At 43.5% G+C, this 72,089-nt stretch overlaps 1 long non-coding RNA gene across 1 annotated transcript; it reads left to right on the forward strand.

The window, feature by feature from the left end:
- Positions 1-35,017: 35,017 nt before the first annotated feature.
- Positions 35,018-42,620, forward strand: LOC145538475 (uncharacterized). Its single transcript, XR_014076885.1, has 3 exons — positions 35,018-36,004; positions 40,170-40,374; positions 42,389-42,620. It is a non-coding gene; the product is annotated as an uncharacterized LOC145538475 (long non-coding RNA).
- The last annotated feature ends 29,469 nt before the right edge of the window (positions 42,621-72,089 follow it).

A 72,089-nucleotide genomic window follows, 5' to 3' on the forward strand; every position in this document is an offset into this window, starting at 1 on the left:
AGACTCCTGTATCTATTAAAAGAGTTGAATTTGTCATGAAAAACCTTCCCATAAAACTCCTCTATTTCAGAGAGCTTCCTTAGTGAAACCTACCAAAAAAATGACACAAACACTTTCAGAAAATTAAAGAGGAGGGAACACTTCCTAACTTATTCTTAGAGGCCAGTGTTACCCTGATACCAATTCAGACAGAGATGTGACAAAAAATAAAAATAAAAAACTACATACCAATATCTTTCATGAAACAGTGCAAGGGTTCTTAACAAAATTTTTAGAAAAATCAAAATCAACAGTATACAAAAGGATGACACATCATAGCCAAAAGAGGTTTACCTCAGGAATTTAGGATTGATATAGCTTTTGAAAATCTATCAATATAATTTACCATACGAATAAACTAGAAAGAAAAAACGCATAATATCATTTTGACAAAATCTAACATCCATTGCTGATAAACTTTTAGCAAACTAGGAACAGAATGGAACTTCTTCAACCTAATAGAGAACATCTACAAAAGCCCTACAGGTTATATCATACAAATTAGTAAAAAACTGAATGCTTTTCTGCTGAGATCAAGAAAAAGATAAAGATGTCCAGTCTCATAACTTCTATTCAGTATTGTAATGAAACTTCTAGGCAATGCATCCAAATTGAAAGGAAGAAGCAAAATGATTTTCCTTTGCAGATGACATCGCTACCTTTGTAGAAAATTTGATGGAATCAGCAGAAAAAGTGACTAGTATTAATAAGTGAGTTAAACACATTTATAGAATAAGATAATATAAAAAATCAAAATTAATTGTACTTCTATACACTAGTAATGAACAATAAAATGTTTTAAAATAGCAGTTTTTATAATAGCATCAAAAATATTAACTACTCAGTGACAAATCTGACAAAAGGTGTGAAAAATCTGTACAATGAAAAAATTTTTTAAATATGTTGCTGAGTGAAATTTAAGTAGGTAAAAAGTAAGTAAGTAAGTAAGTAAAGTAAGTGGAGAGCTTACTTAAGAAAGTAAGTAAGTGGAGAGCTATACCTTGTTTGTGGATCAGAAGATGCAGTATTATTATGATGTCAATTCTCCCAAAATTTATCTATAGATTCAATGTAATCCTGATCAAAATCCCAGCAGACTGTCTTAATTGAAATTTACAAGCTGGTTATAATAATTCATGTGGAAACACAGAGGAGCTAGAATTGCCAAAATGCCTTTGAAAAAGAAGAGCAAAGCTAGAGGGCTAGTAAAAGCTAATTTTAAGGCTTATAAAGTTATGCTAATCAAAACAGTGTGGTATCGGCATAATGATAGAAAAGTATGTCAGTGTAACAGAATAGAGTCTAGAAACAGACTGGCACACATGTAGGACAACTAATTTTTTACAAAAGTGCAGGGGCAATTCAGTGGAGAAAGAGGGTCTTTTCAACAATTGTTGCTGGAACAGCTGGATTGCTATATGTAAAAATAATGAATTTTGATCCATATACAGAAACTCATTTAAAACAGATCTAAGTGTAAAGTCTAAATGATAAAATGTCTATACAAGAAGAAAATCTTTGTGATCTCGTATTAGGCAATATTTCTTAGCTCTGACACCAAAAGGGTAGTCTATTAAAAAAAAACTAATGAATTTGATTTAATAAATATTACAAACACTTATTTGAAAGACACTGTGACAAGTAAAAAAAGATAAACCACTACTGGGTGAAAGTAATTGGGGAGCAGATAACTGATGAAGGACTTGTACCTGGTATATAATTGACTCTCAAAAGTTAATAATGGAAAAGCAAACAACTCAGTAAAAGAACAGGTAAAATATTTGAAGAGATGCTTCACCCAAGAGCAGATAATACAAGAAAAGATGCTCAACATCATTTGCTATTTAAAAATTGCAAATTAAAACCACAGTGAGATAACTCTTCAAATCTATTAAAATGGCTCATTTAAAAAGAATGCCCATACCAAGTGTTGGTGAGGATGCTGAGAAAATGGAACTCTCAAACACTTCAGGTAGTGGGGAGGAGGACATGAAATGATTCAATCACTTTGAAAAACAGTTTGTCAGCTTCTTTAAAAAGAAATTAAACATATACCTACCAAATGATCCAGCCATTTCATTCCTAGGTATTTGCCCAGAATAAATGAAAACCTGTGTCCATAAAAAGACCTGGTACATGAATGTTCACACGGCTTTATTTGTAATGGGAAAAACCTGACAACAATCCTAGTGTCCATCAACATGTCAATGGATAAACATATGGTAGTGTATCCATACATAAATCTATTCAGCAATAAAAGTATAATCTACTATTACTGCCTATATGTATGAATCTCAGAAGAATTACACTGAATGACAGAAGCCAGATCAAAAATAATACACAGTGTAGCATCCCATTCTTATAAAATCCAGGAATGGCAAACTAATCATTAATGAGAAAAAGAATTGCTGGGGCATGAGGCAGAGTAGGAGGATGGGTAACAAATGGGCTGGAGGAAACTTTGGTGGGGGTGATGCTTATGTTCATCATACTCACTGCAGTGATGGCTCCATGAATGTATGTATAGATCAATATGTGCAGTTTATTTTATGTGAATAATATCTTAATATAGGTGTTAAAAAAGAAGGAGAAATTGAGATAGAGGGGCAAGAGGAAGAGAAAAACTGAGGGAGAAAAGAAAAGAAGGAGGGAAAATATGTGAAGAAACTATTCTCTCTAGGGTTAGAGTGGATCTGGGCTGGATGGTGGTGAGTAGGTGACTGGAAATCTTCCACCCAGTCTGTCCATTGAAGTCCACTGTGTTCATTTCAGTAGGACCGTACATCACCGATGGGAGAGAAGTTGAGACCTAAAGAGGAAAGAGGTTTCATTTCTAATGGCCCCATCCTTAAGCCTGCTAGGGCTTTTCTAACATTTTGTGGCCTCTAAAGAGGCATTCCATCTTTACCGCTGTCTGTGATGTGCCCACATCATAGCAGAGAACCCTGAATGGTGAGGGTCTAGCCCAATTTTCAGCTCCAGCTTCTACCTAGGTGCTCTCACTCACTAAGCTTTAGCCACAACAGGCTTCTCTCTTCTGAAACCAGCCAAGCTCCTTTCTGCTTCAGGACCTTTGCACACGCAGTTCTTGTGCCTGGCCTATGCTCCCCCAGCTCCTATGTCCGTCTAGATCTGTAGGTCTTAAGTAAATGTTACTGCCTGAGGAGGCCTTCCTTCCCTCAACCCCAGACTGCATTTGGTTGATCCTTTACGTTGGCCACAAACTTCAGTTTCCCAACCAATACTAATTTGGAATCACAATGTTGGCTTAATAAAATAAAAGATGAGGTTTGCTCTTTCCACTTCATCTCTGTAGAGCAACTCCGCAGTTCCATTTCTATCTGTGAATGAAAGCAAACACCAGCTTCAGGGCCTGCCAGCTTCTATTCCCTACAGTCCTATACACCAGGTCCCACCACCCTCCCATGACAATGTCACTTCAACGAACACAAAACTCATAGAACATCACCTGCATCTGCACACTTTTCGACTTGGGGATGTGGAAATTCTCTAGATTTCTTTCTGATTCACAGGGTTTGTAACCGGGTTGGTGCCCACTACATTGTAGTTTTGAAATCTGAGAACAGCAACCTCAACCATGAAACACAAACTCAATTCCCGGCTGGAGCTTGTGGGTTCTTCTGGAAAACCCACAGGCTCAGCTTCCCAGCTTTGCCAAGAGTCTGGCTATGAATTACATTTACAGGAATGTTATCACATTATTGAAAAGTAGGAAAGCCCTCCAGTTTTTGTAATCTTGCTGTAAATGTGCTTCTATCTGCTGCCTCTCCCATCTACTTCCAAGATTCTCGAGCCCTTTAATACCTGCTTCGAGACCTTTCCCATAGTCACCTTGAGAATTTAGAACATGATCCAAATGAAATCATGTCACTAACAGTTATTTCTCTATTTTGATAGCTCTTGGGAGCTAAAAGTTCACTGGGCCAAACAAATGTAAATAACATGTGGATTTGATTTGTTGGACTCTTATCAACAGGGATGGAGAAGGCAATGGCAACCCACTCCAGTACTCTTGCCTGGAGAATCCCAGGGACGGCAGAGCCTGGTGGGCTGCCATCTATGGGGTCGCACAGAGTCGGGCACAACTGGGGCAACTTAGCAGCAGCAGCAGCAACAGGGAAGCTGCTGCTTCCTTATAGTTTCTGTAACATCTCTACACGTTTCATACAGGACTGCTTTCAAATGAGTGAGAGCTCAACTGCTCTTCAAACTTGTTTTTATTGAAATTAATTGATATATTATATTGTAGATTTAAGTTAAACAGTTTTAAGTGTTGATTTGATACATTTATACATTGTAATATGATTATCACCATAGTATTAGATAATGCCTCAATCATATCACATAATTATAATTCCTATTTTGTGGTGGGAACAATTAAGATCTAGTCTCATCTTTAAAGTGTATAATACGGTATTTTGTTTTCTATAATCACTATGCTGTGTATTCCATTCTCCAGGATGTAATTATCTTTAGTTGCGTATTTGCATCCTTCAACAACATGCTCAAGCTCCTGGTAAGTGCCATTCTAAGACTCTCCCTTTCTGTAAGTTGAGCTTTCTTTAGATTCCACATATAAGTGATTATTATACAGTATGTGTCCTTCTCTGTATGATTATCTCACTTAGCAAAATGCCTTCAAGAGATTATACATATATATATATGTGTGTATATATATATATTCTCACATCTTCTTTATCCATTCACCCATCGATGGACACTGAGTTTGTATATTGACTATTGTAAATACTGGTGCAATAAACACGGGAGTGCAAGTATCCTTTCAATATCCTGTTTTCATTTTCTTTGGGTAGATACCCATAAGTGGGCTTGTTGGATCATACGCTCTTAAAACTTTGCAAACAGCTTTGCGTTTTAGATTTGAGAGTTAGAAAGTAGCCCCAAGGTTGGGCTCCCCCTCCTGCCCTGAGTGGCTGAAAAACACACTTGCCCTCCCTCAGACCTCTCCCCTTGGAGCTCTGGCAGCATCAGAGAAGTGTGAAGGGCCACAGGCCGTCATCATAACATGCTCTCCTTCATGTGGTATATGTCCAGGCTTGCCGAACACCAGCATCCTTCACAGGAACCATTGGTGCAGTCTCCCTGTGGTTTTTCTGATTTTGGTCCCCACCCAACAATCCAGGTCTGCTCTGTTGCCAGAGCAAACTGTCTGAGACTAAATCTGACCATGTCACTAGCTGTCTAAAATCTTTTGGGGCATCTTTTTTTTCATAGAATAAAGTGGGAGACCCTTACCTGGGAGACCAGATCCTCTAGTCTGGTGCCTAACCCTGATCTCCAGACGCTACCTGAATTTTTCTTAGGGTCTCTTCCAACTGGTTCTAATGACCTTTTCTTTCCCTGAATAACTACACATTCAGATTTCAGTATTCAAACATATATCTATATCTATATATCTATATCTGTATCTATATCTGTCTATCTAAATGCCAGGTGCTCCCCCTGGAAGAGGAGAGAAATGCGTCAGAATGCGAATGAGACTGAGTAGGCAGAAGCCTCTGAGTGGGCAGAGCAGAGAACTGGGGCAGGCTGGGACTTTCCCTCCTGCCACCTCCTGCTGTGTAATATGGGGTGTGCCTTAGTTAGCTAGGGCTGCTCTAGCAACATGGCACAGACTGGGAGACATAAACAGCAGAACTTTATTTTCTCACTTTCCTGGAAGTCTGAGATCAAGGTGGTGACAGGTTTAGTTTCTTCTGAGGCCTCTCTCCTTGGTTTGTAGGTGGACGTTTTCTCCCTGCATCTTCACATGGTCTGGCCCCTGTGCTGTCAATGTCGGAATTTCACCTTCTCATGAGGGTACCAGTTGTACTGGGTTAGGGTCCATCGTCATGAACTCTTTTTAACTTAACTGCCTCTGTAAAGACTCTGTCTCCAAATAAGGTTACATTCTGAAGTACTGGGGGTTAGGATTTCAACATGAATTTTGGAGGGAGGGACACAATTCAGACCATAATGGAGCAGTGTGGGGGGATGGGGTCCTTTCTCTGGTCTCAATTTTATCTCTTCATCTGTAAACATGGGGGTTGGGAGGAGAATAACAGGTAATCTTGTGTGTCTTTTATAGCTCTAGATTTTTTTTCTGAATTGAAAATCAGGCAACATGAAATAAGAGCTTGAACAATTAGATTCTTGTGTTTCCCTACAATTATCTGTTCTGGTGTCAGAATCCTCCCTCCACTTTCCTCGCATGCACTCGTCACTAACGAGAATTATCTTAAAGAAAGGAATGAGTGTGCTAACCTACCTTCCCCTCTCCTGTGAGAGATAGAGGAGGGAGTCAGAAATGATGGGAGGTGAAAAATGTCCAGATTTTTAAGTGCTCTGTAAGGCATGGGAGCCAAGGGCTTTCCTGGTGACTCAGATTGTAGAGAGTCCACCCGCAATGCATGAGACCCGGATTCAATCCCTGGGATCGGCAAGATCCCCTGGAGAAGGGCATGGCAACCCACAGCAACCAGCTCCAGTATTCTTGCCTGGAGAATCCCATGGACAGAGAGAAGCCTGTCAGGCTACAGTTACAAAGAGTCGGACACAACTGAGTGATTGACACACACAAGGCATGGGAACTAGCATGAAATGAGCTTAGAGAGAAGGAGTGTGAGCAGAGGGAAGAGGGGAACAGCGCTAGATTGTATGTCCATGTCCTAAAAGGACCAATTAAAGTCCTTGTGGCCAAAGAAGAAAGTGGCCACCCAGGAGGGGCTGGGTCCTCTCCCTTCTCCCCTCCAGTCTTGCAAGTGCCCCCAGCACAGGCCCCTGTCAACATGAGAGAGATGTTTTCCTCTGGCTGCTGGGGAATGGAATGTTCCTGGGGTACCCAGGGTTGTAGGTTTCCAGGGTGCAGCTCTTTTGGGGGTTCTCTAAGTCATTCTAGCCAGATGTTTAGGAATGCTAAGCATGTGGTGAAAGATGGTGGTGGTTAGCACTTTGGGACAGGAAATAGCTAACATTGCTTTAAAAAGTTTGAAAGAGTCCAGTGTATTTACTCTTGAAATCAGCACATCCTGAAAGACTGGAAGGCAGAGTAACTTGGTGATTTTGGAGACAGATTGACCTCTTCTTCCAGTTTCAGGCCCAACTCTAGAAACATTCTTCTTGTAGAGGCCCAGGGATTGAAACCTGTGCCCTGAACCCTATGGACTCTGTCATGAACCATCTTTACATGGCCATGTTCACATTAAAGGCTGCTTATTGATCTTCGTCTCCTCAAGCCCTTGTGTGGATAGAGTGAAGAACACTCAGTCGTGGTTAAGATGAAGGAATAGTTAAGTTGCCCCATGCAGAGCCCTGACCCTCTCCTCACCTGCTGTTCCCTCTGCTGGAGAGTTTCTCCCCATAAGTGTCCTTTATTCACTCCCATTCCACCTTGGAATCTCAACCTCCAGTGAAAAATTTTGCTGACCCTTCTGTAGGTGTAGATGAGCCCCTCTGACTCCATGTCTTTTCCCGGTGTCACCACATCTGGCTGTGGAGGGTGTGTACAGAACAGAGTTCACATTCAGAGTCATTGTAGATGCCTATTGTAACTCAACTCTTTTTGCATGGATGGTAGTTTCCATGGATGCTCATGTCTGGAGCAAGGGGCATCTTGGTGGTGGTGGTGACTTCTAACCCCTCCTCTCAGTTTTATTGAGATATGATTGACACACAGTCATATATGAGTTTAAGGTGTATAACATAATGACATATATATTGCAAAATGATTGCCACAATAATTTAGTTAATATCCATCACCTCATAGATTTACAAAAAAAAAAAAATATTTTCCCTTGTAATGAGAACTGTTGGAATCTATTCTCTCAGCAACTTTCAAATACACCATTGTTAATGTTTAGTCACTAAGTCATGTCCGACTCTATTGTGACTCCATGGACTATAGCCCACCAGATGCCTCTGTCCATGGCATTTCCCAGGCAAGAATATTAGAGTGGGTTGCCATTTCCTTCTCCAGGAGATCTTCCCAACCCAAGAATCAAACCTGCATCATTAAGTTATATCTCCAGTATTTATTTATCTTATAACTGAACATTTGTGCCTTTTGACCATCTTCATCTGATTCTCCCACACCACATCCCCCACCTCTGGTAACCACAAATCTGATTTCCTTTTCTATGAGTTTAATTTTTTTTTTTAGATTTCACATATAAGTGAGATCATATGGTATTTGTATCTGTCTGACTTATTTCACTTAACATAATGTCCTCAAGGTCCACCTGTGTTGTTGCAAATGGCAGGATTTCCTTCTTTTTTATGGCTTTATCCATTCATCTGTCAATGGATATTTACATTGTTTCCATGCCTTGGCTATTGTAAATAATGCTGCAATGAACATATGGTTGCAGATATATCTTTGACGTAGTGGTTTCATTTCCATCAGATATATATCCAGAATGGAATTGTTGGATCATATGGTGGCTCTATTTTTAATCTTTTGAGGAGCCTCCATACTGCTTTCCATAGGGGCTGCACCAATTTACATTCTACCAACAGTGCACAAGAATTCCCTTTTCTCCATATCCTCACCAGTATTTATCTCTTATCTTTTTGATAAAAACACTTCTAACAGGTGTGAGGTGATATCTTATTATGGTTTAGATTTGTTTTTTCTTGATAATCAGTAACATCAAGCACCTTTTCATGTACCTGTTGGCCATTTGAATATCTTCTTTGGAAAATATCTTCTCATAAAGATTAACTCGAAATGAATTAAAAACTTAAATGTCAGACCTGAAACCATAAAACTCCCAGAAGAAAACATAGGGGAAAAGCTCCTTGACATGGGTTTTAGCAATGATTTTTTTGATACGACACCTAAAGCACAAGCAACAATAAATAAATAAATAAATAAATAAACAATTGGGACTACATGGAGCTGAAAGTCTTCTGCATAGCAAAGGAAACAATCAATGAAATGAAAAGGCAACTCACAGAAAGGGAGAAAATATTTGCAAATCATATATCTGATGAGGGGTTAACATCCAAAATATATAAAGAACTGATACAATTCAATAGCAAAAAAAAAAAATCACAACAGTGGCAAAGGACATCTTGATCTAATTCTAATGAAGGTGTCCATGGGCTACCTACAGGGCTGAATGTACCTCAGGGGATGGTAACAGCTGAGTACTCATCTGTTTTTTCTCTGGACAGTGAGCTCACCAGCCATCAATTATGTCAGAACAGCTCAAGGCGGGGTCCGCTGCTTGAACACAGTGCCTGTCATCCACACAATAAATCAAAGGAATTAGTGGAACTCTGGGCAGCGAAAGGAGAGTCTATGGAAGGAATACAGAGAGCAGGGATGAGAGAGGGCTCACTGAGCTGGGCTGGAGGCAGAGAGGGAGGGGGCTGGCAGGGCTCTTGAGAGCATGGGACACGGGAGCTAGTTGTGTGATGGGTACTCAGTCTAGCAGGGTCTTCAACCTGTGGGTATTACAGTTTCCTCAGACCTAAAGGAAGGACAAGGAGAACACCTATGTCAAGTGGATATAGGGAAATTTACTGAGTTAACTTTTCCAAACTGCTTAGAATAGCACCAGGCACATATATAGCAGGATACAATGTCAAGTGTAAATAAATAAACTAATAAGAAAACGAACATTAACCTTGACAAAATGAAGTTAAGTGTGAGTGGATGAAAAGCGCAAATGCAACTTGACCAGAAGAGCCACTGAGGAGACCCCAATAGTGCGCTGAGTTCTCTGGGGCAACCACAGCCTCCACAGCAGGAGGTCAAGTTTCCGTTCAGGTGCATCATCACTGTTCCCTTGGCTTATGGTGCAGATTAACTGGACTCTCCCCAAAGCAAGGAAAACCTAGAGCTTGTGATTGTCTGACTGTAGGAGGTGTTGCATTGCCAGCTTTGCGGCTCTGGGTCAACTCTGGTAACGAATGCCCACAGGGTGAGCTGTGATGAAAAGGGCTGGGGTGAGTGCAGGGTCTGGGGCTGGGCGCTCCAGTGGAATAAGCGCGGCTGCTGCCTTCTCTCTCCCTTTCTGTGGTTTTCTTTCCGACGCCTGGTGTTAATCATGTCATTTCTGTGTCTCCCACGTGAAAAATCCTGTAGCTGGCTCACCCCTGAACCAAGAAAAGGTAAGTGCCACATTCACGGTCCAATGCTTGTAGTTGAGTAGTAGGGGGAGTAGAAAGAGTCAGATAAATGGCAGAGACAGGCCAGGAAAATTGTGAGATCCCAGAATCAACAGCTGTGGTTGAGGAATCCTCCTTCCACACCCTAGGGGTCTGGGACCCCTCCAGGCCCTGCCAGGGGACAGCACAAATGCTGGGGAAGCAGGGGGCTTCATTGCTGCCCCCAGGCTGTCTCTTGGGCATGTGTCTCAATGGCTACCATAGAGTCCCCCTCCGCCCCCTCCTGTGAAGGAAATTTCAATCCAAGAAATGTTTCCATCCAGTCTCAGAAACTCCATTAGTCCTCATATTAAACACCTTCTGCAGAGAATGATCTCTGCTTCTCATGACCAAGAAGATTTATTCTTTCCAAGCACATCTGTTTCTTCCAAAAGCAGCATGAAGAAGAGAGGCGTCCTCTGTCTGTGCCATGATGAGGTCCAGGCTTAGAGCATGCCAGGGGCTCAGGCTCTAAGAAGGAAGAGGGCAGCTTCCAGCTGGACTTAGTGTTTGCTTAGGCTTTTAGAGGGTTCTCTGGCTGCTGGATGGAGGTTGAGATGAGCTTAATGATTACCCCCACCATCCAAGGCCCCTTCATCTCCACCTTCTAAGGTAACCTGGTTTTGAAATACCTAAGATCTTTCACTAACTTCTGTTGAGGGGAAAATGATAGGAAAACTGCTACACAACTATTCAACAGCTTGTCCAAGTGAGAAATAAACCTAGGGCCTGGTTCAGTCAGTCTGTACCCCTGTTCCCTCATGCTTTGAACTTTATATAGCTGTGTGTGAGCCTGGGGGCTGAGAGGTTGTGTTAAACATACCTAATAGGACCAGAAATTTCCCATTTTTTCTACAGGGAAGGCAAGAGGTAAGAATCTTTGTATGGCAAAAAAAGTGCAACATGAAGGTTTGGAGGTAGCTAGGTCCTGAGTATATCAGTCGGGTAGTAGTCCCTGGCCCTGGATCTCTTAGTAGGGGAACAGCAGCCACTAGCCCCCGTGACCCCATTCTCTTGCTGAGGAAGGCTGGGGACATAGCCCTGTTCTTCCCTCTGAGCTCAGTATTAATGATGATGGAGAGCAGTCTGCCCCTTGTATATCCTCAAGAGGAGTCAGTGGGGACGTGTGTTTGGCTGTGGGGGCCTGGTTTACACTTTCTCCAAAGAAAGTGTTCTTCAGTATCACTAGCCTTTCTTCCATCTACCTCACCGCAGTGAATGTGCCAACAGCCTTTGGTGAGTATCATGGGTCTCCTCGTGGATGTGTGTGCAGTGACCTCGGTTAGTTCCTGTGGACATCAAAGATCCAGGTGAACTGAGGGATGTACAGCATTCTTTTCTCTCTCCTCTCACTCCTCCCACGAGTAGGATGCCAGAGGACAAGAAGGGCAGAGGGAAGCCTTAGCAGAGCTGGAAGGGGAAGGCAGATATTCTATTTTCATGCTTGGGCAAGAAATCCTTCCATGTCCCCAAGAAGCATTGAGGACACTCTCTAGCCACTGAATGGGAACAGGATTCAAACCAGGGGCAACCCAAAGGCATTTTACCTGCCTCTGTCAGGTGAGTCCACTGGGCATCTCAGTGAACAAGGTCCCAAACTGTAAAAAGATTATTTTAGAGTCTATAACTATGTCTCTCATATAGATATAAACAGAACACTTGTCAAGTATTGTATTTTTAATACTTGACAAGTGTTCTTACTCTCTGTGATCCCATGGACTGTAGCCCTCTGTCCATAGGGATTCTCCAGGCAAGAATACTGGAGTGGGTTGCCATGCCCTCCTCCAGGGGATCTTCCCAACCCAGGGATCAAACCCAGGTCTCCCGCATTGCAGGTAGATTCCTTACCATCTGAGCTACCAGGGAAGCCCAAGAATATTGGCGTGGGTAGCCTATAACTTCTCCAGGGGATCTTCCTGACCCAAGAATCAAACGGAGGTCTCCTGCATTGCAGGCAGATTCTTTACCATCTGAGTCACCAGGGGAGCCCCTATAATTACATTACTGTTGGAATAATAATAATGCAATGAGTGTGTGTAAGATGTTTCTTTCAATTGGTTCAAAGGTGAACTTAGAGTACTGCTCATTCATAAGCAGACAAGAGACGTTAAAATTAACTTAGATACAAAATGGGCATATCAATAGGGCAATAATTGCATTCCACTGAACACAGTTAATCTGTATTTCTATACACAAGAAACATTTGCATTATTAGCAGTTTTTCACAATTGTTAAATAGCTCAAAGGTAGCGGTAAACCAGAAGGGGTCACTGGACAGGGCAATGAATAATCCTTTCTAGTTTCCATTTCACACTTTCTCTGATATTTCAGCATGCCCCAACAACTTCTCATTTGGCAAGAGAACTTCTGACCATTACTCATGAACACTATTACACTGGACTCCAAGGAGGGTTTCTCCTCAATCTCTATTTCTCACATGGTTTTTAGTGGAAGAGCTCTCCTTGTTTTTTGAACCCTTGTCTCTTTAATTCATGTAGTACAGGCCAACATAGGGAGAGTCCAGCAGACTGCACTCAGAACCACCTCTCTGGGCCACACTGGACTGTCATACCTGCTCCAGGTTATCACACTCCCACTCTCCATTTCCTTGTAATGAAAATACACAAAATAGCCTCAGCAGGTCTGCCCCATTATGCCTGAACTGAGGAACAAATGTAATGTAGGCTACTAGATTGGAGCTAAGGTGAAAAACAAACAAAAAATTCAATTCTTACAGCAAAAAGAAAACAGACAAAATATTTTTAGTAGTTACAATATGGAGATTATAGGACTCAGTACCCATGTGTGAGGGAAAAAAATATAGTGTGAAGATTAGACAATGTGATTCTTCACATTCCTGTGATCACTTGTTTATTTCTTTGAATGAAAAAATAGCAGCTGCCATTTATCAATTCCCATCCATGTGCCAGCCTCTCTGCTAGGAATTCCTGCATGCATTACAGTTAACCTTTATATGATGCCAAAAGGAAAACATTACTATTCACATCTTGCAAATGAAAAAGAAACGGCTTAAAGAAGTTGAACATTTTGGCCAAAGTCATAATTAATAAGTGGTGGATCCTGAGTTAGTGTGACTCCAAAGCACATCCTCTTCTCCTCACACCCTTCAGTGAGGGCTTGCAGAATGAATCCTCCTGCTTTCCATCTGGCAGGGTGAGAAGGAATTGCTATTCTTACTGGAACCCAGAAGCTGTTGCACATGATTATTAGCCCCAGGAATCTGCATTTCAAGCAGAACCAGATCTCTTAGCTGATTACTCATAGGGGAGAAGACTTGGCAATATAGTCAGTCAGACAGGAACTGCAGAGAACACACCAAGTCCTGGATATTTACAGTGACAGGGTGGCCCCCTGAACCCAAACACAGAATCCTGGGAGATCCCACCATTTTTTTTTTTTTAAGAATCCCCTAACTGGATGGACTACCTATAGAATACAGAGCTGGGGGGACCAGAAAGAACACAGCCATCATTGGTAGCCTTCGTCTTGCTGGAGGCTGATATTTTAGAGAGACATTCCAGGGGCCCTAAGCCAACTGACGAGCCTCCTGTTCAGTCTTCACTAGATTCTCCCCTAATCTCAGTGGGAGCCCACAGCAGAGGAACAGACACCCCAGGCAGGGCCAAGTTCATGGACATGCAAGTAATACCATCACCTGAGCCTCCTTCTCAGAAGGGCCCCACATTTGGTTAATGTTCTTCTGTGGTCATCTCAAAATTCTTAAGAATTTCACCTTTGGACTTAGATTTCGTAATGAAGTCTGATGTGACCCTGGGCATGCGCAGGAGCAGAGTAAATGCGCCCGGCAACACCACATGCACACACACCTGCCCAGCCTTTGGCTTGGCTGCCCAGCACACGCGTGTGCCTGGGGTAGTGTGGGACACTGAAGCGCCCTAAAGGGGCTGTTATTTCTGGACCTGGGCCCAGATTGGTGGTGATGGCTGCAGGAAAAGCAACAATGCTGGTGATAGTGGCCAAGGCTTCAGGAGAGTATGGAGGCAATGCCGGCAGGCTTCCCTATTCTTTTTGCTGCTGCTGCTGCTAAGTCGCTTCAGTCGTGCCCGACTCTGTGCGACCCCATAGATGGCAGCCCACCAGGCTCCCCCGTCCCTGGGATTCTCCAGGCAAGAACAGTGGAGTGCGTTGCCATTTCCTTCCCCAATGCATGAAAGTGAAAAGTGAATGTGAAGTCGCTCAGTCGTGTCCGACTCTTCGCGACCCCATGGACTACAGCCTACCAGGCTCCTCTGTCCATGGGATTTTCCAGGCAAGAGTACTGGAGTGGGGTACCATTGCCTTCTCCCCTGTTCTTTTTAGGTTATGTTATATTATGTCATACTGTGATTAAATAGTGTCACTACTGCCCTGTTACATTCTATGAGTAATGAACTATTTTATAGTTTTTCATTTTTAACTGTACTCCTTTTACTGTTTTCTGAACAAGTGGCCCCCGTTTTTATTTTTTCCCAGCCCCACAAGTTATGTAGCCAGCCCTGAGGACAGGGCTTGAGAGAAGGCAAAATATTCTAATTCTAAAAATTGAAGACCAAGTAGCAAGGGATTCAGACAATAGTATGAAAATACAGAGTGATTTGGCAGAGTTTGGATGGAAATTAGGGGAGAGAAGTAGGAATTAGGTGAGTGTGGGGAAAGAAAGCTGGTTCTATTAAATGTTTCTGGACATAATTTTAGCAGTATTGATAGAGAAAGAAACAGTTTTCAGAACTACGGCTCAATAAATAGCCTGTGAAATGAAAGGAGAGAATGAGTGTCAAAAATAGTCTAGTCTGTGACCCAAGATGTTGCAAAGTAAAGTTTTCAAACTGATTGTACTAAAATGAGTAATACCTAGGAGATGGGAAAGATGAGTTATCAATATCAAGGGATAATGTCAATACAAGAGAAACTTGGAAAAGGAAAAAGATGGATATACCTTCTTAAAAGTTGTATTGCTGGTTATTTAAAAGAATGGAGAGCTGAGGAAAAAAGAAAACAGGAACTACTGCTTTTTGTATGGCAAGTATTTGAGTATCTCATCAAGGCATCTCAATAGATCTTCTAAGGAGAAATTATAAATTATAGATATACACATAGGTGTGCACATATATACATACGTAATTAAAGAGTAAATGATTATAGATATGTTTAAATGATAGATTTTAAATATATATATAGTTTATTTATAATCTCTCTATATGGATAAATCTATATACATCTCTCTATATATAAAATCTATAAAATTAAGATTAATCAATTGCTGAAGCTGACATACAGAAGTTGGACATGAACTCAGGGTTTTCTGGCTCAGAATCTTGTGAATTTTCTATGCTCCCCTATACTTTGCTGTAATCTATCTTTTAAACCTGCTATAGGAACTCTACAATTTAATAATTACTGTTTTAGGACAAATGACTGTGCTATTTTGAAAAGTTCAAATAAATACAAGGTACTAACTACCAACTAATTTATCCAATTTTCAGATTATGGTTAATCTGAAATAATAATCTGAAATAGTAATTAAAAACATGAAAAAGAACTCACCCTCAGTTAAAAACGTAAGGCTAAATACTGGTTGTACCACGAAGCAAAGGAGAAAGAAAAGCCATGTGAATGGGCAACAAAAACGAGGGCTCATTGAAAAAGATGAGGGAGAGACAAACCAGCACTGAGACTGAGTTTTACATGAGATGAAAAGGGGTAGATCTTGAAAAGCCCTCTGCTGCTGCTGCTGCTATGTCACTTCAGTCGTGTCCGACTCTGTGCGACCCCATAGACGGCAGCCCACCAGGCTCCCCCGTCCCCGGGATTCTCCACGCAAGAACACTGGAGTGGGTTGCCATTTCCTTCTCCAATGCATGCAAGTGAAAAGTGAAAGGGAAGTCTCTCAGTCGTGTCCGACTCTTAGCGACCCCATGGACTGCAGCCTACCAGGCTCCTCCATCCATGGGATTTGCCAGGCAAGAGTACTGGAGAGGGGTGCCATTGCCTTCTCCAGAAAAGCCCTCTACTGAGATTTTATAAGCAGAACTCCATGTCCTGCCCTCTCTTCAAACTAAACTTCTTGACAAAGTTGTCTAAATAGGCTGTCCATCTTGTTTAAATCTCTGGTTTATTTTTCAGCTCCTCTCTCTCTGGTTTTGTCTACAAAAATCTATTGAAATAGCTCTTGTTAAAGTTTCCAACAATTTTCACATATCAAATTCAGTGATCAACATTTTGCCCTCATCCTACTTTATATCAGAGTAGTATTCGATAGTGCTGTCTACTTCTTTATTCTCGCAACATTCTCCATCCCCATCTTTTGTGATGTCAGATACTCACAATTTTTGACCTACTCTTTATTCTCAACTTTCTTTCTCTACCCAATTTTAAAATGTTGATATAATTACACAGAACTTTATTTTGGAATATCTTTGCTTCTTTATTCTGTTTCCTTAAAAGATGCTATCCAGTCCCATATCATTTAATAATATCCATATGGTAATGATATATAATTATAATTTTTCATACCATTAATTATATTTTATTCTTATTAATTATTTTTCTCCATTAAAAGGTAAGCGCCAATACAAAAACCATACAACTTTGTAAATTTGGTCACTAAGAGGTTAAGAAACAGGTTCAAGTTCTCAAAATTAGTGAGTAACAGAGCCAAAAATGGATCGTAGATCTTCCTATTTCTAGAGTTGTGGCTCTATGTTAGTCTGTCTCTCATAAAATAAAAATTTGAAGGGGTTTCTAGGTCTGACCAAAATAGAGTAGCTTGAAGTAGACCAACACTTCTGCCAAGAAAAATTTTTAAATCCAGATATAATGCAAAATAAACAGTTATTGAGAACACTGAATAGATACCAGCATGGCTATGAATTAAGTGGCAAAAATGCCTGAGAGAAGTAAACCACATAATATAAGCTCAACACTTGGTGGTTTTCCCTCAAAGTATTTGCCAAAATCAATAATAGGAAGGGAGGGGAAGCTAAATAGACTAAAAAATCAACAACTCTTCTTGATCTATAAAAGAGGGAAGGGCACAGGGCAAATCACTGCTCCTAGGACTGGAGAGACAAACAGCCCAATACAGAGGCACAGCTTACCAAAGCAGAGACTCACAAGAGGTAACAGCCTTGGGAACCTGTGGTGGGCTAGGAAAATCTAACTGTAGTTGATGAATTGCTACAGGCTCAGTGCAGATAAGTCTGCTAGCTAAAACTCCAGGAGGACCCAGACATAGGAGGGCTCCCATAATATTTTGAGATTTACCTCCAGGAGCTTGACCAAGTTCCCACAGTAAATATCAGAGAAAAATCTCCTCATGCTTCTGGCAGAAGAAAGGAAAAAAGGAGCCATTTTTGGAATACACCAGAGCACTTTGTTCTTTTTAATAAAGTCTCACCTCCAGGGATGAGGCGTCCCTAATAGCTCAGTTGGTAAAGAATCCACCTGCAATGCAGGAGATCCTGGTTTGATTCCTGGGTCAGGAAGATCCACTGGAGCAGGGATAGGCTACCCACTCTAGTATCCTTGGGTTTCTCTTATGCCTCAGCTGCTAAAGAATCTGCCTGTAGTGCAGGAGACCTGGATCTGACCCCTGTGTTGGGAAGATCCTCAGGAGAAGGGAAAGGCTACCCACTCCAGAATTCTGGCCTGGAGAATTCCATGGACTGTATAGTCCATGGAGTTGCAAAGAGTCAAACAGGACTGAGCAGCTTTCACTTTCACTTTCACCTCCAGGGAGATTAGTTAACCAGAGCTTAACCTCCTGGGGTATTATCAAGAACTAACTGGCCCGAAGAAGGTGAACACCCAACTCCAGCCCACTCTACTCATCCTATCTCAACCAAGATACAAAACTGAGAAACCCTGTGAAGTTCACAGAGGCACTCTAAAACACAAAGACCTAATTGCAGGACTATAGAAGGCCTCCCCTTCCCCAGCACTAGAACCAGACATGGCAGAGACATTGAAATGATAGGATCAGAAATTTAAAACAACGATGATTAATATGCTAAGGACTCTAATGGCTCAGTAGACAGCAAGCATGACTAGATGCAAGCAGAGAGATGGAAATCCTAAGAAAGAACCAAAATGAAATGCTAGAGATCAAAATCACTGTAACCCAAATGAAGATCACCTTTGACAGGATTATTAGTAGACCGGACATGACTGAAGAAAGAATCTCTGTGCTAGAGGGTATACCAATAGAACCCCTCAAAACCAAATACAAAGAGAATAAAAGCTAAAGTAAAACAGAATAGCATATCCAAGGACAGTGCAACAACTGCAAAAGGTATAATATATGTGTAATGAGAATATCAGAGGAGAAGAAAGAGAGAAAAGAATAGAGAACATGTTGGAAACAATAATGAATGAGATTTCCCCCAAATTAATGTCAGACAAACAAACTACAGATTCAGGAACCTCATAAAACACCAAGCAGGATAAATGATAAAGGAAACAAGCGAACAAATGAGCAAACAAAAATTCCACCAAGGGATATCATTTTCAAACTATAAAAAATCAAGGATAAAGAAAAAATCTTGAAAGAAGTCTGAGGGAAAAAAATCACCAGGCATGGCCACTCTTAAAGGACCCACATACCAACTCATCAACCTGAAAACCAGTGCAAAAACACCAGAATAAAAAGGACTGGACCATAGGTGAAGGCGACCCCCTTACTAATCTCGAAACAGCTGTAGTGGAGGCAGGGACAATTTGGGATTCCCTCTGGGGACTGAGACACTGGTGAGAGTCATTACTTTGCTAATGCCCTGCTGGCAGGTGCCATTTTTTAAATTCCTTTCTAACTTATTAGTGCCAGAAGGTATGCACTGCTGAGAGCCCTGCTTGTCCTTGCAACTTGGCTGGGCGTGACTCACCACTGGCAGAAAGATAGCCCCAGCCACTAGCATGCTGCAGCCAACAGCCACAGCCTCACCACAACAGGAGAGTCCACACAGCCCACACAGGAGACATCCCTTGGGTGCCTGACTCTGGTACCCGGGTGGGATAGTGCCTCTGAGCTGCACAGAAGATCTCCTAAATATGATAATACTTTCAAGATTGGCAGCGATAGATGATTTACCTAATATATAAGAAAAAAATACAGAGAATTAGGCAAAATGAGGAACAGAAAATTATGTTCCAATAAATATAAGAAGACAAAACTTAAAAAAAACAAAATGAAACAAAGATAAGAATCTGCCTGATAAAGAGTTCAAAGTAATGGTAGCAGATACTCACTGAACACAAGAGAATAATAGAGAATATTTTTTAAAGTACCCAAAAGAAGTTATAACTGAAATGCAAAATACACTAGAGGGGTTCAACAGCAGGCTGGATGAGGCAGCAGAATTAATCAGCGAGCTGGAAGACTAAACAATAGAATTCACCCAGACAGTAGCAAAATCAAAGAAGACTTTTTAAGAGTGGAGGTACCTTGAGGAACTTTTGGAGCAACATCAAGCATAATAATATTTCCATTATGGGGGTCCTAGTAAGAAAAAAGAGAAAAAAGGCCAGAAAAAATATTTGAAGAAATAGTGGCTAAAAATTTCCCTAATCTGCAATGGTGTAAGTATTCAGGAACTTGACTCTGGCCCTGGGGCTTGTTACAGTCATTTAGAATTTGCAAACTTGGACAAGTTACTTAACTTCATTGTCTGTTTCATCATCTGTAAAGTTGGGAAGATAAAAGTACCTACTTCACTGTTATGAAAATTCGAAGAGTTTAATACCTAAAAGTGTTTCTTACAATGCCTAGCACCTAAATGTTATATATACATTTCCTGAACATATTCCTCTCCTGGAAGTCTGGTAACAAAGTGAAGAAGTGAAGTCGCTCAGTCGTGTCTGACTCTTTGCAACTGCATGGACTGTAGCCTGCCAGGCTCCCCCGTCCATGGGAATTTCTGGGCAAGAATATTGGAGTGGGTTGCCATTTCTTTCTCCAGGGGATCGTCCCAACCCAGGGATTGAACCCAGGTCTCCCGCATTGCAGGCAGACTCCTTACCCTCTGAGCCACCAGGGAAGTCAAAGGTGTGAATAAAGAAAAAAAATTCCTTCTATTTCTGTGTGTAATGTATTTACAAGAATGATAATAAGGAACATGTGGTAAAAGGGGAAGTAAGTCAAAATGATTAGGACATTTTCAGCAAAAACACATATATTAATAAAATCTTAAGTGTCTAAAATACTACACAGTCATACCTGGCTGGGACTCATCTAAGAGTGAACATTGATTAAAAAGAGGGAAGAAATGACGATAAATAGGATTACATGCCAATCATAGCATTTTCATCCCAGCAGACACAAATGCCCAGACTTCATTTGTTTCGTGGCAAGTTCTGATTGAAATTAGAAAATATTAAAGTCCAAAAAATTTGTGAGCACATTACAAACTGAACCAAATTTATGTTGACAGCCTAACAGCCTCATTCTCGCTTTTCTGAACGGTGATATAAAGATACATAAAAACACAGAAATAAGTGCAAAGGATTTAATAAGAAATATTACCCAGTGATGATTTATTTGACTTCCATGATGGTTACCCCGACACAGATTTAAATTGATTTAAAAAAAAAAAAGAAGAGAATTAATTCCAAACTGTAACTGCAACTGCTGGAGGCTTAACTCAGTGTTATCACTCCTGTGGGGGCCTTACTCTACTTTGTCAGTGGGTGGAGGGTCTTGAGACCACAAGAGGGCCTTATGTGTGAGTGTCACAGGGCCAGGCTAGAAGCAGCTGTTCTTCCAGGGTCTGGGTTTGATGCTGGTCTAGGTTTGATCTGATTTCACTTGGCTTTGACTCTGCTTTGTCATGTACAACACCTGCTGTCAAGGAAGGGCCGGGCTCTGTCATCCCAGCTCAAGACACATCACCACCCTCAGACACATTGCTAGAGGGCACTCCATCCAGACACCCCTTCTCTCTTTGCTATTCTTGCCCCTGGAGTGTAACTCACTGTTTTTATCTCCGCTGGTAGTCCTGGGTTCTACTGGGCTGGTAAGCTCAGAATAGAGGCTGTTTTAGGGCAAAGGTCTGGGGTTATCCACCACAGACTGGGTGCTGTATAGAGAAATCAGTTACGTCAACACTTAGAATCCTTTCTATCTCATCTATGTTACTATCTCCAAATTACAAACAAGTAAACTGAACTTCACGTTGGTCAAAGTCAAGTTGCTACTTGCTTCCCTTCCCTCCTTCTCTTCATATTCCCCATATTCCTTAGAAACACTTCTCTGTGAAGAGTTAAATTGTGGTGGCTCTAATGGTAAAGAATTTGCCTGCAGTGTAGGCAGGATTAAGACCCCGATTCAATCCCTAGGTTGGAAAGATCCTCTGGAGAAAGAAATGGCAACCTACTCCAGTATTCTTGCCTGGACAATTCCATGGACTGAGGAGCCTGGTGGGCTACAGTCTGTGGGGTAGCAAAGAGTCAGACACGACTGAGAAACTAATGCCTCTCCCTTCCCTCCTTCTCTTCATATTCCCCATATTCCTTAGAAAGGTACTCTGTGAAGAGTAAAACTGTCATGAGATCTCACCTCCACCAGACAAAATTGTGGTACTTTTCAGATTTACAGTAGTTCTACAGGCTGTGGGCATGCTCTCCTACAGTACAGAAGTTGTCAGACCTTGAATTAAAACACACAGCAAATGTGGTCAATGCTACATTCTCATCCCAGCCAGAAATATTGCAAAATACAGTTCCAGTGATGATGCTGACTGTAAAACTGTGCCCACTTACCAGCAAAATAGTTCTGGGCCTTGCTGTCCTACAGGTGGCCAATGACATGAGCTTCACATGGAGAAGGCAACCACAGTGGGCGATGACGGGCTGTGCACAGGGGACTGGGCAGAGAAGGCAAACTGTCTCAAAAGCAGTTTGCCTGCTTCTCTCCCAGACCCTGGCTCTGGGGAATCCACTCAGACACTCTAACTAATGTGTCTCAGACCAGTTTCCTCACATCTGCCAAGCTGTGTGGTCGCCCGCCCAGGCCTCCAGCCGCTTGTCAAATGGGAACTTGAAAGGCTTCGTGATCTCCAGATAAACAAAGCAAAATTTGAGGTAAGAGTACAAACCAGGCAAATATTTGCCATAGGAACTGCTTTTGACCTTCCCCTTGTCATGGAGGTGGTTTGCTAGCACAACTTGACCTCTTCAGCCTTGATCTCTAGTCTGTATTTTAGGATAATTCATATTATTACATAGGTTTTCAAGAGGCTCAGTATGAGTCAACCAGTGATCTTGACACATGCCCCCATGCATGCTATTTGGGGTTACTCTACAGGAAAACTAGTGTAGGTCCTGGGCAGGTGGGTGATGCTGTTGTCTTTTCTGTTCTGAATAGATATTGACCCCTGGGTCAGAAAGATCCCCTGGAGGAGGGCACGGCAACCCACTCCAGTATTCTTGCCTGGAGAATCTCATGGACAGAGGAGTCTTGTGGACTACAGTCCATGGGGTTGCAAAGAGTTGGACACAACTGAAGTGACTCAGCACACAGCACAGATGCTTTAGTTCTGGTACCCACATTTTAAGAAGGAAGCCTGGCGTATGAGTACTAGGTGGCTCAAATGGATGAGCTAATATAAAAACTGATCTCATCTTCTATGCACACCACTTCTTGGCTCATACAGTGTGGCTTTCCTATGGCCAGTGGAAAAGAATATTAATTGTATGAGGATGTGTATTAATTATTTAGACTATCATTAAGAAGGAGGAGGGACAGGAGGATGGAAGAAAAAGGAGGGGGAGGAAAAAGCAGAGAGAAAGGGGAAGAAGAAGTAGAAGAAAGAGAGAGAGCTGGTACTTATTGACCACTCACTGCCTGTTAGGCATTTTGCATGGATTGTCTTATTCAGTCATTTAAACAATCTTATGAATTAGGGATAATATTCCCCAGATTTTCAGATGAGAGATTCATTCCTAAAGAGGTTAGATAATGTCCCCAAGGTCACACATCCAAGACTGATGGGGCTGGAATTGGGCTGGCTGGTGTCGCCTGTTCTAGTGGCCCATGGCTTCACAGGATGCCAGCATTATGTGTGGGCTTGCCCACCTCTTTTAGAGTGGTAAAGTACACCAAGGCACAGTTGGTAACAAATAGACATCTTTAACTTCTAAACCACACCAAAACAGGGAAGGCTTTGTACCTAGAACCCTCAGCTGAAAGGAGTTTAATTCACTCAGTATTATTTTGAAAGGGGAATTTTTCTCACAGTGCTCAGAAGCTATCTTAAAATCCATATGAGGCTGACTATAGAATGAGCTCACCTTTCCACTTCACAGCACTACGTTTCAAAAATGTGCAGGCGCCCCTTGAGAACAACACCCTGGTTCCAAAGTGACAAATGAAGATACAGAGGGTAAAAGTGTGTCCATTCATTTCAATAAAGGTGTGTAGAGTCCCTTCTATCCCAGGCACACTATTATATTGTTACTCTGGTGATTCACCTCAGGTAGGTCACCTTGTAATTGAGAGAGACAGCAAACTAGTGGGCGAATAAAATAATTTCAGTTCATGATCATTCCTCTAAAGAAAATAAGGTGACATGATCAAAAGTGGTCTAGGTGAAGGGACTATTTAAGATTGGTTGTCAGAGATCTCCATGAGCCCAGGCTCCAAGGTTCAACACAGATATGCCTGCTGGCTTACAGCTTTCTCCAGGCTACACAGGCTGCCTTGTTCAGATCCACCCAAACCACGTTTCGACCATAAAAGCTGGTAAGTGCAATATGTGCTGGCTAAGGACCTGCAGTCCTCTTACCAGTAGTACTTGCCAACAGGACTAAGCAGATTTAATTTCTAAGGCAAAGTAAATATTACAATAGTCAAACAGAGCTCAGTAATAATAAGGAGAAGCCTATATAATATAAAGAGTAGAACATATCAACTTACCTCTGATGAATCTCTAGCACCCCAAATCAGGAAGGCCTTCAAAAACACTTTAAATCCCAGGCACTTACTAGGAGAAGACATGACAATTTTACCTGAAAGATAGTCTTGGAGGCTAAAATGATCCAAGACTGCATAGTGCTTCCTAAGCAGAGATGGGGCCCTAGAGAGAATCCCCGAGACAAAGGTCCACAAGCTTGGCCCCCAGCTGGGGTGGATCTGCTGCTGAACAGAGGGAGGGACAGGGTCCTCAAAGGCGCATGGGGTCAGCTTAATGTATGAGGTAGGAGATGAGTTAATTGTTTTGGATGTTAGTTCCCGCTGTGGTGTTCAGTGCAAATGGAATATGTCCGTTGGGAATAGTAGATAAATGAATGAGCGAATGAATTCCTGGCAAGGTGCCTGTGTTGGCTTGAGAGAAATTCTGATTTTGGTGGAGATGAGCTCTGGGAGATGGAGTGAATCCTGGAGGAGGCAGTGATATGTGGGAAAACCTCAGGGCTTGTGGATCGGAAATTAGCGATCAGAGGTGGTGTTTGTGGGAGGGTCAGGCAGGTGCCTTTTCTGTGGATGAGTTTCCTGAGCATTTACATTCTGGAAACAGCTATATCCTTTCCTTGGGACTAGAAATCTTCTGGAAGTTCTCAAGCTTGGAAGTGGAAGCTCTTTGCCTAGCCTGCTTGAGGACTGGAGGTTGGTTGTGCAAGGGTGGGGCCACTGGATGGGCTGCACCTAAGGACTCACTAGGCAAGGGCTTTTTTTTCTCAGGGAATCAAAGCCTGGTAAAACTCGCCATCAGCACAAGAGGGCACTGTGCTCTCCTCAGATAACATGCACCTGCCCAGGTACAGGTGGAGAGATGCTGAATCTGAAGCCCCTTCTAGGACTCTGAGTTTTAAATGTGTTGCAGTTAAAGATCTGTTCTGAGTTTGCAGGGTGGTAGTGCCCTGAAACCCAAGGAAAGGACACTGTGCTCTGCGCTTCCCCTCCCATGCCTGGCACGTGAGAAGTTTTTCTTGGAAGGGGGAGGCTGAGCATAGTGATGTGACCCTTGAACTCTCCTCCTGGGATTTGCTTTCGTGGATACCATACCCACCTGCTCAGGGTTGTGACAAGATCAGAAACACCTAGGAGGAGGAAGTCCAAGCCTACCACCCACACAGGCCCCAACTGTACCTATCTGCTACTGCCAAAAGACCTTGGAAGGAGGTGGCAGGAGCTAGAACAAACACTCGCTGCCAGGAGGCAATATTGCAGCCTGGTTTGACCCCACAGCTCCAGCAGAGCCTCACCTCCATCTCCCGTCTAAAGTGGGACTCATGGCTTTGTGGACAAGGTGCTCTTTATCACGTGGGCCTCCCTGTGACTGACTTAGAGGGGCTTCACAAATGACACATGCTCACCCCCAGCTCCTCCCACACCCAGGAGCTCAGGTGGAAAGTTCTTTCATCATGTCGTTGCCCACCGTTCCTCCCTCCTGCAGTCCCCCTGCTTCTATTATCTCTCCATTGAAAACATCTAAGTTCTCTTAGATGTTCATAGTGTTGCTGCTGAGACAATCCCAGGTTGCTTTGCTGCACAGACAATGCTCCAAAGAGTCAATATGCCCTGGGTCCTATGCACCATGCTCCGGGCTCCTTTCTCTGGCCTTTTACCCCACAGTCTCTTTGCCTTGGGAGTGGTCTTTCCCCAGATCATGGTGGGCTTATGAAATCGTCCCTGTTGGGCTTCCTCTGAGCTACTCCATGTCCACCCTGTCCTGCAGGGTCTGACCTTAGTCCCCTTACTCATCCTCAGAACTGTCACCGATAAGCATTACTCTGAAATCCTATAGTTGGTTCTACTGTGATATTAATTTGGCACTTAACATGTACTTTCTTATCTCCTTTCTTAAATAGAACCCTCTTGAGACCAGGGGTTAATTATCTCATCTTTAAGTCATCAGCCAATTACACACAAGACACAGCCATGTACTGTGTCAAAAAAAAAAAAAAAGACACTAATGAATATGACAATCACCAAGAAAGAAAAAAATGTGTCCCAGAAAGTTGCAGTTTAATGAACTAAGTCCCACAGTAAGTTGGGAACATTTGTAGAAGGAAGGAAATAATAAGAGAAGAACAGAAAGTAATAAAACAGAAAAAAAATTACACTAAAGAGGATAATGAAATCAAATTTGTTTGGAAAAGACTAATAAAAAATGATGCACACCGGGAAAGATTGATCAAGGGATAAGTGGGAAGCTCTTGGTGGCTCTTAAGCCAAATGCCATCCAGATGTTGGGCTTATTTTATGAAAACAAGTCTTAAATCCCTAAAAGACATTCCAGTCTGAACCTGCTGATTCATTAACATTTACTTAGCACTCCTGTCCAGACCTCTCCTCCCACTGCTCTCAGGTCATAGGCCCTCAAATCCAGTATCCTGAGGAGGAGGAGGAAGAAACTATAGAAGGAGTGAAGCAGGTGAAACCATATTCTTTCTTGGAATCAGAGATCTTCAGCAACTTGGAAGATAGAGGTGCTACTCCTGAGTCCCTAAATGGCCATGGGTCATTAGAGGTCAGAGAAGAGCCCCAAAAAACTCAAACAAGGCGTGTAACTCAATCCCATGTTTGGAGACAAACACGTGGCATTTGAGGAGGTGACTTGACTGGCTGAAACTCACCTTGACGACCGTGTTGCCTTTGAAAGAAGAAACCAAGAGCCGCTTTACAAAGCTTGCCACTGAGCTGAGAGAATTAGCCCGACTTGCTGAGCCACTGCAGAATTTCAAAGCTTGGCTTTATAAATAAATAACTTACATTAGAGGGACATGTGCAAGCTTTATGGAGCATTTATTGGCTTTCTGTGAGCATCTATTTCAGGACAAGTGGAGATGCTTCTTAGTTTGCTTTTTTTAAAAAAAAGAGAGAAAGCAAGCAAACATGATCAGGAAATACAAATACCCTACCAAGGCACTTGGAAGTGGGAAGCATGTGAGAAAGAAACTTCTGCTGAGGCTCTTGCCCTCCCCTTGTCTTCTTAGCCAAGGAGACCCTTCAGGACCACCCCAACAAGCGCAGAACAAAGGCTATTTTGGAGGTTCAGCACTAATGAAGGCCAGCCCTTCTCACGACTGTTTTTCAGCTGGAACCAGGACATCTTGCAATTTGGCAACCATCTGCTAGGAACCTGATGTGTATCAGGCACTGGGCTGGGATAAGAGATGCTGGATGAATTAGGTATAAGTCCTGTCCTTGAGGAACCTACAGCCTATTTGGGAAGGTAGTCACCTGAATTGAATACAAATGTAGGGTCCAGTGTGATAACAGGTAGAAGGTACAGGGTCTTTTTGATGTAAGTGAGTGATGGAGTAAATGAATAAATGGAAGTGCTAGCTTTCTAGTTTTCAGTTCTCTGGCTCTCCTCTGCTACCAAAGGCATACTGGATTAGAGAAGCACAATAATTTTCACCCACAACACTTTAAAGAATGAAAGGGAGACCTATGAATAATTGCACAAGGACACTAGTGAACCAGGACTGTCCTAGGCAAACTGGGATAAATGGTAATCCTAATTATGGGAAAGTGAAAACACAAAGAAGCATAACATGTGAGGAATATTTATTTCTCTTCCAGTTATTCTCTTTGTTTTAATTAAAACTTTTTTATTCATTGTGGTAAACCATACATAACATAAAATTTACTATCTTATACACTGGTAAGCATACAGTTCAGTAGTGTTAAGTACATTTACATTTTGGAGCATACAGTCTCCAAAACTTGTTTCATCTTGCAAAACTGAAACTGCACACCCATGAAACAGCAACTACCCACTCCTCCCTCAGCCCCTAGAAGCCACCATTCCACCTTCTGTCTCTGTGAATCTGGATACGCTAGATAACCGACATCATTAATTTTTTGTGACTGGGCTTATTTAACTTAGCACAAAGACCTCAAGGTTCTTCTACTTATTTTTGATGAGTAGTATCACAATGTCCAGTTCACACTTGCAATGGAATCACTGAGAATTAAAATTGTGTAAGTTATGACACATTGTTATTCTCAACTGATTAGATTTTGTTTGAGCTTTTTTCTTTCTTTTTTTTTTTTTGGTTTGTTTGTTTGGAGTGGGTCGGCTACATTTCAGGCATACTCAGAGATTCTACTGTGAGAAAACACAGGTTGTGCAAAGCTTCAAGTGTGTCATAGCCTGACAACTACTTGGAGAATGGCCAGGCCAATACTTGCTGGGGCTAGCATGCTGGGTCCATTGACATGTTGTTGTTTCTGTGGTACTTAGTCCATGGGAGATTTTGTTGGTTCAGATAGTCTTAAATTTAGGTCTCATGGCTGTAAGTCTGTGTAATCTTCAACTTTCTTACAGATTGCATAGCTATGTTTTATATGAAAGTATATCATTTCAAAGAGCAAATTACAGAGGAGCCTATATATTATATAGATATGAAGATAGAAGGATAGATATAGATAGACATTAATAGATAGATGACAGAGCTAATGACTAAATAGTCATTAAAAGTCTGTAAAGCTACAATCCAAACTACAATAGTATCTAACCAAGGCAATGCATTTTTTTTAAACTCAATATGATGTTATAACGTGTTTATTAATAATTCTATATTTTAAATGAAAAGTCTTGACAAGGCAGCCATTTGGAGCCCAGTGTACACTTCCCTTGATGTCATTCATTCATCTATCTACTTATTTATCCAACCAGTCAACAAATGCTGCACGCCAAGGACTAATCTAGATACCAGGATGTAGCAAAAACAACATAGACAAAAATTCTTACTCTGGAAGAATTTACATTTAAAAAGGGAGAACAGAGAAGACAGTAAATAAGAAACTAACATCATAAGTTTGAAGGAGATAAATTATCTAAAGACAATAAAATAATGTTGTATAGAGTGGCTGGAGGTGGGATGTAGGGAAAGGATCCTTTGGAGAGTGTTAAGAGGGACCCTTCTGAAGACAAAATTGCAGAAGTTATTGAAGACCTGGAAACATTCTGGAAACAGAAAACATTCTGAGTAGGCAGAAGGGCAAGTTTAATGTTTAGGTTGCTGGAATAAAGTAAGCCAAGATAGAAAGGTTGGCATGGACCAGAACAAGAAGAGAAGACTGTGTATAATAAATAGATCCCTGATGGGGATTAAGATTGTCTGGGGACTTATGAGGAAGGCAAGAACTGGCAATCAGAAAGCACTGACTGGTTAAACATCCAAATTAGGGCCTTTTAGTGGACGGTGCCTGAGGCCTTGTGGTGGCTCAGGGAGATGTCAACTTCATGGTCTTCCAACAGCCAAAATTGAAAACCCTAGGAGTTCATAGACATTTTACAAAAGATTTTCATGTTTTTAGAGCAGTTCATGGCAAAACTGAGGGAAATGTACACAGGTTTCCCATCTATACACCCCCAACTCATGCATAGCCTCCCCCATTGTCAGCATCCTCACCAGAGTGGTACATTTGTTAGGACTGATGAACCTACATTGATACATAGTAATCACCTCAAGTCCATAGTTTAAATAAGCTTCCCTCTTGGTATTATATATTTTATGGGTTCAGAAAAACATATAATGACATTTATGCATCATTACAGTATCACACAGTGGTTTTCATGGTCCAAAAATCCTCTGTGTTCTGCCTGTGTATTCTCCCCACCCCTAACCCCTGGCAGCCATCAGATCTTTTTACTGGTCTACTGTCCAGAGTCCTCACTGTGGAGTTTCAGGGCCCACTTTTAGGTCCCCACCACGATAAGTGGGCATCACAAGTAACACTCACAGGGCATTGATGGACCAGGCAGCCATAAGAAAAACATGACCCAAATTATGCAGAAATAGTTGCTTGGAGCAAATATCAAGGCTTAAGAAACCACACAACTTTATCAAACCAGGTGTTTAAATTTGATGAACATAAACTGCAACCTAATAGCCCTCAAGTTCCCCTCAGGCAATTTTCCTTCTAATCACCAGTCAGTCTGTGTGCACCCCAGGCCGCTCCATAACCCTCATGTGATACCTGTTTTCAGTATGTGTTACTTCGTGTTTCTTAGATTAGTTGCTTTTGCTTAGGATGCTGACCTTGGGGAAATTTTAAATTGCTGTCTTGTAATATGATCACATAAGAACATCTGGGAAATATTTTAAGTTTTTAATTGATAGTGGTTATGCAAATAAGTTAATACATTCGAACCAAGATTCCTGTTCTTGTTTGCATTCCATTTATATCTTCCATCAACCAAGGAACATTTGATCTGAGGTGTTTCCTCCAAGCAAGGGAGAAGGACAAGGCCTCAGGGAAGGAATCAAACCTAGCTAACACTTAAAGAAGGGAAATGATATCTGATCTTGCTGATTTCTGTTTTTCTTGCAGGGTAAACAGAGGAAATGTTATAATGTCAAACAAAACAAAATGTGTAAACACATACACACTACACTCACACACACACACACACACCCCAGTACCAACAGCTTCCACAACGGAATGCCATGCTTCAAAAAGGAGGATTTCAGAACCTTAGACCAGACACCACCCAGTTTTTAAATCATCATCTCTCTTCCCCTCCCAAAACTGAGCTGTGAAAACTAAGGTTTGCTTCCATTCACGAGCCAGCTCAGTAATATTGCAACAGTCATGCCCTGCCACCCAAGAGCACGTGCAGAGAGCTCTTAGACCTGGGGATGGGCAAGTGGCCTCAGGAAAACTTGGAGGATTCTCGTATTGTTTTAGTTTTGTGGAGACATAATTGACATGCACAGAGCCTCTTCCAAAGATGCCACTGGCTAGCTCTGTCAGTATCTCCCAAAAGTATTCACCAGTGAAATGCTCCTAAAATTATAATGTATACTAGTAAAAATTAACAAGATCATGCTTGCCTTAAAATAGGAGAATCAAATTTGTGTTTCTACAATAGAACCAAAAAATCACATCAATTAGAAATACTCTTTCATGATCTACTTTTGGGGGGAGTTGTTTTAATAAGTATGTGGTTGTTCAGTCACTAAGTCGTGCCTGATTCTTTGCAACCCCATGGACTGTAGCATGCCAGACTTCCCTGTCCTTCACTATCTCCCTGAATTTTCTCAAATTCATGTCCACTGAGTCGGTGACGCTATCTAACCATTTCATCCTCTGCTGCCCTCTTCTCCTTTTGCCTTCAATCTTTTCCAGTGAGTCAGCTCTTTGCATCCGGTGGCCAGAGTATTGTAGCTTCAGCTTCAGCATCAGTCCTTCCAATGAATATTCAGGATTGATTTCCTTTTGGATTGGCTGGTTTGATCTCTGTGCTGTCCAAGGAACTCTCAAGAGTCTTTCCCAGCACCACAGTTCAAAAGCATCAATTCTTCAGCGTTCAGCCTTCTTTACAGTCCAACTCTCACATCTGTACGTGACTACTGGCAAAACTGTAGGTTTGACTATACAGATCTTTGTCGGCAAAGTGATATCTCTGCTTTTTAATACACTGTCTAGGTTTGTCAAAGCTTTCGTTCCAAGCATCTTGTAATTTTAATAAGTACAATATTCCCTTGTGTCTGCTCTAAATCTTCCTCTCCCCCATCCTGAGAGGCAGTCTACACTGGTGAAGTTCTGGGGACAAATGAGAGCAGCTCTGGGCCTCCTTGTTTCCCCACAGAACACAGAAGCCAGGCCGCCTGCCCTGCTGCGAGGGGTGCCAACTGCACATTCCTAGGCATCCTGAGAGCTCCCCCTCCAGACTCGCCCCACCCCCTCGCCCCTCTTGCTGGTCCGAGAGCTCACCTGGAGGCCACAGTTGCTCACTGTCCCCAGTGGCCTCTCTCATTCCTGGTGCTGAAGGGAGGGAGAGGAAGATGAGTGAGAATCGTGAGACCTAGAAGGGACAAAAGCAATGAAAGAGGATTCCATCTGGGACTTCAGCTGCCTGTTTCTCAAAGTAGCTTAAACACATTTCACACTGTGAGATTTTTTTCAAGGTGTCTTGTTAATTTTTATTTCGAGATAATTGTTAGGTTCACATGTGGTTGTGGGAAACAATACAGAGACCCCCCAGTTTCCCCTGCTGGTGACATCTTGCATAATTATAGTAAATGTCACAATCAGAACATGGACATTGATCCAATCATGACCTCACTCAGGTGTCACCAGCTTCAAACACACTCATTTGCATGTGTGCCTCTTTGTGTTTGTTGCTATGTGATTTTTCACATTTGGAATCATGTGACTACACCACAGTCCAAGTACAGAGCTCTTTCGTCACCACAAAGTTCCCTTGCGGTACCTTCTAAAACCAGTCTCATTTTAACAAGCTGTGTGTATTGCAGATGTGAGGTGTGGGAGGTACCAGGTGTGACTGCAGTGATACAGTGTCAGCAAATGACATTTCCTTTCGTCCCCCAGAGAGGGAGTGTCGGGGTAGGAGAAGCCTGCCCAACCCTCAGCATTAACCAGCAAAGACGGCACAGATGAGATGCAAAATGGGTTTGGCAGCAGATTCAATGGGTTTGGCAGCACATTCCCTTGTTAGAATCTTTGCTGTGCTACATTCTGTCCTTTGCTTGTGGAAAAGTCATATAACTCCTAGACTGTGCCCAAGCCTCTTGAGTGGGGAGAAGCCTGCCCCTCTGCACAGAGCCCAGGGCTCCGTGGGCACTCACTCTGCTGGCCAGACAGCTCAGGGGGACCAGCCTGTCTCAGCAGACAGCCTTTGAGCCTCAGACCCACCCCTCTCACAGGATATTATGAGGACTCTTGGAGTACTTGGTGCCAAAATCACAGATCACTTTGGATCAACCACTCATAGGTGACAAGGACCAGCAACAGTCATTTGTTCCTGGTGGCAGATGGCTTCACATGTGAGCATTTCCCGTTGACCCAAGGCTTCCCCACCAAAGTGAGGCCAGAGACCTCAGAGGAGGAGGTGCAGAGCAGTAGGCCCAGGTGATAGAACGTTCCCCCTGGACCTCTTCAATGTGATTTTGGGAAAACTGTTTCCAGAGCTCCATCTTTGTGATGCTCAGATCCCAACGCTCGACTGGCCCCTGGTGCCTCACAGACCACTGTGACATCCAGACGACCTCATTAGCATATCCCAGGCTTGGCGCTGCTCCTAAAGGGAAACATGCCAGAAACCTACGCCCCTGGCTTCACAGGTGCTGCAAAGGTGTCAGACACTCGGTTTTCACAAATGCCTTAACTCCCTTAAAAGGTTTCATCTCTAAACCCCAGGGATAATGCCAAAATGCATCACTGCTGCCACAGTCCAGCACTCAGATGTAAGTTACTTTTCATATTTACCTTGTAGCTCAGACGGTAAAGAATCCACCCAAAATTCAGGCGACATGGGTTCAAACCCTGGGTCAGGAAAGCCTCCTGGAGAAGGAAATGGCCACCTACTCCAGTATTCTTGCCTGAAGAATTCCATGGACAGAGGAGCCTGTCAGGCCACAGTCCATGGGGTTGCAAAGAGTTGGATATGACTGAAGTGACTAACACACACACACACTTTAACACACAACTCACTGTAGACCAGGGTGCTCAGGGCTGGTGCACCGGGATGACCCGGAGGCATGGGATGGGGAGGGAGGTGGGAGGGGGGGTTCTGGAAGGGGAAATCATGTACAACCATGGTGGATTCATGTCAACGTATGGCAAAACAAATACAATATTGTAAAGTTAAAAAATAGATAAATAAACTAATTTAAAAAAAAAGAATCATTCTTCACCTGGGTAAGGCCCTTATTGGGTCCCCAAACACTCACTCACATGGTATCTAATCTAGTCCATGACACTTAAAGATGCTCATTCCTGCCTCAAATTGTCACAGTGTCAGCTTCCTGGTGGTGCCTTTACAACTTGAAAACTAACTTTTTGGAAGAAGAATCACAGTCATCTGGGGCCCAAAGTGGCTGTGGGTGAAGAAGATACCATCTGCTAGGTCACTGAGCTGTGACAACCATCTCTTACTTCTGCCCTGAGTGCCCTGACAACTTCCCTGGGTTCAGTTTTATTTTAGTCACACCCTCAGCTAGCTCATGGCCTCTCAGGATCTCCTAGTATTGTATTCCAGTCACCAGGCATATCTATGATCTTCTAACACTTGACCTGCAGCTTACTTTTTTACTGAGCTGACTCTGGGGTGAGGGCAGAGCAGAGCTGTCTTGCTGTAGTTCAGGGACATAGAGGAACACCAGGAGGCTGGAGGGAGACACAGGTCTCTTCTTGTTATTTTTTGAGAAATAGCTGTCACCGTGCAAGGCACAGTATTCCACATAGATGCCCTGGATGGTGCGCTCCTTTCCACTGATGCAGTTTCCAAGCAGAGAGTTTTCACTTGTCAGCTCTTTGTATGTGATTAACTTGGTTAGATGTGTGTGTACTTGCATGTCTGCAGGTAGATGTGGAGCTGGGTTACAGTCAGTGTTGACCGCACGTCCAATCTCTCTGTAGTCCATGTCCCTCCAGAATTCCACCATCTAACATGGCAGCCACCAGCCACATTTGACTACACATATTTAAATTTGAGTGAGTTAAAAACATAAAATTAAAAATTTCATGACACTAGTAAAATTTCAAACATTCCATAGCCACATGGGTGGCTCAGTGGTAAAGAATCCCGCCTGCCAACGCAGGAGCTGCAGGAAGCGCAGGTTCAATCCCTGGGTCAGGAAGATCCCCTGGAGGAGTGCATGGCAACCCACTCCAGTATTCTTGCCTGGAGAATCTTACAGAGGGACCTGGCAGGCTACAGTCCATGGGGTCACAAAGAGTCAGAGAGGACTTCGCAACTGAGTATGAATAGCCACATATGGCTAGTGGCTTCTGTATTGGGCACTGCAGGTTTAGAACATTTCATCACTGCAGTTCCTTTGAACAGCAAGCAATGTTCTAGAACGTTCTAAATAAAGAGAAGGCATGGTCTCCTTGCCTGGAACAGTTTCATTTGGGGCCTGAGAGAGAAGAGTTTTGTGCATCGTGGCCTTTGAGTCCCACTCTTTATGCTCATGCCTTTATTATCAGCTTTCACTACTATCTGAGGGCCTAGTCTGCGATGCTCATGGAGGCCAACAAACCACATTGTTCACTCAGGGGCTTGCTACAGTCACAGATGCTGCACTCCCTCCTCCAGAGCTGCTGGCTGGGGGAGCTGGAGGGGGACGCGTGAATCAGCCCATTTTAAAGAAGCCATGGGGTATAGAGACGTCGGCTGTGAGCCCAGCTCCTGACTCAACAATAGGCAACTCTATCCCAGAAAGAGAAAATTGAGAACAGAGATACCACCTACGCATTTAGGCAGGGAAACTCAAGTCCAAATGCGAAGCTATCATCTCTCCTAGAAAAAGCATTCTTAAATTTTGCTGTTTCTGCAGAGAATGTTTTATGCTTCCCACCCCTGGCCTAAATCATCAGGCCCCTACAATGTTTGTAACTAGGCCCTGGGGCTCAAGAACACCTCGGCTTCCCTGTCAGCTGGTCTTCTCCCCCAATCCCGGGCTAGCAGCTCCCTTCTGTGGCTCAGGCCTGTGTGCTGTTTCCCTCTCTGACCTCATCATGATGACAGAGTGGTCTGAGCAGATGCCGGCCTTTGGACTGTGCCCAGGAAACATCGTTGGCTCCATGTTCTGTAGGCCCAGGCCTTCCTCCCAGTCTTCTCCGGAGCACTGGCACCAGGCCAGGCTTTTCTCCTTCCTTTTCCCAAAGGAGCACCCTGAATGTGGGCACCATCTCCTCGTCCGTTATCTCGAAACTTGGCCTTGGTCTTTGACTCCTCACCCCTCCTCAGCTCTCATTTAACATCCATCCTAGTTTATTTACACACAGTGAGAATGCAGTGGGAGGCAGGCTCTGTTCTAAGTTATTTCCATATGCTCATTCAATCCTCACCAGGTAAGTGCTGACACCATCCCCATTTTGTAGATGAGGAAACCGAGGCAGAGAGAAATTAAGCAATTACCCCAAATTATGCAGCTAATTGATACTTGAAACAGGTTTCAAACCTAGTGAATTGAATTCTGGCTCAAATTATGTTAACTGGATGTGTTATGGCCTTTTCGTGGTTACCAATTGCCTTGACTTTTATATAGAATTATGCCTAAGATCGGAGAAGGCACTGGCGACCCACTCCAGTACTCTTGCCTGGAAAATCTCATGGACAGAGGAGCCTGGTAGGCTGCAGTCCATGGCGTCGCTAAGAGTCAGACACAACTGAGCGACTTCACTTTCACTTTTCACTTTCGTGCATTGGAGAAGGAAATGGAAACCCACTCCAGTGTTCTTGCCTGGAGAATCCCAGGGGACGGGGGAGCCTGGTGGGCTGCCGTCTATGGGGTCGCACCGAGTCGAACATGACTGATGCAACTTAGCAGCAGCAGCAGCAGCATTCCTAATATATATACTTTTTCTTTATCCCACTGACAACATCATTGCCTGTAAGTCAGAATTTCAAGAGAAAAATAAATGAGACCGAGAATTTTATTACCCTCCAATTGCATGTCCCTTTAATTGTTTCCAACTCAGAGCAGAGGTCCCCAGGGCAGCCCTGGGCAGGAAAGGCATGACTTTGGAGGGTATTCAGCGCAGGATTCCAAGTTAGCAGCCTGATTGCTCCCTGGGTGTGCCTACTTGGTCCAGAAACAAACAGAAGCAGGTTCTAGTTGGAAGGTTCTCACCTCCTGCTTGAGATCTCTCCCCCGGACTCTCCCACTTGCCCCAGGCCCAGCGGGGACCAGGCTGAGATGCAAGTGAGGCCCGTGGCTGCAGTACAGTGGACACATGTGCTTCTCTGAGATGGAGTAGGAGGACCTGCTCACCCTGCTGCCCCACAGCTTGCTCACCCTCCATATCCTGTGGGATGCAGAGTGAAGCTCAAGAGGAAGAGACTGCCAACTCGGAAGCACCCGACAACACCTGGACATGCTCAGGAAGAGGTTTCCATAGCCAGAGCTGCCAAGTTCAGAGGCAGGCTGGAGGTAACAGAGACACCTTCTCAAAAGAGTGGGCTGCAAGGAGCAGAGAAGCCTCCAAGGCTGGAGCTAGAAGTGGGCGCAATGCCGTGCAGACCCTGGAGGAGAGGAAAGAGGCCAGTGGGGCTGGGATGTGGGCCTCTCGTATCCTACCCAGGTGTCTGTGTGGGGGGAAGAGAGTTCTAAGAGAATGCTGTGACTCCAGCTGAGAGAGGCAGACTGGCCTCAGAAAATCAAATGCAGAAAATGGGGTGCAGTGGGGTGACTCAGAGCAAGGGCTCAGGTCTCTCCCAGGGGGCCCCTGCTGGCTAGGAGTCCCCTCTCTGGGTGCTGGAAGCTGAGCCCCACTCCATTGCAGTGATATAGGAAGGGACACGGAGAAGGCAATGGCATCCCACTCCAGTACTCTTGCCTAGAAAATCCCATGGAAGGAGGAGCCTGGAAGGCTGCAGTCCATGGGGTCGCAAAGAGTCGGACACGACTGAATGACTTCACTTTCACTTTTCACTTTCATGCATTGGAGAAGGAAATGGCAACCCAATCCAGTGTTCTTGCCTGGAGAATCCCAGGGACAGAGGAGCCTGGTAGGCTGCCGTCTCTGGGGACACGACTGAAGCGATGCAGCAGCAGCAGCAGGAAGGGATAATCGGGGTCTCTCTCTCCTCTCAGCTACCACTGCTCAGCCCCTTGGGCTTGTGACTTAGACTCAGAGCCTCCACTTTCTCACCTGAGTGACAGGGATGCAGCATACACGCACACCTCCCCCTCAGCATCCTACTCTGTCCTGCAATCAGATGAGGCAGTGGTCGGGGGAGTGCCCAGGGACCTGGTGGCAGGGCCCAGAATAAGTGCATCCCTCTGCCTACCTACAAAGACAGGAGGAAAAAGACTAGGGCTGCAGGGACCAGAAGATTTCAGAGCCCTCTTTTCACTTAAACACTGGAGCCTGGGCGAGTTTCCATCAGACGAGTCAAGTAATTGAGTTCAGGTTAGATTAAATCCAGACACATCCCGTGTTTAGTGCCAATTACTCACTGCCAGCAGGGGCGGGTGAGGGGTCTGCACTGTATCACGCCGAGCCTTCTGGTGACTGGCTGTTCCTTGAGCTCAAGGTGAACTGACCTGAAATAATAATAGTTGTGGCCCTGGCTTTGTTTCACCTGGAGCTGGCGCTTTGCTCCGATCTGCCGTGGCCCAGGCAGATGGCCTCTTCTCTCCTTGTTTACCACGGAGGATGGGGCACTCAGGACTGACCTTCTGCCTTACCTCTGTCCAGACTGAGATTCCCATGGTGGAAAAGAGGAAAGGGACTGAAGCCCATGCCGCCCTTTTCATTCATCAAAGCATGAAATGCAGGCTGGGAGTCTGCCCCCTGTGGACCCTTGGGGCTCTCCATCATGACCAGGAGTGCTGCAGCTCGTGAGGGCAGCCGGGCAGTCAGAAGGAAGGATGCTGTGATTTGTCATCTTAAGTTCACAGCCTGGGAGGAAAACAAACCAGAATTAAGAGCCTGGCTTTCCACCGTGAAATGGCTTAAATCAAGCGTGGCTTGAAGCCAGGGGCTGGGTAGCCCCAGATGCGCCCTCTTCAGAGGAGCTTTGCTTTCACACAGCCCCAGCTCATCCTAGGGTGGAAGGCACAAGGAGGGAAAAGACCAGCGAGAGGAAAGCAGGAGTCCAGAGGAAGGGCACTTAGGGCAGTGAGCCTGATACTCAGAGGGAAACAAAGTACTAATTCAAGCCAAGGAGGTTGCTGGGGAGAAACCTGGATGCAGCAGGACCCTGGGAAGTGGAACCTGCGGTTTGGCCATGCGGCTTTTCACCCCTCTGCAGAAGAGGGGAGGCAACCGGTGGTGAGCACAGCGTGATTGCCAGCCTCTGGCTGGAGTGACAAAAGCCAGATGAGAGCTCTGTCTTTCAGAAGAGAAAGCAGTTTTGCTAGGATTTTTTCTTTTCCTTGTTTTTCAACACAACATTTTCCCACTGTTTTCAATTGCTCTCTTAGTGAATAAAGGCTGTTTATTAGTTATTTATAGCTGTATAACAAATTGCCTCAAGATAGAGCATCTACAAAGAGAAAAATTGTATAACACAGGTTTTGAGAGTCAGGAATCTGGAGGCAGCTCGTTTGGATGGTTTGGGCTCAGGGTCTGCTGAGAGGTTGGAGTTAGGATGTTGGTTAGGGCTGTGGTCATCTGAAGGCTGGACTGGGGCTGGTGGATCTACTTCTAAGATTGACCCCACCCCACCCCTCATGGCTATAGAATGCAGGCCTTGGTTCCTTGCTGACTGCTAAGAGGAGGCCTCATTTCTACCTGGTGACTTCTCCAGAAGGTTGCTTGAGTGTCCTTATTGTATGGCAGCTGGCTTTCTCCAAAGTGGGAGGTTCCAGAGAGAGAGAGGAAAAGAGTCAAGCGGGAATCCACAAGGCTTTTTACGACTCAGAGTATCAGGCAGAATTCTGTGATGGCCCCCTAGATTCTGCCCCCTGGCGCACATGTGTAATACCCATCTTTTGAGTGGAAGCAGGACTTAAAATATGATGGGGTCTGACTCCCATGATGTTATATTATATGGTAGCAGGGCTACTGTGATTAAGATTTCTAACTTGACTCTAAGTTAAGACAGATTATCCTGGGTTCTTGATCTAATGATGCAGTCCCTTAAAATGGAGTAGATGCACAACCAGGGATTTGAAGGAGCAAACTGCTGTATTGTGGAGGGATCCCATGTGTCAAGACCCCAAGAGCAACCTCTAGGAACTGAGAGTGATTCCCAGCCAACAGTCAGTAAGATTACGGGGACCTTAGTCCCTACAACTGCAAAGAACTGAATTCTGCCAGCTGTATGAGCTCGGAAGAAGACCCCAAGCCTCAAGTGAGATCTCAGTCCCAGCCACATCTGATTTCAGTCTTGTGAGACTGTGAGCAGAAGACTCCATCACCCTGTACCTGGACTTCAGATCTCTAGAACTGTGAGATAATAAGTGTTCATTAAATTCATGGTAATTTGTTATGTGACAATAAGAAACGAATACACTCATTCTCTGAAATTGTATCCCATTACTTCTGCCTTCTTTTTGCTTGCCAGGAGCCAGTTACTGAATCCACAGACTCAAGGGAGGGGTTCGCTATTTGAAGGGAGTGCCCAAGAATTTGTGGACGTATTTCAAACCACTGCAGACTCACAGAGAGGGCAAGTGGGGCCATGTTGATACACCCAACGCAGAGACGAACACTGGCCAATGCTTTTAACATACTGAGTGAACTCACGCGGGATGACTTTACTGGCTTAGGTAAGGCAAGTGAGAGTTTTCTTTTAGGAAGTGACAATCCTGGCTGTGATGTGGGAGGTTGGTGCTTGCTTTTTTTCCCTTTTGATATTCCCTGGTGAGCAATCTATGGAGTAATTGCATAGAACTGAGATGAGGATGGCAAATTCCTGTCTTTAATTTGAAAGTTACAATGTGTTAATCAGCCCCAGTCTGAACCGTGCTGATTTTGGGGAGTGTTAACCCAGCAGCTTTCCCAGATGGGGCAGGGTTAGGACCAAGGTGGAGTTCAGATGGCACCCCACAGGAAAGACCTTTGGGGACTCTCAGCAAGACAAAGCCAACTGTCTCCAATGCTACATTCCATTTCCCTGCTGTAAAATGACTCCTGGCTTTGGATGAAATGGTCTTCAATGCTTGCCACCATGTCAGTTCTTAAAGCTATTGGAAGTTTTCTGAAATTGCTTGCTGCTGCTAAGTTGCTTCAGTCGTGCCTGACTCTGTGCGACCCCATAGACAGAATCCCACCAGGCTACCCCGTCCCTGGGATTCTCCAGGCAAGAACACTGGAGTGGGTTTCCATTTTCTTCTCCAATGCATGAAAGTGAAAAGTGAAAGTGAAGTCGCTCAGTCGTGTCTGACTCTCAGCGACCCCATGGACTGCAGCCTACCAGGACCATTAGAAATCACCCAGTAGAAGCATACATATGGTGCCTGGGATTCTCTTTTAATTATAAATTTTAATTTTTGATAACAAAATTTCTTACTGTATGGTTATATAGATAAAAAAAAAAACCACTTTGCCTTGTGCCTTCTCCCTCTTAATCACTTGTTTTCTGTGTTCTCAAAGGTTCCTAAGGGTTAAATAGGGCTTTCCTCATAGCTCAGTCAGTAAAGAATCTGCTTGCAATGCAAGAGACCCAGGTTCAATTCCTGGGTTGGGAAGATCCCCTGGAGAAGGAAATGGCAACCCCCTCCAGTATACTCCCCTGGAGAATCCCATGGACAGAGGAGCCTGGCAGGCTACAGTCCATAGGGTCACATGAGTCAGACACAACTTAGCAACTAAACCACCACCACCAAGGGTTAAATGCTTCTGAAGTTTCTGAGGTCTGGGTTAAAATGGTAACTGAAGTGAATGGTGGTTTGGGGCGAAGGGAGGGGGCCAGCCGCCCAGAAACCATCACTGTTATGAACAGACAAGGGCCACATGCCTGAGGCTTTATCTTCCCAAGAAACAGAGAAGAAGGAAAAACAAAAACTGGATAATTTAAAAACATATCAGCAATCTGGCAAAAGTCAGAGAAGTCAAAAAGCCATATGAGTTCATAAATAAGCCACAGATCCTGGCTGGATTTAGTAAAAATCGCTGAAGGCTTTGCCTATTGACAGCAGCTCACAGTTTGGATTCCCTTCATTTTAGCTGTGGCAGGCAGCCTGCGTGGGCCTGGGTGGATGGGCCTGTGAGCATTTGCAGATGGCCTCGGGGTGGGGAGGGTAGTCAGGATGGAGGCCCCCAAGGGTTGCAATCACAGGGAGGCAGGAGTCTGTTAATGTAGCTGTTATCATCAGGTGATGACGGTGATGGTAGCAAATATGATAGTCAGGCCTCCCAAGAAGAGAGGGCTGGGGGACCAGAAATGCTCTGGAGGGATTGTACACCTTTAATTTCTCAGTCTCAGCCCAGAGGGAGCCATTCCTTCTGGGTGCACCCACACTTCAGACCTTGGTACAGAAAGGGAGTAGTAGTCCCCAACAATGCCCTGTTTCCCTATTGTGCCTCTTCATATCTTTATGTATTAGAGACCCAGGAAACAGGAGGAAGAAATCATCTTGCATCACAAGGCGACTGTCTTCTGTCAGAAGAGAGTTTCTCTCTCTGCGTATTTGCATAGACCTACAATCATTGCCACTCCAGTATTCTTGCCTGGAAAATCCCATGGACAGAGGAGCCTGGGGGCTGCAGTCCATGGGGTCGCAAAGAGTCACACACAACTTAGCGACTAAGCAACAACAATAATCACTGCCACATTCTCAGGCTGGATGGAGAAATGTAGGAGGTGCCCACTGAGTCTCCAGGGAAGACTCCGCTGAATCTGCATCCACTGGGAAACAGACTGGAGAGCGAGGACTCGACTCAGATTGCTCCACTGACCGCAGATACCAGGATAACCAGCTGGCCCACCACCCTCCTCTCCTAGGGCTGGGCTGCTCAATCCCCCGCACCTGATAAGAGTTTAGCTTTAATATATGTACATTTTATCATTTAATTCTTGCAAAATCATAAAACATAGGGATTATTTTTGTTCTTTTAAAAAGCTAGATGTCTTGTCCAAGGACAGACAGCTGCTAAGTGGAGGGACCAGGACTTGAGCCCAGGTCCTCCCTATCACATGGCAGAGCCCTCACACCCACACACACCCCCAAATACAGCTTCTTCCCTTTGGCACAAGGAATCCCTGAGACCAGACCAAGCCCACAGATTTTGAAATAGCCAAGCAGGTATACACACAATGGTCAGAGAGGCGTGGGAGAGTTGAATCCACACAGCTCAGCACTTGGCTAAGAGAATCACCCTTTGCCTGGGTATGACTCATTTCTGGACTTGTTTATTGGGGGAACCATTTGTATGAGTTGTGTTTTGTCATCCCTTTGATATCTAACATCTGACATTCATCCTAGCTCCATAGATATATGGGTGGATATAGTGGGGTGAATGGTGGCCCCAAAAGATATGTTCACACCCTAATCCCCAGGACCTGTGAATATTACCTTATATGGAAAAAGATGTGATTAAGCTAGTGATCTTGTGAAGAGGAGCTTATCTTGGGTTTTCTGAGTGGACCCTAAATGCAATCACATAGATCCTTATAAGAGAGGGAATTTGACATGGACCTAGTGAAGGAGAAGGTCCCACAAAGAGAGTAGCAGACTGGAGTGATGTAGTCATAAGCCAGTAATGCTAGGGCAGCTGCCAGAAGCTGGAGGAAGCAAAAGAGAATCCTCCCTGGTGGCTTTGGAGGGAAGACGACCCTGCTGATACCTTGATTTCAGAACTGCAAGGCCTCTAGAACTGCAACAGAATGAATTTTGATTGTTTGAACACACTGAGTGGTAATTTGTCACAGCAACCAGAGGAAACATGGGTAAAACCCCCTTTCCCAAAGCCCTCTCTACCTGTGCTTAACCCACCCCAGCGGAAGGGAATGTCCTGACTTGGCCACTGCTTGATCATATCTGGACAAAGAACCACTTTCCAGGCTATCTCTAAGGTCATCCTTAGCCCCACATTATAGCAAGTCACCCAGCCAGACAGCAAGAAGTCAGCATGAAGGTGATACCCAGGACTGTGCAACCGATGACAGGCTTTCAGGGAGACTGAGAAAATGGAATCCTTCTTAAAATACTGTTCTCCATCTCTGTTTTTAAATTAACACTATATCTGGGACTTTGGACTTCCCTGGTGGCTCAGATGGTAAAGAATCTGCCTGCAATGTGGGAGACCCGGGTTCGATCCCTGAGACAGGAAGATCCCCTGAAGAAGGGAATGGCAAACCACTCCAGTATTCTTGCCTGGAGAATTCTACAGACAGATGAGCCTAGCAGTCTTCAGCCCATAGGGCCACGAAGAGTCAGACACTACTGAGCGACTAACACTTTCACTGGGTCTTCTATCATTCTAACACCAGAAAAGCCATCTTTGCAGAGCAAAGTGGTGTCTCATTGCAGGAAGCCCTAAGAAAGAAAGAGGAGCAAGATTTGGGTGAAAGTTAGTGTTAAGAGTTAGGATTTAAAACTAGTGTGCGTGCGTGCTGAGTTGCTTCAGTCAGTCAAACTCTCTGTGAACCTACGGACTCTAACCTGCCAGGTTCCTCAGTCCACGGGAGTCTTCAGGCAAGAACACTGGAGTGGGTTGCCATTTCCTCCTCCATGGTATCTTCCCAACCCAGGGATTGAACCCACATCCCTTATATCTCCTGCATTGGCAGGCAGGTTCCTTACCACTAGTACCACCTGGGAAGCTCCAAAGCTAGTGTAGAAATACAAAAATTGGCCTAAACTTTTTGTATTTTAAGCCTTCTGTTCAGTGAAACTGGAAAACTGAAGAGAACATAGCTTGCCCAGAGAAATGATGATGTAATCAATATGATTGATGAACTGAAAACCAAGGCAATTAAGGAACCAAAATCTCAGACCACACTGGAAAAGCAAGAATCAGGGAGGGTATCAGGTGATAGGCCTGAAGAAGGCTGTCAGTAAAGGTGGGTTCAGAAATTTACAGAGAAAAGCAGGGAGTAGGAAGAGAATTTGAAGTAATCCTCACCCCTCAGGTGTGTCTGTGCCCACACACAGAGCCCACAGGGGAACGGGAGCCCTGAGGTCCTAGCACCAGGATAAGACCTGAGCTCAGGCACCCCGGGGTCAGGTGGGTGGTGTCTACAGGGAACACTTGCAATGACAGAGGTGGAGCCGAGAGAACTGGAGCTCCTGCTGCTGCAGGAAGGTGGCAGGTGAACTCGTGAAGGTCTTGGACGGGGGAGCTGCCTGAAGGAGCCCCCAAACACACTTTCTCCACTGGCTGTGCTCACGCAGCACTCGGACTACTGAGAGCCCCCCTCCCTGCCCGCTGTAGTGCCCCCACCGTACCTCCTACAAGTGGGCTCAGTGGGAGAAGTTGGGGCGACTGTGAGGACCTCAGGAGCCCCTGCCACTGTGGAACTTCCTGACTCTCCCTGTGGAAAAGCTTGCGTTCAGTTCTCCTGCCTTTGCATCGTTGCTCCACGAGGCTGGACATGACTCTCCTTTATGTCTATTGCTCTTTGAAAGCACCTTCTCAATGTATCTGGGCCCACATGACAGCGGTGAAGCTTTGTGGAATCTTAAGCTGCTTTCCCCCTCAAAAGGCCTCAAAGAACCAAGACTCAGGATGGCTATGCCCTGGGAATCTGCTCATATGATGAGTGAAGCAGATGTGCTGTGCTGCGCTCAGACGCTTCAGTTGTGTCCGACTCTTTGCAACCCCATGGGCTGTAGCAGGCTCCTCTGTCCACAGGATTCTCCAGGCAAGAATACTGGAGTGGGTTGCCATTCCCTTCTCTGGGGGACATTCCCGACCAGGGATCTAACCCGCATCTCCTGTGTCTTCTGCATTGCAGGCAGATTCTTTACCCACTGAGCCACCTGGGAAGCCCAAAGCAGATAGCTAGTATCATCTTTGTATTGTTTAATATTGATGGTAATACGTCTTCTAAAAACAATCAAAACATTTTATAGATAAAATATATGTTAAAAATTTAAATATTTTATAGGTAAAACATTTTACAGGTAAAAATATGAATTATTCATCCAAATTGCTTACCTTCTCCCTTAGTTTTATTTTATCCCCGTTCAAGCATGTGTATTTCATCAGAAAAGTGATGCAATAAGGCAGGTGAAAGAGACAGCAGGGTTTTCCTGGCCTTGGTTACAAGGTCCAATGGAAGTAGCTGAGTGGAACCTAGTGGAAGCTTCCTGATGAACCCTCTGGGTAGCAGAAAGAGTTAAAAATACTTCATTATCACACATGGGGAGGATAGAAAGCTACCATGCCCTTCCCCAACTCCCAGAACCATCACCATTTGGGTATATATAGTCTTTCAGGTCATGGTACTACGCATAGCCTATGTTTTATAAAGATAACCTTTACTATCCATATTTTATTGCAATTTAACTTTTCACTTAAGATCCTGTTGAATCTTTCTATGTCAACCCATATAGAACCATCTTAGTCTTTCCAATTAATGTAATTATTAATCCAGTTTTCTGTTGTAGCATAATTTTTTGATTGAGTCATCTCTCAAAGGAAAGTTGGGTTTTTGCAAATAAATTTGCAATATATCTCATGTAAATATATCTTTATATACCCGTGTACACGCATCTATATAATAAATTTATAAAACAGGAATTTTTGGTCAAAGGCTAGATTATATTTTATTTGAACATATTTGATAACATTTCCATCTACAAAATTTGCACCAGTTTATAGCCCTACTGCTGGGCTGTGCTCAGTCGTGTCCAACTCTTTGCGACCCTATGGACTGGCCTGCCAGGCTCCTCTGTCCATGGGATTTTCCTGGCAAGAATACCGGAATGGGTTGCCATTTCCTCCTCCAGGGAATCTTCCAGTCCAGGGATTAAACCTGCATCTCTGGTGTCTCCTGAATTGGTAGGCAGATTCCTTTACCACGGTGCCACCTGGGAAGCCCCACTGATACTATGTAAGAAAGTTTCAGACTGGTCTTTTCAGAGGCTCAGAAACCCAACATCAAGACAGAAAGTAGCCCAGAGCAGACAAGGTCGTTGAGATACTAGGACAACTCACTTAAGGGTTTTTTGTTTTTTGTTTTTTTTTCTTCCTAAGAGCACTGTAGGAGGTCAGGACTGAGTGGAGAAGAGCAAAGGGTGGAGGGATTGAGTGACTCAGGCCAGAAATCTTTAGTTAGCTGCCGTGACAGAAGGAAAACATGCATTCAACCAAGTTAATTAAACCAAGCTGTATTATTTTTCTTGGCATTCTTTGCTTCCCCCTTATAAGTAATCTTTCTGGAAGGCAACCTTCACTCCTGCCCTGGTAGGAAACTGATACCTCACCTAGGAATAGGGCACAGATCCCCTTTTTCTCCTCAATGGTGGATTCACCCAACAGATTCTTTGGTATTTTTGTAACTGTTTCTTAATCTCATTTCACACATGCTAAAGAAGCTTTTGACTTTTTCATGTGTCTTAAATTAAAGTGATTTATGGAAAGCATGCTGAGCTCTGGCTTTTGGGAATGACAGGGGTGGAACACCGCCTGCCTCATAAAACCATACCCAAGAGCCTGTGGATGAGCAAAATGGCATGGCGTCCAAGGGCTGCCAAAGTGCATCTTCAGAGAGGGTCCTTGTGAGCAGTGCTGAGATCCATCTCATTGGACAATGCAGCACTGGTGAAGCAATGGCAAAATCTGTTTACTGTCACACCCCACTGAGGCTTGAGTACCCGCCACGCCATCAAGAACCTAGATAAAGAAAGCCTTGCAGTGTGTGCTTTGTACACACCTCCTGGACTTGGCCAGGGCTTGTTTCCCTACTTTCTTTCATAGACACCTATCAGTGATCAATAGAAATGGCTCAGAACTACCGAGTGGCCCGGGCCAGGAAAGCCACGAAAGCCCAGGATTCTCCTGCAGAGCTGCACGTGCAGCTCCTGCCTGGCTGGGCTATGACGTGCCATAGAAAGTTCTCTGGGATTTATGTCAAGTGATCTAAGACATGAACCCTCAGCTCCAGGCGAAGTGGATGGAGCAGGGGTGGGGAGGAGGAGGAGAGGTGGTGAGGTGAAGGAGGAAATGGTTAACAGTGCCTCAAGCTGCCACTTGGAGAAATGGGAAGAGAAGACAATTGAGTTTAGTAATCAGGAGATTACTTAGATTTGGCCAAGCATGGCCTCAGGGAATGGTTGAAGTGGAGACAGGTATCTCTGGGGCAGCATGCTCCCCTAGGTCTGCATGGCCCCGTCTCCTCCTCCCCCCACCCTAACCCACAGAGACCTCCTGGAAACGCTTGGCTCCAGAAGAGCCCATGGATCCTGGGCATGTGCCATGAGGAGCTCCTGAGGACAGAGATGCAGGAGCCCATGCCTACACTTTGTGGGTGACCGGGTGTTTGGGAATGATAAAGGAACTCTATGGTGGGCCTTCTGTCCTGGCAGAATTCTGCTGAGATGTGTTTCAGTTAAGACCTGACACTGGGATTTCAGTGTCAAAGCAGGTACAAGCTACCTGCTTTGTTCAGTCATGACACCACGCCATTCAGCTCCCTCCTTCCTGGGGCGTGGGGATCACTGTTTCCTCTGTCTCGCTTCTTGCCTCCACTGCCCTCCAGTTTTCCTGTCATGGAGCTGCATTTAAGGAGCCCACCTTCCACATCAATTTTTGAATTCCACCCTGAGGCCTAGGTAGAGGGCAGCAGTCATGGGAGCCACTCCAAACAGCCCACCTACCAGGATGTGAGTTAAGGCCTGCCCGACAGCATGCAGAGCACACTCTGAGGCTAAACAACTGGGAAATTGAGGACATGCATTTGAGTTCATTATCTGAGGGTCTTGGAGAGGAAACCACTGAAAATCCTTAAATTGAAACAGTGCTCAGTGCATACATGGTTGTAAGCTCTTTGCATACATGGTAAAAGTTAAAGTTACAATGAATGGATAACCATCTTACACCCCCACTTTATAGACGAGGGCACAGAGACACAAGAAAGAATGTGACATGACTGATATCTCACAGCAGATAAGTGGCCAAATCTGTATTCTTAAGGACTTCACTCATTTAAAGATAATGGTGATGGGACAGCTTTTGGAGTCAAACAGGAAAGAATGGACTCCACGACACCTGAACTCCATGACTTATATACATTATGACATATACAAGCATACCTCATTTTATTGCATCTCACTTTATTGTATTTTTTACAAATTGAAGATTTGTAGCAACTTTCCATGGACTAGTCTATCAATGTCATTTTTTCCAGCATCATTTTCCCACTTTGTGTCTCTGTGTCATATTATAGTAATTCTTGCAATATTTCAGACTTTTTCATTATTATTGATATGTTTGTTACAGTGATCATTGATGTTACTACTATGATTTGCTGGTTTGTATGGTTAACATTTGTTAGCAAAAATATTTTAAAATTAAGGTATGTATTTTTTTAGACATAATGGTATTGCATAATTAATAGACTACAGTAGTGTAATTTTTATGTGCAGTGGGAAGTAAAAAAATTTGTATGACTCACTTTATTTCAATATTTATTATCTTGGTGTCTGGAATCTTACCTACAGTGTCTCCAAGGTATGTACATGTATATTTTCTAAGTATTATATATGTATATGAATACACGCATGATATATAATACATATATGCATGTATATTAATATATAGTAAATATATGCTCTAGGTAAATATAAAGGTATATATTCCAAAATGTACATAAATGTTTATATTTTTAACCACACATTTTTAGTCTTCCTTCACCTCCTTTTTGCTGTACTTGTAGCGAGTCCTTGCAGGTGTAAACCTGTGTGTTGAGATCTAGGAGGAGCATGGGGGGAAGAGCAGAAAGCAAAGCCCTGCTTCCCAATCACTGTGGTCCTGCTCCCATGATGTTGGGGTCCTATCTGACACCTAAAGGGGACCACCAGGAAAGCATCCATTGCCCTCACTGATGCTCAAAGGCAGTGACATAGCTTCGCTTTCACTAGGCTCTCAGAGTGAGGAAGAGTAGAAGCAGAGACATTGAGATGTGTTGACACAATCAAGTTATTTCTTAGGCTAGTGCAGGGCAGACTTGTGTCTTGGAGGAGCTGACTCCTTCACAGCAAACTAGAATAAGTCAGCTGTGTCTCTGCTCTGGACCACAGGCAGCCAGGAAGTCCGAGAAGGCCGTCACCGGCAGACTTCCGACTTCCGTTCCCAGAGCCACGTCTCCCACCGTGCTCCCGGCAGCCAGCCCTGCACGCTGCTGGCCCTCAGGGCCTCCAGAGGTGGTCAGCCTTCCTGGCGCCTTTGATTCTGCTAGGGCTCTCTGTTGGGCTGCTCTGACGGTGATGATAACACAGCATCACTAAAAACAAAGGAAGCATGCTTGTCTCTCGAAGCAGTCACATTCCAAAGGACAGTTCCAAGCTTCCGGGGGGGGGGGGGGGGCTTTGTTTCATTGGTGGGCCTGGGTGACTCAGGTCCGTGATGGCCGCCGCCCAGCCTAGGGAGAGGCAGGCCCAGGAAGGAGACGCCTGCCTGCCTCTTAGCCTCAGCTCTGCCACCAACCTTCCTTTGACTTGGAGTAAACCACCTGTGAAATCAGGGAGCTGGTTGGCAGCATGTTCCCCCTCTTATCGCTGGCCTTTCAGGGCAGTGGTTGTCAAAGGTGGGCATGTGTGGTTCACCTGAGCCCAACCTCAGAGCTTCTAATTCAGTTCGTCTGAGTAGGGCTTAAGGACTTTAATGAGTTCCCATGTCATGCTGATGGTGTTTGTCAGGAACATACTTTGAGAACCAGCTCCAGGGCAATATTACAGACTTATAGAAAACTAGATTTTTACCCCATGGGTTCTAAATTCAGGCATAGTATCCTTAACTGATGTTTGGCAGTTTCCTGTAGATTTTACATGTTAAAATGTAAACTATCAAGAGAGGACATAGTAAGTTCTGTTAATATACATCTTTTCTTCACTTCTATAAGTAGCCTCAAACTGAGTATCATATCAACTAGACCCATGATTAATAGACTTTTCCATAAATTGGCTGGAAGCTATGTGCTAACAATGGGAAAATAAGCAATAGTTATCCAGTCCTGAACTCTCTATTACAAGTTTCTGACATGTAATTTTTAAAAGTAGATAAGAATAAACTCTACTTTAAAAATTCTGTTGTTTTCCTTAACTTTGTCAAAGTAAATCATGATTCTATCTAGACTTTGAGTGTTTGTTGTAACATGCTTGCATATTGAGAGTAAACTTAATCTTATTCCATCTTTATGCCAATCCAGTGAGGGAAATTCTATTATTCTAGTCTGTTAGGATCCCCAGTAAAGTACACTGAGACTCCAGAGGATCAATTGCTTGTTCTAGCTCAAACAATTAAGAAGGATATAATGAGAGGTATTAGTCTTAAATTTATCAGATTCTGGATCAGTTTTCTGGTCAGTGAGTCCCTGACCGAGGGCATCAGTATCATCTGAAAATTTGCTGGACAAGCAAATATTCAAGCCTCACCCTAGGCCTATGGAATCAGAGCTCTGGAGGGGGAACCAGTGCTCTCTTTGAACAACAATCCCTCCAGGTAATGCTGGTGCTAAAATTTGAGACCTGTTGCTCAGGAGTCCAAGCCTTTAACCATGATATAACCTACTTTCTCAAACACACATTCTGTAGGAAATCAAATAATTAGTCTAGTGCTTAATGAGCCATTAAATTTTTGCATCCTTGAGCAGATTGAATTTAAATGCTGAACCCCTTATCCTGGGTAAAGGCTTCTGGTATCCAGCCAAACAGGTCAACAAAATGTTCTTTCCTTTGTTCCCCTTGCCAAACACACACTGATTCTCCTCACAGATATTGGCCCAGTTCCTTGGATGGGTATCCGAATTCTCCATACCTTTGCCAGTGTAGATAAGATCCACATCCCTTTAGCCTATTTTAATATATAAATATTTAAGAACCAATCTATAACTTTGCTGTCCTACAGAGCAAGAAATCTGAGAGGGAGAGAAGAAAGAATAAAGACGAATCTTCTTTGTTAAATTCTTCAGTGAAAGCACTTTGATCAATTAATAAAGCAACTAATAGCAAAGTGGATACTGCAAAATACATTCAGTAGGCTGACTCAGAAATTAACATGGAACCCAATTTCAAGAGACAAATATGATGGAAAATTAGATAAAGATGGTAAACTACTTCCATACTTATTCCCAGCTCCCATTCCAAATTCTGAAAAGTTTCAGAAAATGTATTTGATATAATCAATATTAGAGCCAGAAAACAAAACGTATGTTTCTATGGTGGATCAGAAACTATGAGGAATCCTAAAAAGACAGAAAGTAGATGGGATCATTTTGAAGAAGGCAACTGTAGCCAAAGTCAGACAGAAAAGGACTTTTGCAAAGGTGGATGCAGCTCCCCAGGTGTTTGAAGCCCCAAAGGTGGTAGATCAGAAGGAGGAATAGAGTCTGGGGGGAAAGACAAGGCAATTGATTGGGTACAAAAGGGGAAAATGGGGTACAGACCCTCCCCTCTCTCCCTCTCTGCTGCTTCTGTCGGTGAGTAGATGGTGGAGAGTTGAGTACCTGAGCCCAAGAGTTAGGGTAGTAACCTGAGTGTCTGAAAGCACTTAGGATGATCTGGGAAGCTCCTTATCCCCAAAAGTAATGAGAAGTAATGAGTGGAAACTTGGCCTATTGGCTCATCCCGAGCCTCTGCTGCTGGGCCACAGCAAATAGTCCAGGACAGAATTCAAAGATGAGCAATACTCAAAGTCACCAAGCACCTGAGGAAGGTCAGGACCAGAGAGAGGAGCTAACGTCAGCAAGCAAGATGTGTGGGAATTTGTATCGGGATAATTCAAGTCCTCAGAGGAAGCCAAAATGCTACTGATCCCCATGAAACAAGAATAGGTTGTTATTACAATAAGAAATGATCACAACTCTTGGAAATATGTATGTATGTATATACACATATACATACACAAGCCATTACTGTAAAAAAACAAAAACAAAAACCTATACATACTCAATACACTGACTGATGAAATAGACATAATTAAAAAAAAATCAAGTAAGACATTCTACCTGAACAGGAAAAAAAAAGACAGATTGGGCATAATAATTTAAAAGTTAAGAAGTGTAAATAGATGTCTAAGTTCTAAAATTTATTAGCAAAGTTCTTTTTTTCTTTTTTTGGTGGGTTCCAACATCCTCCTGTTGGTGGTTATTCAACAGCTAGTTGCGATTTTGGTGCTCGCGTGGGAGGAGATGAACACATGTCCTTCTATCCCACCATCTTGAACCAGAAGCCCCTAAATTTATTAGCAAGGTTCTAGAAGGCAAGAATATGGATGAGAGAGGGAATATTAAAATGAGTAGAACATTTTCCAAAGCTTAAGGAAAAAACATAAACACTTAAAAAAGTCCATTGAGTGCCAAGCTATAAAGAAAAAAATAATTTTTTGACAACTAGGGGTAGATTTGATGACGCTAAAATTGTAAGTTCTTATATGATGAGACACCATGATCATAGTTAAAAGACACACCATAGACTAGAAGAAAATGTTAGCAATTATATAAAGAATCAGTCTCTGGAACACGTAAAGCACTTTTCTGTCGTCAACAAAAAACAAATAGTAAAATGAAAGTTTCTCAGTCGTGCTCAACTCTGCAACCCCATTGACAGTCCATGGAAATCTCCAAGCCAGGATCCTGGAGTGGGTAGCCTTTCCCTTCTCCAGGGGATTGTGCCAACCCAGGGATCGAACCCAGGCCTCCCACATTGCAAGCGGATTCTTTACCAGCTGAGCCACAAGGGAAGCCCAAGAATATTGGAGTCGGTAGCCTATCCCTTCTCCAGGGATCTTCCTGACCCAGGAATTGAACCGGAGTCTTCTGCATTGTAGGCAGATTCTTTACCAACTGACCCACAAGGAGGCAAAAGATCAAAGAAGACAATTCACAGGAAAGGGAATCCAGATTGACAACAAACATGAAAAGATACTCAGCCTCCTCCATGACCAAGGATATGCAACTTAAAACAGCAAGCAGACCACTGGCTTGCTTGTCATGTTTATAAAAATCAAAAAGGAAGGTGGGAATTACTGATGACAGTATCAGCTGGCAAGATCTTTTGAGGAACATTTTGCCATTATCTGTTAAATTTTAAATGTACATTTGTTATCTTGACATTTCTAAATCTAGGTAGTCATTTTAGAGAAGCACAACACATACATCAAGATGTTCATTGCAGTGTGGTTTAAGGTAGGATATAAGGAAGTACTTCAAATATCCACCAAAAAAAGTGTCACATGGAATTGGTATGTCTTTGCACTATGCACTACAATGCAGCAGTTTGAGGTTTAGGTACTTCTGCATGTTCTGATCTGGAAATACCTCTATGGCAGAAGTGAAAAGAGAATTTGAAGAAAGTATGTGATATAACACTACATATGCTAGTTCATTTCAGCTCAGTTCAGTCTCTGAATCTTATCTGACTCTTTGTGACCCCATGGACTGCAGTATGCCAGGCCTCCCTGTCCAGCACCAACTCCCAGAGTTTACTCAAACTCATGTCCATTGAGTCAGTGATGCCATCCAACCATCTCATCCTCTGTCGTCCCCTTCTCCTCCTGCCTTCAATCTTTCCCAGCATCAGGGTCTTTTAAAATGAGTCATTTCTTCACATCAGGTGGCCAAAGTATTGGAGTTTCAGCTTCAACATCAGTCCTTGCAGTGAATATTCAGGACTGATTTCCTTTAGGATGGACTGGTTGGATCTCCTTGCAGTCCAAGGGACTCTCAAGAGTCTTCTCCAACACCACAGTTCAAAAACATCAATTCTTCAGCGCTCAGCCTTCTTTATAGTCTAACTCTCACATCCATACATGACCACTGGAAAAACCATAGCCTTGACTAGATGGACATTTTGGCAAAGTAATGTCTCTGCTTTTTAATATGCTATCTAGGTTGGTCATAACTTTCCTTCCAAGGAGTAGGAAGGACGCTTCTCAGTAGGAGTAGTAAAAGACGCTTGTCTTTTAATTTCATGGCTGCAGTCACCATCTGAGGTGATTTTGAGCCCAAAAAAGTGGTCTGTCACTGTTTCCACTGTTTCCCCATCTATTTGCCATGAAGTGATGGGGCCAGATGCCATGATCTTATTTTTCTGAACGTTGCGCTTTAAGCCAACTTTTTCACTCTCCTCTTTCACTTTCATCAAGAGGCTCTTTAGTTCTTCTTCACTTTCTGCCATAAGGGTGGTGTCATGTGCATATCTGAGGTTATTGGTATTTCTCCCGGCAATCTTGATTTCAGCTTGTGCTTCATCCAGTCTAGCGTTTCTCATGATATACTCTGCATATAAGTTAAATAAGCAGGGTGACAATATACAGCCTTGACATATCCCTTTTCCTATTTGGAACCAGCCTGTTGTTCCATGTCCAGTTCTAACTGTTCCTTCCTGACCTGCATACAGATTTCTCAGGAGGCAGGTCAGGTGGTCTGGTACTCCCATCTCTTGAAGAATTTTCCACCGTTTGTTGTTATCCACACAGTCAAAGGCTTTGGTGTAGTCAATAAAGCAGAAGTAGATGTTTTTCTGGAACTCTCTTGCTTTTTTGATGATCTAACAGATGTTGGCAATTTGATCTCTGATTTCTCTGCCTTTTCTAAATCCTGCTTGAACATCTGGAAGTTCACAGTTCATGAACTGTTGAAGCCTGGCTTGTAGAATTTTGAGCATAACTTTGCTAGCGTGTGAGATGAGTGCAATTGTGTGGTAGTTTGAGCATTCTTTGGCATTGCCTTTATTTGGAGTTGGAATGAAAACTGACCTTTTCCAGTCTTGTGGACTGGCATGCCAAATTTGCTAGCATATTGAGTGCAGCTCTTTACTATATATTTTTGTCTGTGAAAATATGTATAAAACAGCTCATTAAATTAATAACCCTTGAGGAGGAGGGCCAGGATTAAAAGTAAAATCCAGAACTTTGTGTGTAGTTTGCAATATTTCAAAATGGAATGTTAAAAACAGTATATTCATGTATTCAAAGAATTACTAAAAAAATAGAAGATGGAAATTACAAGAGAAAAATCAGAGACAGCAGGATAGGTCCAAGAGTGCTGATCTATTTGCTCGTAGGAGCAGGGCTGAGCTGCTGCCCTCGATGGTCCTCAGAGAGGGGGGGCACCACTGGAGGCTCCTGGCCCCACGTTGGCCATGCCCAGGGCACTCACTCAGCCGTTCCCCTGCTCCACCAGGAGCAAGGATGCAGGTTCCCCGCATAGACCAGAATCTGCACTCCCTTGAAGAGTGTTGCCCGTCCGCCAGAGTTGGCTTTGGAGAGGGTATGGGGACACCCAAAGGCCACCCTCCTTTTTACTGGACCCCAGATCGGACATGCAGCTTGATTCAAGTGACCCTCAGCTCAGCAAAGGCCAGATTCCTGAAAGCTTGAGGTTCGTGGGCCAGAAGCAGTTGTAGGGAAGCACACCTGCCAAAGTAATGCTGAGGACTAAGAGAGAAAGGGAAATCCTTTCCCTGAGTGCCTCATGGGCATACCTGGGCCTTCTCCTGCTCATTCATTGCCCAGGGAAAGGTGAGATGTATGGAGAGAGTAACATGGAAACTTACAATACCATATGTAGAATAGATAGCCAATGGAAATTTGCTGTATGACTCAGAGATCTCAAACAGGGGCTCTGTGACAGGCTGAAGGGTGGGATGGGGAGGGAGATGGGAGGGAAGTTCAGGAAGAAGGGGACATCAGTGTACCTATGGCTGATTCTTGTTGATGCATGACAGAAAACCATAAAATTCTGTAAAGCAATTATCCTTCAATTTAAAAACTTAAAAAAAAAAAAAAGAATCCTTCCACTCCTCCCTCCTGCACTGAGTCTCCACCCACGCAAACTGTTCTCTGGATAGTCCCTGAGGCCACCCTCTATGGCCCTGCATCCACCATCTTTGTAACCATCTGTATTTAAAGGAATCCACCCCTAACCCACAGGAACTTGATGTAGGGACAATTCTTTGGAACAGTACTCACTTCCATGAGTCTCCCCTAGACTGTGGGCTTCTGTTCATCACATTTGAGAGGATGCCATCTACTGCGCCAGGGAGGACAGATGAGCTGGGGAGTTCCAGTTCTCTCAGCCTGGTCCCTACCAGGACCTGAATGGAAGAGAGACAAAAATGCTCCTTCCAACATAAGATTGGGATACACAGGGCTCACACACCACACCCGAGTGCATACACACAGCACCTCCTACACAGACACACCTGCATAAGCCACACATCATACATACCACAGGTGCTACACATGTGCAATTAACAAGACATATACATTAACACATTAACACACAGAGAATACACATGCCACACACCTATCACAGACACACCACACCAGACATGCCGCATATACCTGTCATGCTATACACACACACCAGAACATCAGAGTTTACATACACATACCACACACACACACATTTCATGCACATATTACACAGTGCACAAACCATATACACACCAAAAAGTATACACACCAAGCATACAACATGTACCACAGACACCACAGATGCATTCATTCACATGCACATACCACACACGCTTCTGAAAACAAGTAGCTTTCATAGAAAGCTCAGGCTACATGCACGTCAATTAAAAGAAGGACAAAGTAGTCCTAATAGAAACACAAAACTGGAACACAGTCACCCCCTTTTATGCTGTTACGTGTTCAGCTCATCATTCTTCGTTCCTGAGTAGAATTTCTGTGGCACAGGCAAAGTCACACTGAAGTAATTTTCCCCAAACAAGGACCAATTCAAACTTCACCTCGGCTCCTTACCAACTGTTGAATATCCAGATCTGATATAGGAAAGAGGGAGGGAGGGAAATACAAGATGTTTTTCTCTTTCAAAGCCTGTTTCAGGGAAACCACTTCATTTTTTACAATTATAATGAAATATAAGATCAAGGTTGTTTTGTGTAATGTTTTGTTTTTGCAAACTGAAAGGCAATCACTGGAAAATATAAATGGGACCTATAACTTGCCAAATTCTGAACAAACGGAAAAAGTATTACTGGGTCAACCCACTGAAAGTAAAGAAGATAAGACAGAAATACAAAAAAGCACGATAAACATAAAGGATGTAGGAATGCAACCCAACTTATCAGTTATCAGAATACATTAAAAAGAAAATAAGTAAGCTAAACTTTCTTACTGAAAAAGCCCAAATAGCTCAGAGTGCTTCAAAAGGCAAAACCTAAGGAGAACTGAAACAGAAAGTGTTGGTCCTCTGATGCTGAGGAAATGGATAAGGATCCGGCAGTTACATTTTATACAGAAAAAGTCTAAAAGTAGTTAATGAGGAAAGTTATGTTTATTGATAGATTATACAGTAAAAAGACATTATCATCATGAAATGTGCATTCCAAAAACTGGTTTCAAAAGAAATTATACCAAAATACAAAACACATAGACAAATAAAATTGTTTGGTATCAAAAAGTTTTAACACATTGCACAGACTTTCACAGACCAAAGAAATAAAAAATAAAGACACAGAAAGCCTGGTAATATAATTAACAAACTTATGATACTAGCTACAGAGGAAATTTTGTAAGCCACAAAGATGTAAAGCATATTCCCTAAAAATACTAATGCATTAATGAAAAATTTATAAATAGTGATCATGAAGTAGGCCCAAAAGCTTTCATAAGTTCCATTTTAAATAAAGTAGAAATTCTCAAGCCTTATTCTTTCACCACAATGTAATAAAATTAGAAAGTAATGGCTAAATATATCACAATATTTACTCACATGGAAATTATAAAACTAGTCTTTCTATAAAGAACCCCAATCACCAGAAGAGAGACCTTTTAAAAATGCTAATTACTGTCCACCTTCCTCCAGATTCCATATAACTAATTCGAGTCACAGATGATTTTATCAGACCTTGATGAGATAGTTAAATGTGATACTATTTTGAAGGTTCCAAAGCATAGAATTTTATCAATAAAATTTTCTTAATTGGTTATGTAAGGCTAGCATTACTCTGAAGCCCAAATTTACTAAAAATAAAAAACATCTATAGAAAAATTGCACTTATGAATATGTGTGCTAAGTCACTTCAGTCGTGTCTGACTCTTTGCAACCTTATGAGCTATAGCCTGCCAGACTCCTCTGTCCATGGGCTTCTCCAGTCAAGAATACAGAAGTGGGTTGCCATACCCTCCTCCAGGGGATCTTCCTGACCCAGGGTCGAACCTGGGTCTCCTGAAATTCCTGCATCACAGGCAGCTTCTTTACCACTAGTGCCACCTGAGAAGTCCACTTATGAATATAGACATAACATTTATTAATGAAATATTTTCACATTTAAATCCCGGGGCACATTCAAAGAACAAAGCCAGAACTAGCCAGATTTATTAGCATGAACTAGCCAGATTTATTCCAAGAAATATGGAGACAGTTTATCAGGGTGAAATATGTTAATATAATTTATATTTTAAAAACTGTATTTGTTAAAGGAGAAAATCCCCCCCCTCACAAAAATCTCATTTATCGCTTAAGTGGCAGATAACAAAATTCAGCAACTGCTCCTGTTTTTTCCCCACATTATGGAAAATATTTGTCAGAAATACCCTGCCTGTATCATGTTTAGTTGTGAAACACAGAGAGACCCATGAGTAAAGTTAGGAGTAAAATTAAAATGTTCCCACTCAGTATCACATCCCAGCAATGCAGTAGAGTCACGTTTTAGCTAGTCCCAGAAGGAAGGAAAAATAAATAAATTACATCAAGATTGGAAAGGAAGAAACAAAATGTTTATTATATTTAGATAAGACTATCATAACTCTTTGCAAATATAACAAAATGCCGATCAACATTCCAACAGTGTGTGTGTATTCCAGAGTTTTCATCTAGAAGAATAACAGTCTGAACCAGCAACAAAATTGTTAAGCCCAGAGAGTTTCCCCTAACAGGTGTCACCATCTCTCATCATGACGTGATGCCCACAAGAAGTGCCACGGAAGCACATGGGAAGATGTGTACATGTAAAGATGTCTCTTTACATCTGTGAGAAAAGGAAGGATTAGCCTGAGAACATGTTGTGACAGGCTACTAATCATTTCAGGGAAAAATAGTGTTAAATTCATACTTCATACTGAAATGAACTCCAGATGGGCTAAATATTTTAAGGTTAAAAAAAAGAGAAGAAACCCTGAAGGCGATAGAAGAAAATACAGAATTGAATGAAAATCTAGATTGTGAAAGAAGGTTCTAAGCACATACCCAAAATCTGAACTATTACAAGAAAAAGATTAACAGATGTTAATACATAAAAAAATTGACATGTGCTCTGAAATAAAAGAGATAAAGTGAAGAGATAAGGAAAATTTGGAAAAGGGTGTGGACAGGACAGGGCTTGTCAAACTCATATAATAGGATTAATATGGCTATCAATATTTTATGAAAAGATCTTATAAAACATTAAGAAAAAGGTAAATAGTGGTTTATAAAAGCAGATGCTGTCCTGTGCTTAGTCGCTCAGTTGCGTCCGACTCTTTGCAACCCCATGGACTGCAGCTGGCCAGGCTCCTCTGTCCATGGGGATTCTCCAGGAGAGAATATTGGAATAGGTTGCCATGCCCTCCCCTAGGAGATCTTCCCAACCCAGGGATCAAACCCAGGTCTCCCGCATTGCAGGCGAATTCTTTAAAAGCAGGGAGAGAATACAAACAGGCAATTCAAATAGAATATAATGAAATGCAAATAACCAATAAATATGAAAAGGTCTTAGTGGGATATCATTTATAGCCTCAAATCAACATAAATTAAAAAGGATCTTAAATCTTAACAAAGACCATAACTCTTCTTTCTCATAAAACTGCTGCTGGAAACAGTGTTACAATCTACCTGCAAGGCAAAGGCAGGAATTGAAAGCACACTCCTGCTGACTCTAGGAACTCTAGCTTCAGGCACTTGTTCTAAAGAAACAATTCAGGGACCAATCATGGTGCTTTTCTTTTAACTAGAAAAGAAAAAGATAAATTTTAAATGCCTATTGATACAGAATTGAGGAAATTGTATAACCTCTCTTCTATAAACTATTCTACAGATATTTATGTGTGGTACAGATTTATATTTACTAACATAAAGACCTACCTATTACGGCCACTAAGTAAAAAATATGGTCAAAGAGTAGTATGTATTATATGATAGAATGAAAAAGTAAGATGTGTGAGTTTGTCTAAAAAAGCAAGACCCAAAATATCACCTATGTTTAAATGATGACGTATGTGTGTTGGTCGCTTAGTTGTGTCTGACTCTTTTTCAACCCCAAGGACTATAGCCTGCCAAGCTCCTCTGTCCATGGACTCCTCCAGGCAATAATACTGGAATGGGCTGCTGTTCCCTTTTCCAGGGGGTCTTCCCAACCCAGGGATCGAACCCATGTCTCCCACATTGCAGAAAGCCGGGGAAGCAACTTTAATGATGGTACATGCCTATTAATATAAGGAAACACTTACTTGTAATATAAAATGAGAAAATAAATTGCATATAGAGTAGAATCTCCAGCCTCCCTTCTCCCCCAAAATTCTTTCTATATATACAGCATGGCTCTAAAAATGCAAGAAAAATCACTAAAATATTAACTGAGATTTTCCTGGGTGGTGAGAAAGAGTGTTTGTTTCCTTCCTTCCTTCTTTTAAATTTGTCCATATTTCCTCAGTTTTCCAAGATGGGCTCGTGCCAATTCCATAATCCAAGAAAAACGCTAAAGGGAGAAGGAAGAAAGCAGAGAGTCAGGGCGGGTCCTTCCTTGCCCCAGTACGCTTGCCCATCCCCCATGGCAATACCTGGACCTGGAGTCCTGAGCGAAGAGAGCAGGTGCATTGAGCCTGCAGCAGGCTGGCACAAATCTGATGACCCAAGTCAGGAAACCATATGCCCCAAGGACTGACCCACACTTTGGATCTTTTCCCAGAGAAGCGCTGGCACCTCAGGGAGAATTCCTGAAGCATTGTTAACAATCTGATTCTAACAGGCCCACTTCTTTAGAGACATGAGCATTCATGGTAAAAATTTTTCAGCTGATGGCAACCCAAGTGTCTTTAATCCATTCCCAAAGATGATTTTCTGTATCACATTACACAACTGAGGATTAAATTACTTGATGAAATGCTGTAGACATAGGCCCTGCTCATGTGGTGGGGCTTTGCTAAAGTCATTTCTCTCCTTGGTCCGCCCTTAGAGGTCTACCCTCCAGCTCAGTGTTGGGAGGCTGCAGGCAGAGTTCTTCCTGAGTGAGAGGCTATGGGCAGGCTTGTCTGCCCCCTGGCTGCAGGCCCACTTTTTCCCTGAACACATGCTTGACCTGACTGGCCTGAGTCTTTCTGGTGTTCTTGGCAGATTCTTGGTGTTGGGTAAAATAAAGCCATTCAATCCTCCCACAGGTAAAGAGAGTAAGTGATGGAGAGATAAGGTTGGACGTGAAGGAACTCATTGAAATGCAGAGTTCTTGAGCCCCCCACGCTGTCCCCATGGCAAATGATGTAATTTCGGTCTTGGCATTTTAACTGCAGACTGTGAATCCTTGTGTTGATAACGCACCCCCAGACACTCTGAGTTCCTTGGTGGCAATGGCCATCTCTGTAGCACTTTTTCCATGCGTCTCTGTGGCACAGCCCCCAGATAGAGCTTCACTCCTCTTTTGAGCCTAAAATTGTTCACTGAATGAATGGATATATAAATACATAAACAAATAAATAGGAGTGCTTTTAGATCTAGAGGTAATATTATGGTGCAAATCAATTACTACTATTCCTGTTGTTATTACTGACTCACACGTCAGCAGATACTTATCTGGCTAATTTTTCTTGAGAAGAAGATGCCTCATCACTAGGAACTAAATGATTCAGCATCAAACCAGACTTATTGATAGACATGCTCTCAGCTTGGAGCCTGTGTTCCCTGGAATTACATGTGGTTAGTGGTTCTGATTCTCCAGAGCTGGTTTACTGACTTGTATTTCTTTACTTGAGATGCAGTTAAACTGCTCATTATTATTGGAGTTAGGATTCTTGTGGCCATGGTTTTATGGGTTCTGATGGTCATGGTGACCTTAGGAGTATGTGTGTGTGTGTGTGTGTGTGTGTGTGTGTATGTTTTGCATTCTATCATAGAGGAAGAGCAGCCAATCAATGGGCAAGTCACTCACAGCCACGTGCTTCTGGGTACCCTGAAACTAATTAATCTCCTGGTGTCAGAAATCTGTTGGCCCTGAGCTATCTGCAGGGGAAGCTGGGCAAGCTGAGTGGACCAGACAGAATGCGGAGCCAGAAGCCAACATAGGGAGTCAAAGTTTGAATAATGAAAAGGAGACACGTTGAGAATCTGCAACATTCCTAGACCCTTGAGCAGAGTGGCAAGTGACAAGTGGGTGGTGATATTTGAGAGAAGAATCAATCCCAAGACTTTTAGCTGCCCCGATAAGGAAATAATAAGGTCCGTGTCAAAGGAGGCCAAGACAGCATCAAAGTTTAAGGCAGGATCTCAGGGAATCTGCGGCAGGCAGGGAATGTCAGCTGTGGACATGCTCAGTGCTGCCTTCTGAGGGCTCTAAATCCTTCCAGGTCAAAGCACTCAGCGTGTCTTCAATGTAGTCTTTTAAAAATTCCATTTACATTAAGAGGAATTAGACATCAAAAAGTGCACCAGGAAAAAATTGTCTTACACATGCCTGGCATTATTCCAGCTCTCTAAATTTATTATCATCACCAAATAAATTGAAAAATTAAGATATAGAAGCATTTTAAAATAGCAAGACATTCTCTTCCCTGACCCCCACCATCTCTCCACTCCTATAAAAGCTATAACCTCTCACACTATGAGGCTTTAAGAGTCTCTGAGGAGGTGATAGAAGAAATTTATTAGGTTCTCCACCAGAGTCATCATTTGCAAGGAGCAGTGAACAGCTATTTCAAGCGTCTCCACTGCCATAGTGTCTAGCACAGTCATTTGCTCTATGTGCAGATACAATCTTAATACAGTAGATGAAACCTGGTATTACCAGGGTCCCTGAACCACCCATTTGGTATTCAGCAGAGATGATGTAAAGATGCCTGCCACCAGAATTATGATGTGGCCTTGGGCACAGTTTTAACCTCAGGCTGTTGAATCACTTGGGTCTTGGTTTCTGATCTGTAAAATGAGAATAACAAGGCCATTTTTAGGGTCCCAGGAACTAACAGGCGCAAATCCCTCAGCTTAGCATCTTGCCCCACATTGGGAGTGCTCCCTCAGGTTGGTCGCTGTTGTAGCCACTATTGTTACTCTTCTTAGATTGTCTCTCTTTGAATAGGGTAGTAATATAAAGCATCACGTGTCTAAGTTAACTTTGTTGACGATGAATAATTGGAAGAAAATAAAAGATTAGTATAAAATTTCCCTGGTTAGGAGAGTTAGGGTCTTCCCTGGTGGCTTAGTGGTAAAGAATCAGCCTGCCAATGCAGGACACGTGGGTTGATCCCTAGGTTGGGAAGATTCCCTGGAGAAGGAAATGGCAACCTACTCCAGTATTCTTGCCTGGGAAATCCCATGGACAGAGGTGCCTGGCAGACTACAGTCCATGAAGTTTGCAAAGACTCAGACACGACTTAGTGGCTAAACAAGCAAAAAAATAGAGGGTTAGAGACTAAAAATAAGAGAGCAATTCTCAGAGAGAGGAAAAAGAAAAGAAAGGTGGTGGTGGGGGTGTTGCTGTGTATGAAACAGATCGAGACATACAGCAATCCTTTCTAGGATTTATCATTGTGACTCGAGGCCCTGTGTAAATAACATTTCTGGGGTAGTCGTGGTTTTACTGCAAGACTGGTAAAGGGACCAAATGGAACTCCTAAGGATATTAAGGAAAAGAATGGATTGAATTTTATTATCAGTAAATTAGAACATTTTACTCCAGAGAGGTAAATAATGATGAAATCACTCCCTTTGCCCCTTTAAAAATTGCAAAATATAACTTGTGTTCAAATATGCACATGCGAAACACAAAAGTAAAAACGTTTATGAGCGCTGTGTGATGGGATGTGACATGGAAAGAATGAATATAAAGTGTTCCTTTCCCAGCCACAGTGCCCAGAGGATGTCAGTCTGTCCCTGGCCATGACAGTGCTATGTGATACAAGGACAAGAATGTCACACCCATCCAGTCACTACACTTCTTGGAGGACAGATCCGAAGAATCTTCCACTTTCCTTGTGGACAGCAGTGAGGAGCCTATACGTTGTTTCACCAGTGTGGCCTCCTTCGGTCACACTTCATCTCATTTTAAACCTTTGAAGGAAAAGGAATGAGGCACTGGAGGTGACAAGGAATTGGCTGGCTTCCTCCAGGGAGCAGAGAAAAATCACTAGTCGAAATCAGCCTTGGAGAAACAAAAGAAAACAGCCTTGGTTCCTTTCTTAAGACCTCCTCGTCTGGCCACTGCAACACGCTGATGTTGGACTCGGAATTCAAGCTGGAGAGTGTTAGCTACATCATGTTAATGGAAGCTAGTAAATGCACAGCCCACAGAATATAGGGTGGCCAAAATGACCTGAAGAGTGCAGAGAGGGAGAGGAAAAGTAGAAGAAAGTGCCCAGAAATGAATAACCTCATTTTACAAAGTGGAGTGTCCAGAAAGTGTCCACACTCACCCTTTAAAGGAACTACCAGTAAAAGGTGGGTGTTACTTAAAGTTACAATATTACAATAAAAGTGCTAGAAGTAATAATACAATTTTCTAGCCTTTCCAAGCAGAGTAGGAAAGGAGTTGGTTGTAAGGGGACCAAGCCCTTCTACATCTCCAGCAGAATGAGGATCGATAACATGGATAACGCACGTTACTCAGAGCTGTGGGGACATTTCTCAGAACAAATACTAACGGGAAAGAGTGAGCACTCTCTGTAAGCTGGCTCTCAGCTCTGAGGCATCTGGTAAGAAGCTGTCACTTTGTATTATAAGCTTTCCTTACTGTTTGATTTATTACTATGAATGTATATTATTGTAATTTAAAAAATGACACAGAACCAATTTACAGCATTTGACAGGCATGCTCAAAGGCAAGTTGTTGGCTATCTTTAGGAATTTTTCTAACCTTGGGAGGGGCAGCCCCTCCAAGGTCAGCAAGGTCCTTCGATGTCAAAGCATCAAAAGAAAGAAAAGTCATGGTTAACACATCTTCTGAAATAGTTTCTTCTATTAAAAAAAATCCAGTGTCCTGCACCAGTAAGACCATCTTACAAAGAAAGTACTGATTGCTTGATATTGTCACACTGGGTAGTGGCTCACAAAAGCCAGAAGTCTATTAACCTCGTTGAAGGGTAATGATAAAATCTTCTGTTGATCCTTCCGCTATTCACCCAGCCTTTCCCATCATTATCCCATCTGCCTCTGAGCCAGAACCACACCAGGGCTCATCCAGCAGGCAATACACAGAAAGCAACCTTCTGGCTTGAATTTGGTCAGCTCAGAAAAAAAGAAGATGCCAACCATGTCTGGAAGTGGGGGGTGGGTTGTGAGATATATCGTATTAACAACTGATACTTTGGTTATCTATCAACTTTCCGTGCTTTTGATTAGCACGAGCTAAGTCCTGCTCCCATCTCCATCTCAAGCCCTATAGAAACGGGATATATTTTTGGACTTCTGTGAATTGTCCCCATTAAGCATCAGTGTCCTATCTAGGGGCTTCCCTGATAGCTCAGGTGGTAAAGAATCTGCCTGCAATGCAGGAGACCCCAGTTCAACTCCTGGGTTGGGAAGATCTGCTGGAAAAGAGATAGGCTACCCACTCTAATATTCTTGGGCTTTCTTTGTGGCCCAGCTGGTAAAGAATCCACCTGCAATGCAGGAGACCTGGGTTCAATCCCTGGGTTGGGACGATCCCCTGGAGAAGGGAAAGGCTTATTTAATGTTTTACCGGAGCTCTCTCATGTGAATAATTAATTCAACCCCTCATGTGATTCTCTGGTAAGCTGGGCACTCAATAGTCCCTAGAAATAAGAAATAGAGAGTAAAGGCCTCAACATAGGAAAGGCAAGCAGAGCCACGTGGGTTTGCTGAGTTAAATCTTCACAACACAACAAATAGAAGAACCCTCTGCTATTAAAAAAAAAAAATCTGGAACCTACAGGCCCTCTTCATTTTTTCCAGTGAAAGGTTGGCCGAGATTTTCCATATTGTTTACTTAATAATTTGTTTAAAAATATAGTGTTACGGCTGAGTGATGTGTTTACTATTTTTTTCCCCAAATCAAGTGTTACAATCGGGGATGGCTGGTTATGATGGAAACCGTGTGGACAATTCAGGTTTGACAGATGTCCCCGTCACTCTGCAGGCAACTCACTTTGGAGGCCTACCTGGCTCCCCATTCATTGGCTGCATTGCCCCTCCACTGTCTAGGTTGCAGGGCTCTGCCATCAGAAGTTTAAGGGTGGAATATATACAGTCACGCAGCTCTGTAAGGTATAAACAGGCGCTGTGCTGTTGCTCATTTGGGGGCTGCTGTCAGCCTAGAAAAAGTGAAATAAAGTGAGGTTGCAAGAAGCAAAATCTAATGAACTGTGGTCTCTTTGAATTGTAAACAGACAGTTTATCCACTGAAAACATCATGTGATTTAAGAACATCAGAGAACTTTTTAGAGGGATAATTTATGTGGTTTTATGTTTGGGGGAGCAAGGGGGTAACCCCTGACTAAGTGAACTTGTACTGATGTACACGGAGGAATTTTACCTCTTCACCTCCCTGTTTAGCCTCCTGGCCCCAGATAAAGCCACCTGGCCTCTCTCTTCCTTGTGTGGAATATTCCAAGCTTGGTGTTGGGGATTCTGGGTGATGTGAAGAAACCCCACCTGCTTGCTCTGTCCACAGATGAAAGCCTGGAATCAGGCTGCCCACACTTTTCAGCTGGACTCTCCCACAGGTTGGGGCATCAACAGGGGTACCACCACTGCTGCCCACTGGACACACCGTGGGGGGACAGTGTTGGGAGCCAGAGGGAAACGGGCACATATCATACAGCTGGAACGTGCCCCAGCAATAGCCAGACGTCTCTGTAAAAAGCTGGCTGCCTGGTGTGACTGACACAGACCAGAGACCTGGCCCTGGAGACTGATCTGAGTCTCACTTCCCTTCATCCCCTTTTCCCCTGCGGGGAAGGCACTTGAGATGGTTGGGTTTGCAAAAACCAAGGAAAACAAGACGCCTGAATCTAATAGTGCAATCCAGGTGTGACTCTACTGGGCTCGCCCCCAGGGAAACCTGTGGAGGAATTTTCACCTTAAGGTGTGCAAAGGTGAAAAACCACTAAGGAAACCAGAGAGGTTAGTGCCGGAAGTGCCTGTAGCGTTGATTGGCTTCTCTTCAGGAGTTAGTACTAGATGTACTTAGAGCTCCGCATGCTAAGTTGTTTCAGTTATGTCCAACTCTTTGCTACCCCATGGACTGTAGCCCACCAGGCTCCTCTGTCCATGGGATTTCCCAGGCAAGAATACTGGAGTGAGTTGCCATGCTCTCCTCAAGGGGATCTTCCTGACCCAGGAATTGAACTCTCATCTCTTACGTCTCCTGCCTTGGCAGGCAGGTTCTTTACCACTAGTGCCACCAGAGCCAGAAGAGTCACTTCAGTGCAACTGATTCCCAGAGGGCAAGGGGCAGAAACCCTCCTTCACCCCCACTGCCTGTAGGTGCCCATCATGAGGCCAGGAGTATGTAGATACCCAGGGGACCCAATCAGGGGTAGGGGGAGGAGGAAGGCAGGCCTGATGAGAAAGGTGTGAGGAAAAAATTCCCCAAACAAACTGGAAATGTGAGAAATGCAAGGACTGTGGTTTAGCAAGAATTCTTAGCATGCTGGACAGAGGAAAAGGGAAGAGTGGGTGGTCTGGAGTTGAGTGGCGGCTGTCACCTCCAGAGGGGCCTGAAGCTCTCCTGTGGTCCCTCCAGGTCCACTTCACGGATTGACTGCAGCTGCTTGTGGCCTGCTGGCTTTTGCACTGATGCCAGCAGTAGAAACATGTGGCCCTTGGACTTTGCTTGCTTTTCAACTTCTCTCTGGACCTGGTGACCAGGCCCCTGCCAGCTGTTCTCACTCGGAATCCCATCATTTATAACACCAGCCAGTGGCCCAGGCAGCCCGCCCTCCAGTCATCAGTAAGTGCGCCCTCTGCTGGCAATGGTCTCTTTGCCTGAGCCAGCAAGGTGGCTGCCCACCTCTAGAGCCAACCCTGGGAAAGACACAAACCTGTCTGATCGTACACCTCGTGCATGAATCGGATTTGCTTGTGCCAAACATGATAAGTAACTGTACAGCCTCTGATTGAACATTTGCTGTGATGGAGAGCTCATTAGCAGTCCATTCCACTATTGTCAACTCCAATCATTGGAAATATCTTCCTTACATTGAGACAATATCTGCCCTTTGCTATTTGTTCAACTTGCCCTTGCCCTTGTCAAGTCACCATGAGCAAAGATAGTTGTGTTTCTCATGACAGTCCTTCAGAAATTTGAACCCAACCATCACCTAATCACATTTCTTCTCTTTCATTACCTACTTAGGTTCTCCAGCCATGGAGCTGAAATGTAATGTCACCATTTGGATCCCTAGCTTCTGGACACAATTCGTCTCTCCAGCTCCCTCTTGCTCAGTGGTGCCCAGAAGCCCACTTGACCCTGTAGGCGAGGTGTGACCAATGCACAGAATAAGATGTTACCTCCCAGGTCTGACAGCTGGACTTGGGCACACAGTGGGGGTCACAGCAGTTGATGTGACACAAACTTTTGCACTTCTGATATGCTTTGAGTTTATGTTTAACTTTTTATTTTTATACATGCTTTTCAGTAATCCCATCCATTAATCAAGCCAGCAAACATTTCACTCCTATTATGTGCTAGGCGATTGCTATTACTGTTGTTCAATCTTGGCATATCTTCAGTTTTTGTATCATTATTTATTGAGGATGTGATTTTTTTTTGATATCCAATATATCTATAATGCTTTCAAATCAATTTAGTGAGTTTGGCAGGCAACCTTTCTATCCCAGTGACTCTGAGTACCACAATCCATCTTAATATTTATTTAAGGAGGTTGAACAGCTCCTGGAGAGCTCTCTTGAGTCCACATTCATCACTCCCCTTGTGAGAGAGTGTTCAATCAACTACCAAGGCTTTTATAAGGAGCCCATGAGGCTCTTGCCCTGTCATCTTCAGATTGATCAAAAAGCTTCCACATGTCACCTTGTCACGTGCCTCACAGATATCCAGAAACACAGAGCCCACCACACATCTCTAAGCGCAGCTAGTAACTGCCTTTGTGCTCCCCTGCCCTGCTGTGGGCTTCTGTCCTAACAGCTTTTAATTGCCCCTAGCAGTTTCTAAGCCTGCAGCTCAGCTCACTCAGACTAACACTGAGAAGAGGCTGCTGCACACAGAGGCATGCTCTGTTTTGGATCAAAATCCTACTCTACACCCTAAACTCAGATAGGGGGTTAGAACTCAAGCTTTGTCCCTGGGAGCACTCCCTGGGAGGAGGGCACTGTGCTTCTCTCTGTGCTTAGCAGTGCCTTGTTCTGGCTGAAATGTCAACTCATGCTACTGCCTCCATGTCCCCGGGGAAGCTATTTTAGTCTAATAATAGATGACACACTTAACAAAGACTTCCTGATATTACTCATAAATTGTCTTGCAGTGATTTCACACTATTATGTCTTCTTACACCTTTTGTTTTTAATATAAATAACATCCATCTCTTCAGGGTATGCCAAAATATGTGTGCTATGTGTACGGTCTGTATGACAAAGATCTTATACAAGATAGTTACTGTTTTATATTTATTTTACAATGTATAACACATGCCATATACTAGGTTGTACTGTATTTCATACTATATACTAGACTAAGCGTGCACGCTAAGTCGGTTCAGTTGTGTTCGACTCTTTGCAGCCCTATGGACTGTAGGCCACCAGGCTCCTCTGTCTATGGGATTTCCCAGGCAAGAATATTGGAGCAGGGTGCCATTTCCTTCTCCAGGGGATCTTTCTGACCCAGAGTTTGAACTCGCATCTCTTATGGCTCCTGAATTAGCAGACGGGTTCTTTACCACTAGCGTCACCTGGGAAGACCCATACTAGACTATACTTATATTATGATAAACTAACATACTGGGCATGTGTGCTCATTTGTGTCCGATTGTTTGTGACACCATGGACTGTAACCCACCAGGCTCCTCTCTCCGCCCATGGGATTTCTCAGGCAAGAATTCTGGAGTTGTTTGCCATTTCCTTCTCCATGGGATCTTCCCTACCTAGAGAACCTGGTCTCCTTCATTGGCAGGCGGATTCTTTACCTCTGAGCCACACTTGGAAGGTGACATAGGATTGGTCCCAGAAGTGCTCTTGGCCAATCACTTGGCAGCTGACCCTCCCACCAGCTTAGCCCCTCCCACCATCCTCAGCTTCTCCAGGCATCCCTCGGCTATCTTTGCTTCTGGTGACTGCAGATCTCTTCAGGAGAGCTGAAGACCTCTGCTTTGGACACTGATTCCTGGAATGATGGCCCCTAAAAAAAGGTGGAAATCTCTCTTCCTTTGCTGCTAATATCCATGTTCCCCAGACCACCACCTCGAAAGGGAGTAGGTGTTTAGCTGATCCCTAAAGATTTGAGAGGCTATGGGGATGTGAAATGTCAGTAGCATGTAATAATAATAATAATAAAAGCAGCCTATGCTAGCCCTGTGTTTCAAAGTATTCAGCCCCCTGTGCCTCTGAGGATTTGTCACTGAATGTATCTCTCCTAAGTGGGCCATGTGGCTCTCCCCTCCTTTTTTCTCCCCTCCTCTAAGATGTGTCCACTCTCCTCTGTGGTCTCCACAGCTCCTAGTCGGCCTCCTGCATTCCCTCTGATTTCATAGACAGTGTCTTTTAACTGTCTCTCCCACTGTCTCTTTGCAAATAACATCTGGGAGCCTCCTCGGTCACATTACAAGGTATTTTGCTAAACAAAAACCACCTACTGCGTATTGAAATTGCTGCACTAATTCAGGTTCAGAGGCCCACAAAATGAATTTGGAGCTTGTTTTACTTTTTATGTGCTGCACACTCACAGACACAAAGTAATGTTTTACTTTGGACTGGATCTGATAAGGTCCAGGGTGAGAATGCCATTCAAAGTTCCCATCATACAGCCTCATGGTGCCTTCGTCTCCAGTGCTGACACAAGGGACATTACTAGCTGAGTCCTGATGCCCCAAGAACAGCCAGTAAGAGAGTGTAAACCTCTTCATTTTCTGAGGCTGTTGGCTGTTACTGTGCCAAGACCCTCAGACATTTTGCTTTGGGTCATTGTTTTAAGAAGTCTCCTGGCTCTATTTTTTAAATGAGGCAGCTGTGAAGGTTGTGGCTGCAGTGACATGC

This window comes from Giraffa tippelskirchi, chromosome 2 (genome assembly GCF_054371585.1).
Source record: "Giraffa tippelskirchi isolate mGirTip1 chromosome 2, T2T-mGirTip1v1.2.pri, whole genome shotgun sequence".
In the NCBI taxonomy this organism is placed as follows: Eukaryota; Metazoa; Chordata; class Mammalia; order Artiodactyla; family Giraffidae; genus Giraffa; species Giraffa tippelskirchi.